Source organism: Mytilus californianus, unplaced genomic scaffold (genome assembly GCF_021869535.1).
Source record: "Mytilus californianus isolate M0D057914Y unplaced genomic scaffold, xbMytCali1.0.p SCAF_5, whole genome shotgun sequence".
Taxonomy (NCBI): Eukaryota; Metazoa; Mollusca; class Bivalvia; order Mytilida; family Mytilidae; genus Mytilus; species Mytilus californianus.
Window position 1 is genome coordinate 84,333,541 of NW_026262701.1, and position 72,089 is coordinate 84,405,629.

General features: G+C 32.8%; 3 protein-coding genes and 1 long non-coding RNA gene across 5 annotated transcripts in view; 1 reads left to right on the forward strand and 3 right to left on the reverse strand.

Moving 5' to 3' along the window:
• Nucleotides 1–955: 955 nt before the first annotated feature.
• LOC127703212 (electrogenic sodium bicarbonate cotransporter 1-like) lies at nucleotides 956–44,357 on the reverse strand. Its single transcript, XM_052207738.1, has 22 exons — nucleotides 44,279–44,357; nucleotides 37,946–38,019; nucleotides 34,602–34,695; nucleotides 29,865–29,994; nucleotides 28,896–29,056; nucleotides 28,346–28,507; nucleotides 26,587–26,687; nucleotides 21,374–21,619; nucleotides 20,220–20,366; nucleotides 19,499–19,587; nucleotides 17,614–17,788; nucleotides 13,521–13,654; nucleotides 12,066–12,588; nucleotides 11,622–11,735; nucleotides 11,260–11,424; nucleotides 9,564–9,742; nucleotides 9,057–9,129; nucleotides 8,055–8,123; nucleotides 7,217–7,543; nucleotides 3,587–3,652; nucleotides 1,805–1,933; nucleotides 956–1,065 (listed from the first exon to the last, which is right to left on the reverse strand). The coding sequence occupies exons 3-22, from the start codon at nucleotides 34,660–34,662 to the stop codon at nucleotides 973–975; spliced, it is 3,144 nt and encodes a 1,047-aa protein (XP_052063698.1). The 5' UTR covers nucleotides 34,663–34,695; nucleotides 37,946–38,019; nucleotides 44,279–44,357; the 3' UTR covers nucleotides 956–972.
• LOC127703235 (uncharacterized) lies at nucleotides 35,747–44,608 on the forward strand. The gene is made up of 3 exons (XR_007982835.1): nucleotides 35,747–35,837; nucleotides 41,683–41,701; nucleotides 44,526–44,608. It is a non-coding gene; the product is annotated as an uncharacterized LOC127703235 (long non-coding RNA).
• Nucleotides 44,609–52,966: 8,358 nt separating this feature from the next.
• On the reverse strand, nucleotides 52,967–55,801 carry LOC127702348 (bifunctional peptidase and arginyl-hydroxylase JMJD5-like). Its single transcript, XM_052206488.1, has 2 exons — nucleotides 55,716–55,801; nucleotides 52,967–54,316 (listed from the first exon to the last, which is right to left on the reverse strand). The coding sequence occupies exon 2, from the start codon at nucleotides 54,309–54,311 to the stop codon at nucleotides 52,986–52,988; it is 1,326 nt and encodes a 441-aa protein (XP_052062448.1). The 5' UTR covers nucleotides 54,312–54,316; nucleotides 55,716–55,801; the 3' UTR covers nucleotides 52,967–52,985.
• Nucleotides 55,802–64,235: 8,434 nt separating this feature from the next.
• The window catches only part of LOC127701661 (RNA-binding protein 39-like), a 17,915-nt gene continuing 10,061 nt past the window's right edge, over nucleotides 64,236–72,089 (reverse strand). For both annotated transcript variants that reach the window (XM_052205654.1, XM_052205655.1), the window contains 8 exons: nucleotides 71,930–72,089; nucleotides 70,207–70,324; nucleotides 69,438–69,728; nucleotides 69,022–69,087; nucleotides 67,487–67,691; nucleotides 66,848–67,019; nucleotides 65,134–65,318; nucleotides 64,236–64,682 (listed from right to left, as the gene is read on the reverse strand). The exon at nucleotides 71,930–72,089 is cut by the window's right edge and continues 53 nt beyond it. In XM_052205654.1, the coding sequence (XP_052061614.1) occupies nucleotides 64,522–64,682; nucleotides 65,134–65,318; nucleotides 66,848–67,019; nucleotides 67,487–67,691; nucleotides 69,022–69,087; nucleotides 69,438–69,728; nucleotides 70,207–70,324; nucleotides 71,930–72,089 (1,358 nt within the window). In that variant the 3' untranslated portion in view covers nucleotides 64,236–64,521. The remainder of the gene's footprint in view (nucleotides 64,683–65,133; nucleotides 65,319–66,847; nucleotides 67,020–67,486; nucleotides 67,692–69,021; nucleotides 69,088–69,437; nucleotides 69,729–70,206; nucleotides 70,325–71,929) is intronic.

A 72,089-nucleotide genomic window follows, 5' to 3' on the forward strand; every position in this document is an offset into this window, starting at 1 on the left:
GTAATAAGTTTTCATAATACATTTTTATATTTAATATAGATTTAGAATATCACTTTTGTAAGAAGAACAACAAAGGATGTACTTGACTACGACGTGATTTAAGAATTTGATTGTACAGAATTACTTACGAAAAGACGTTGAAACTGTTTAGCAACAAATTCATTAGAGAATTTAAAAAAAATACATGTACAATTGGTAGTTTGATGGTTAACAGAGAATTTTGTTCTTCTGTTCAATGATTGTTATCTCATTTTCTATTTTTTAATTGGGGTTCCCCAACCTACTTTTCCATTGTTTTTTTATTGTTTCTAGTTGTTTTCTCTTGATCTTGTTTGTAGCTGTGTCTGATAGCCCTTCTGCAATTGTGCATTACATGTTGCTGCATTATGGTGTCTCACACTGAAATTATAAGCCATTATAATGCAGTGATCTTCACCTTCTGAATTGTTCCTCCATTTACTTTCTTTAAATAAAATTGAGAATGGAAATGGGGAATATGTCAAAAAGACAACAACCCGTCCAAAGAGCAGACAACAGCCGAAGGTCACCAATGGGTCTTCAACGCAGCGAGAAAATCCCGCACCTGGAGGTGGTCCTCAGCTGGCCCCTAGATAAAATTATGTACTTGTTCAGTGAAAACGGACGTCACACTAAACTAAGGATACATTAATATCATATGTTTATCTTAACTCGATTATTTGTTATTTGCCTTCAAAGGACTACTAAATTGATTGCTATTTGCATGATTTGCTCATGTATCAATAAATTGCACTTCGTTGTCGTCTATTTCGTCTATTCCACATTACTGTTCCTATTCATGGAGCTGATATTCATTCCATTTAGCAGAGACATTGTTTAATATTCTACAGCAAAAAAGAATGATGTCTCAGCTTTATGATAAAAATAGTGGTGTCATTGTTTTTGTTACAGCAAGAGGAGAAACATACATACCGAAACACACAAACTTTTGCTTTATATATTGCTGTCCTCATCTAATTTGAAATCTATTTTTTTGTCTCTTCTGTGTAAAGCTGTATTTTCGTGTTGAAACCAAGCCATATTTCCCTGTCAAAAAATACAATTTGTTTTGTTACATGTGAATTGTATTTGTACTGTTTAAAGTGATCAATGAATGAAAGTAAATTTGATACAATCATATAACTCCACCCTTTCAGTACGAAACTGAACATCTACAAGAGTAACATTTTTGACAATTTTCGTGAATTTGATAAATACGGATACATACATACTAAAAACCTAGATTTACATAACGATTATCAATGATCAATACAAAATGGTAGCTACATCTTTCAATTTGATACACAAACACTTCGAAAATATAGTTCTCGTCAAATGTGTTCGAAACTGAATATTCCAGATACGAAGTGTAAAAAGTTGAAGAGGAATATAACCCACAACAAACAAGAACATATATTCATACGACACAATGCTCCGCTCGTATTATGACATTTCCTTGTTAAGTGGTCTCACAATCTTGGTCAAAAGCCTAATTTTGCATATATTCTTATCATATTGGACATGTAGATTTAGTTTTAATTTATGTGAACCACAACTGTACGGTAAACTAACTTAAACAAAATCTAGTCAGATACGGAACGGACGGACGGACATATCGCAAAACATTATATACTTAGTATCTTATGCGGGGCGTAATGAGTTACAAAAACAATTGAGTAATTCTCCTGAATTTGTTGGATAAACTTAAATATTTTAAATTTTGTATTCTGAAACGATTGATAAGAAATGCTTTGTTTGATACTAATTATTCCAAATATTTACTTACAGTTGACTGGATTCGCCTGTATTTCCTTAACTCTAAAAATTCTGCAGGACCATCATTTTCAATAGCAATATCCTCTTTAGACATGCCATTTGAGTGTGTGTCATGTTTGAGATACCATGACATATTACCCTACAATGTAAATTTTCTCGTTTGATATATAAATTGCACATTTGCTCTTCAATGTCAATACACTGTGTTTTAGAAAGCAATTACATTAACTTTCACTACAATATACACAATATAATAAACTAAGTTATCAACGTTTAATATTTTCATAATAATATCTGTCCCTCTCATTCCAAAAAAAACCAACAGAACATGTGATTATATTATGAATCCAAGTAAAACAAGAGGTTCACCTAGTTTTAATTGATGGATAAGTAGACTCTATATTTTGTCCTGTTTCGGTGAAGATTAAGGTCGCATCTCCTTAAGACAAGGTGGATACTAGACAGGTTTGGCTTATACGTTTAGATCCTTGGTTTTTGGTTATCGAGCGTATTAAATGTTTGACTTTCAAAACGTTATGTCTCTATGGTACCCGATTAAGGTGAATCCAGAATAAAGGAGAAATGCCACTTGTCGTTAGTTCATTTAGAATCCTGTTTTTACTTTAAAAATATACACTCTAAATTGGGCTATCGATTCGTGCTTTGGTAATTGTTAAAATCAACAAAATCGTATGGCGTTATTTTATTGTTTTTTAATCAGTCGTAGCATCATGCAAATATTTAGCATGAATATGTAATAGGTAATTGAGTTATTTATTTAAGGAATGACTGTAATATTTTTTCTGTCAATGAAGAAATAACATCAAAAATGTGGTGTATACTGAATAACCCGCGTAGCGTGTTATTTTAATGTGTCCACCACATTGTTTATGTTATTTCGAATAGACAGAAAAAATACCCCAGTCATTTCTTATAATGTAATTCCTAATTCCATTTTAAACCGGAGTAAATCATGAAAAAACGTTGATGACGTCAAGGTCACATGACAAAATTATGTCTATGAGCTGATAAACAAAACAACGTCAGCCAATCGGAAGACGCGTTACATCCAAAATTAAATTATTGAAGAATAGTGACAGTAGAGGGAGATCTTAATGTTAAAACGTATACAATGATAAACAAACTTTTTATTATATTGCCATACTCGCGTTAGCACTACTATGTATCAAACACTAATTCTTGAAAACAAAATGGGACACATCTGGAAAGTAAAATCGATAATCGTTAGCAAGCCCATTCTAATGTAAAACATTAAGGTTTTGATCAAGGAAATGGATTATCGGATACCATGTGCATATTTTTATAAACCAAGCTTCCTAGCCGCGAAGAAATAATTAAAAAAAAATCCTAACTTATGAGGTATAATAGTGAATTGAAAGATTGCATAAACCTCTAGGATATCCGGTTTAAGCAAAATCAAATTGTCACACAAGAAGTTTAAATGTGGCTACCTTTGTCAACGACAGAGATACAATAACATTAGGCGGAACGAATGTACTGCACCAGATGGGCATTCCATTAAAATGAAGCTCTACAGTGTTGATAGAAGTAAAATATATTTAAAATTTCAAATCTAGTTCAAACGCATTAAAGTACAAACCGCAGTTAAAAAAAAAGTTAAGCAAAGAAGCAACAACGAAAGTTAGTGATAAAATGATGCTTCATTAACTAAGACTTAGTTTACGATATACCTTATTGATATACTTGTATATATCAAGTCTTTTCTAATGCAAATGATTTTTCATCATTCCTATTTTTTTTCTCTACTTACAGTGGAGTTGATTCTTCTGTATTTACTTTGCTGTAAAAATTCTATTGGACCATCATCAACAACATCCTGTATTGTAAATTGATATAAATATAATTGGAATATCAAAAGCAAGACAAGATACAAAAAAGAAAGCACCTACACCAGAATATCAAACATTTGTTGGTACGTCTTAAAAAAGGGTACAACAACACCAAAACAATGATAAAAAAATATGGAACAAAAAATACAAAATTCAATAAATATTTCGATAACAAATATCCTTCATCAGTATGGCTAGCCTGTTGTTAAATGGCGTCACTAGCTATGATAATTTCTGACCATCACACAAATTAAAATTCCTGTAGCGACACCACTTTACATCAAAAGTAGATTTAACCATTCCAAGAATGGATATATTCATTGCTGAAAAATGAAACAGAAAGCACAATTCAAAATGATGCAACTCATGGAATGCAAATGCCCTGTTGTACTGTCTTTTTCTATGTCTATGAAAAAGAAATTAGTATTTCATTTATCTATCATACACTGAATATACACAAAGCTTGAATGTTCAAATTCTTGTTTAATGAAACTGAATGCAAAGTTAGGTCTTTATTTTTTTTTAGGTAAATAAAGGCAACATTAGTATACCGCTGTTCGAAACTCATAAATCGATAGAGATAAAAACAAATCCGGGTTACAAACAAAAACTGAGGGAAATATAAGAGGAGAACAACGACACAACAAAAACACAACATTCAAAATGTAACACACACAGAAACGAACTATATTATAACAATGGCCATTTTCCTGACTTGGTATAGGACATTTTAAGAAAACAAAATGGTGGGTTGAACCTGGTTTTGTGGCATGCCAAACCTCCCGCTTAAATGGCAACGTCAAACACAACACCAAAACGACAACATCACATGACAGGACCACAATACATATAAATGGGAGAACAAATAGGACAAAGAAAGACACGAATAATAGCTAACAAACGGTACTAGGCTTAAAATTCAATACGCCAGACGTGCGTCTCGTCCACACAAGATCATCCAGTGACGTTCAGATGAAAAAAGCTTGAAAGCCAAAACAAGTACAAAGCCGAAGAGCACCGAGGACCAAAACTTCCAAAAAGTTGCGCCTAACACGGCCAGGGTTTTCTGCCTGGGACAAGAACATCCTTATTATTTAGAATAATTTATAATTTTGCAAACAGTAAATTTTATAAAATGACTATATAATAGATATACATGATAAAACCGAAGTGGGGACTAACTACAGAATAAAAACGGATACATTACATAAAACAACTTAATCCAACATATAAAAATACACAGCCGAGTTAGCCAAAGCATCAACGCAAAAAGTGACGTCACATTTGAAATTCTAAAAAAAAAACACAAAGTGACGTCACATTTGAATTTGTAGAAATATTTCCCAAAAATAAGATAGGATTAGGATTGATTCAAGATTAGATTTGTAATACTGACATTACATTTATTAATAACAATGAAAATTACAATACTTATTAATATCAAATTGTGGTAGTAATTAGATAATTAATTGTATTATCTAGCTATGTCGGTGTTTCTTCTGAATCAAACTGTAAACCAAAATTATGTCTGTTTTTTTTTCAATTGTTATTGCAAAATAATTTATTCTTGTGAAAGTTTAATTAAATCCCAGGTATTCGAATAAGAGGATTTTCTGTAACAAGATGTCTACTTTCGTTTAAAATATAACAGAGTCCTTTTGTTTTGCGTTAGACCACAAAGACCGAATTCACCTTAAAAATCAGAAGGGAGCTGCAAAATGTAATTTGGTAATCTTAATTTTCTTTAAGAATAATTGAAATGCATTCATTGACTAAGGAGATGTATTGACTTACGGACGAGCGGATTACATGTCATAACTAAAACGATGCAGCCCCCTTCCCCCTTTGACACTCAACATATTCCTTGGGTGTTATGCTTTATATGTTCGGTGTAACTTTCCCTTAACCGTTTATTTAGTCTACCTATTAATACCTACTAAAGTATAATAAACCCTTGAGCATTACTTGGAACTTCACTATTAACTATTAACTATTGAAAAGTTGGGTAAATAAGACATACAGTTTGCAAATGTCAATAATGGTTTCTGTTCATTCTATTGATATGACATTACTATTTTTGTCATATCATCAGAATATAAAGAATCAATGTAATACAATAATGATTCATTTTTAAAAATTTAATCGAATGATAATATCAAAACAATAACAAATTTTTATAGGAGAAAATATTTTTTCTTTGATTAGTTTTAATAATTGTCAATAGATCCCGCCTTCTTATACTCAAATACTGGTTTCTGTACTTCTAAAAAGTATTTCTTACAAATAAAAATTCGTAAGGGTTCCGCGGAACCCAGTGTCTCGCCTACTTTTTCTGTTAATTGCAGGCTCAACAAAAATGAGGAAGTAAATCAATAAAAATATTCCACTTGATACTATCTTTTGATTGTAAGAAGCTTCTGTCCAAGTTTGGTAAAAATCAAGGATAGTTTATGAATCTAATAAATGTTTAAAAACTTTAACTGCAGACTGAATGTAATGTAAACTGGAAGAAAACAACATTTCCTTCTAGATACTAGCTTTTGATCATAAACAAGCTTCTGTCCAAGTTTGGTACAAATCCAAAATAGTATAAGAAAGTTATTTAAATTTTAAAAACTTTAACCACAGAGTTAATGTGTTGTTTCCTGGCAGAAAATCTAAGTCAAGTTAAAAGTAAAATACGGAAAAAATGGATTTATTTTTTTACAAAATTTCCTTCAAGATATTAGCTTTTGATCATAAACAAGCTTCTGTCCAAGTTTGGTACAAATCCAAAATAGTATAAGAAAGTTATTAAAATTTTAAAAACTTTAACCACAGAGTGAATGTGTTGTTTCCTAGCAGAAAATCTAAGTCAAGTTAAAAGTAAAATACGGAAAAAATGGATTTATTTTTTTACAAAATTTCCTTCTAGATACTAGCTTTTGATCATAAACAAGCTTCTGTCCAAGTTTGGTACAAATCCAAAATAGTATAAGAAAGTTATTTAAATTTTAAAAACTTTAACCACAGAGTGAATGTGATGTTTCCTGGCAGAAAATCAAAGTCCATTTAAAAGTAAAATAAGGAAAAATGGATTTATTTTTTTACAAAATTTACCTCTGGATACTATTTTATGATCATAAACAAGCTTCTGTCCAAGTTTGGTACAAACCCAGGATAGTTTAAGAAAGTTATTAAAATTTTAAAAACTTTAACCACAGAGTGAATGTAATATTTCCGGCAGAAAAACTAAGTCCAGTTATAAGTAAAATACAGAAAAAATGGAATTTTATTTTTACAAAATTTACCTCTGGATACTATCTTGTGATCATAAACAAGCTTCTATCCAAGTTTGGTAGAAATCCAGGATAGTTTAAGAAAGTTATTAAAATTTCAAAAACTTTAACCACAGAGTGAATATTTGTGGACGCCGCCGACGACAACGACGACGACGACGACGACGACGACGCCGACGGAATGTAGGATCGCTATGTCTCGCTTTTTCGACTAAAGTCGAAGGCTCGACAAAAAAGGATAAACAAATAGATTAATAAATACAAAAAACTTACGTCATCTGTATCGTCATCTTCAACAATTAATTCACCAGCATCTTCCTGCTTCATCATCTTGTCTTCTGTATCCATATCATCAAGCCATTTCAGTTCGTTTGAGGTAAAAATTCTTTCCATTCCTTTTCTTACGAAACATGTACCCAGTACCATAACAGGGAAAACAATAGATATAGTTTTTATAGCTTTTATGACCCATAGTATTCCCAAACATAATATTTGGAAAAATGTAAACAGATGAACTCGATTGATCCTCACATGGCGAAGATACATGTGGTCTGGTTGGTATTTTGCAGGCATAAACATTATCATGATACGGTCCATAAACTGTCAAAACATGTGTTTATAAATATATTAGTGTAACCTTACAAAATTCTATCACTTCACGTAACGCTTAAGAAGAGTAAGAAACCTTCAAGACAGAATAGTTAAGAAAAATAAATTATATATGAGAGAAAGAGAGAGCAGCAATCTGTGTACATTGGAAAAAATACCCCGCTTACACTATCACATTTCCATATTTAGTGAAGCATGCACTCTGGGTCCAAACCCTAATTTGGCATATATTTTTTAAATGTGCACATCAACAATAATCTACTAAATTTTAAGTTGATGTGACCATAAGAGCCTATTTAAATCTCTTAAACCAAAACATTAAGTAAAACAGGTCACTGTATATGGTTGACGATTTTAGTGAATTGATTCTCTGATATTTCTAAGCATTTTTAATGATGATATAGTATCACGTGTTTAATACTTTGTGTATTTTTTTTTGTAGGAAGATTTAATTATTTTTTTTTTATTCAATATGTAACATGGTATTCTTTTAAGTGCATACCTGCATTCCCCTTAGAGCAGATACTCCCATGTACAAAAATACACCATATAAAACCGGCATAGGTACAAGCTGAAACAGGAAGTCAATAATAGAATCAGCAAAAGTGATGCTTATATCACATGATAAAACCTCTTTCAATAAAATAATATTTGGGGTTTACTCATTCGTTTGTTTCAGATTTTAACTTTTACAAATTCCCCATATAACCCAAAAAAAAAATGATACTTAAGCGAACAAATTTCTTATTTAATGAACCTCTAAAGCAAAGGTAAACAAAAAGTAATACAGATTTTCCTTTCGAAGTTTGTGCAGTGTCATTAAATATAGATGACAATTTGTAATTTTTGAATTTGACCTCTACGGAACTAAACGAAAGTTGCTGAGCTAAAAAAGTCAAGTGCGAGACCAAACTGTTAAAGTCAGCTAAATCTTTGACACGTACATTTATGTACTGTTGTTCAAAAAGGGATTCAAGGGGCGTAGAATAAGACGCGTTGCGTTTCTATTGGAACTATTTTTTTTTATTTTACACCAATCAATTTCTGTTTTTTTCTTCTTAATGAAATAATAATTTATTGATATGATTTCAAAACATATACGAATTGAATTATTGTTTGTACAAGTCAAATACAACCCCCCCCAAAAATGTAGATACAAAGAAACTGATAAGAGAATTGAGAGATGTAATAACCTCATAAAAAAAAGCACATGATTATAAAAAATCTTAAATCAAATTCAATGCTGATATATTCAAAGGTTTGACACTTTTCAACAATCAATTGATGAAACGTACATTATTATTTAAATGAAACTTTTCTAAATAAGAGCGATTAAGGTTTCAACATAGAGCAAGGACCCTTGCCCCTGGTTTGAGACCTATGTTGATGTCAACTCATGTTAAGACGTGTTGTTTGGTTGCTCTTTTCTAAATAACATGCAATTCACTTGACAATTATCTTCAAACAAAATCAAATACAATTCAAACGTAATTCTATTACGTACCTGTAATATTTTAGGCATGAAAACTGAACATCCATTCAACAATGCGACGATCAGAGGAGTAAGACGCTGCTCCCTACAACAATTTCTATTTTTACAGAAATCAAGTTACTGTGTTTGTAATCGCTATATGCTATCAAGCACTGTGCAGCAATGGTACAAGGTAATTGATGAAATACAAGTTAACAACGCCAGTAATAAATTTGTTTTAAAAATTACCATAAGATACTTTTGATACTTGTTATGGAAGGGTCACTATCTATAGGGAATTTGATTTAGATGTTATCCGCATTAAGATGGTGTTTATTATGTAAAGCCTTTTAGTTTAGGTTCATTCTTGAGAAAATTCAGTATGCAACAATGCCAGTTTTGCTTTCGAAAATGGTTTGTAAGGAAATCATTAAATATTTTACCGAAATTTCTGGTTTTTATTCATATATACGGATGAAAACATACTTTTGGATGGCAAACTTATTTATGGTTAATTTTCATTCATCTATCTGTACACACCTACAACCAAGGAAGACTGGTTTCTCACCGGGTGCAGTACATTCAGATTCCATTTTAAGACTGTTAACATGTGCCATTGATCGGACTGTAGCAGCAACATACCAAGGAAGACCGAAAAACGAGCATACCACAATGCAGAACGTTGTTACTGTCAAATCTAAATGGTAACCACAACCTTTCTGCGTGAGATAAGTAAACGTTCAACTCTTGCCGTTAATGATTTGTGTAAATAAAAATCGATCTAGGACGGAACAAGAAATGAGATGTCAAATTGACAGCAAATCGTTTTTTTTTTTTTTTTTTTTTTTTTTTAAGGTAACCATTGTTGAACTTAAGCGGGCAGCTAGTACGAGTGAAGTTGATTCTTTCTCCTTTATGTCGCTCCCATGCTTATTTGACCTGCCATGTTCTTATGCTACTTTCCAATCTATCAAGAGTCATATGTCCTGAACATTAAAAGTGAAAATAGTCAATATCAAACTGGACCTCTATTCTGTCATTACTAACAACATTGATGGAACAGTTCATAAGTTATTTCACGGCAACGACATAAAGTTCAATTTTATAATCTAACAGGATCATCATGACTCCCGAACGGCAAAAGTGAAAATCAATGTCAAAATTGAACCCCATTCAGTCATGAATAACAACACATCAAAACGTGAAAATCTTTGAAAAGTTATTCCATGAAAACGACATAAAGTATCATTTTCCAATTTATCAAGGACAATAACTCTTAAACGGTAAGGATGAAAATCGTTTATTTCTAATTTGACCTCCATTTTGTCATCAGTGACAAAAGATTAAAACTGAAAAACAATGGTAGATCATTTCATAAGTTATTGCACGAAAACTGTTGGCAGTCACCCCCGCTCGCCATACCTTACAATGTTAATAACCAGATATTTCTTTTTTATGAAAGCCCGGTTATAAAATGTCTGTTTTGTTTGAAGTTTGTACTTTCTGAAGATAAACATAAGGCTTTTTGAAAAATTAGGAGAAAAAACCTAGCACACGACTATTCAGGCTACAAGTATCTAACATATCATATTATTTTATAAAATGTATTGTACATGTTGTAGGAGGGTTATTTCGACAACTTTTTACCACAAATCTCCGTTTATTGACATTCCAAACACAATCTGTAATAAACGATATCAGGTAAATTGGTATACTGAAGTATCATTTTGAATATATAGTAATACATCAAGAGCAGAAGTCATAAAAAGGGTCTTACAAGATAATCAAATAACTGTCATAAGTTTGAGACATTAGAACGTATGCTTTCATCTAATTGTATTCGGTTGGCGTTTCTCCAAATGAGTTCATTGAAACACAGGTAAATGTTTATATTAGAACACATCGTGTAAACCAGATGACATTGAACGAAAAATAAAAGACTGTCGAAGGCAACCGTTGTTGACGGCTCATTGTATGCCATTCAGTTTTATGCTCTCAAATTCTATTTATACTTTTGCCTTTCGGTAAAGATTATTTCAGAAACACGTGGTTTGCTCACAGAAATCGATAAAATGCATTGTTAAGTATGTTGGGGACAACCCTATGTTTTGATAATGTAGCCAAAAGTACTATTTTTAGATTCCATAAAACATTTTCACATATTAGTAATACATTATATGTTTTATAACCCTCAGTAAAATACATATAGAAAAGCTGGACGACAAGGAAATCTAACCTTGAGTTTGTTTTCCTTTCTGTTGATGATAACAGCTGTAATTTGTTGGTCCATGAAGATCAGGATTACAGCTACAACTGCTGGTAATACTGTAGCTATCATTGTCCACCAGGGATTGCCAGAACTATACGGACTTATAAACCATGGCCGTGTAGGGTCGGAGGGCTGAAATAAACATGATGGTTAAAATTATTATAGCACACTCTAATAGTTCCGACCGATAACGTAATCAAAGGTATTCGCTTTAAAGTTGAATTGAAGGGAGACAGAAAAAGACTGATTAAAAAAGTGTTTTTTTATCAAACAAGTTACAGAACTTAACTGTTTAACACTTTAATACTGAAGAAACGTCCGAAACAAACCTGAATTTTATCTGGAACTTGAAGCTTCGGAGTTGGAACTCCCAGCAGCGCATCAACTAGCACCATCAAACAAATTGCGATGAAGACTGCAAAGTCTCCTAGAGTCTGGCGTACCTATCAATTACAATATGATTGATATTAAATCGACATGGTGTGAACGTAATAGTGAATACCACATACATATTTTCTTATTAAAAATGTTCTGTTCTAAACCATAGAAAATATTTCGCAGAATGTTCTATTACAATATTTCATGATTTAAATGATTACATGTCATTGTCATTTCTTAGCAATATGGGTAAGGTTGAAGTTTTTATTTATGGATACAATATACTAATTTATATTGTTCAAAATTCAATTTAAAACCTGAATATAGATTACAATTCAGGAGTATAGTAATGAAGTAGAGAAAGTCATCCAGAATTGAATAGAGTCAAAACTTACTATTGTCGGGAAGAATGGACTTTTCTTCATTTTAACCAGTTCCCATGCAATTGTAAAAGTTCCAATACCAAGTATAATAGATAAAAAGAAAACATTGTCATGGTAAATTGGTGTTTCACAACCGGAACCTTCCAAGACGCCTCCTAGATCAACACAATCCTCCTTCTTTATACTATTCCAGTTGATAATTGAATTCATCGTTGAATTTAAATTTACATAAGAAGTTGGCACTGTTTTCACAGTTGTGATATTCTCTGTCTGATTATTAGGAACACAGGTGCATGAATAGTCTAATGGTATGTCTGGATGTGTGTTATAGAGATGTGTGCCAGCTATTGAGAATATTTTTTTAAACGATTCAACTATGAAAATGATGGCAATTAAGCAAGCAAAACTTTCTTCTGTAAATCTTGTTATATAACGCACAAATGCACTCAGATCAAAGGCAACAATTATCAGTAAAAATAAAGCTGCCCACAGACCTATCATGCATCTGAATGACAGAAAATCCCAATTGTAGTCTCTGCAAGTAAAACATTAGCGCTAAATATAACAATAAAAAAAACAGAAACAATTTTTTGTCATTAAGTACAATCATTTTAAATTTTCATAACAATTTCACCAAGACAAACAATCAGTATTCCAATGGGTACTTATTGTGCACCATTACCGGCCAACTTGTTGTTGTACGTTTAAAAGGCGGAATTCGTACAAGACCTCAAAGTCATAAAGAAAAGTATCTTGCCAAGTTCTTTTATTTTACTTTCAGATATATTCATTATGTCGCATCAATTCAAAACAACAGAATGTCTGCATCATTTCTGGATTTGTTTTCTTTCTAGTAACACAGGTTCTAAATTTTGAACTAGTACATAAGGACGAGACAATTTAAACTTTCCCATTGTGAACGCCCCATTTCTCACCCTATGTCCCATCTATCTAGTTTGATTCGGCATGACTGAAATCGACAATGTATAAGTGTTACGGCCAGTGTAACGAAAAAGTTCATCGTCACGAGGTGTTCGAGTCAAAATCACTCTAGACGCAAGAATTGATGTCTATTGTGAAGATTTTATCGATTACCCCCTTTTACCTTTCATAGCATTTATACTATGGATTTGCATGACGGGTAATTGATGCTAAGTAAGAGACGTACCTTGAGTTTATGCCTTTCCCTCATTTTTTCTTTCTTTAATTGTTTATTAAGAGTAGATTTTCTAGTTTTGAACATCGGTATTCTACTGTTGCTTTTTATTTTGGACACATAAGTTAATTATGGTATTTAGTGGTGTTAGTGTTACTGAACGGTTTTAATTTATGCTAAGGATCTATGTTTGTTTTTGGTCGACGTCTTGTCTATCCCACTTATATTTTAACAAAACTTTGCATCGAAAATTTCTGTATATATATATATATAGGCTTGTTTAATGCTATCGAACTGTGTGTTTCACATACCTACACATATCATAGATGATTATTTCCAGTACTAATACAGGACCAGTACTACCCATTATAATAAGTGGCTGTCCACCAAACAAAGCAAATGCTAAATTAACAAAAGCAACAGCTAAAAGACATTCCATTGTTCCCTGTAAATAAAACAAGATAGTGCAGTTTTTGTATGTTTATATTTTATTGTAATTTTCTTATGATACATGTTGTAAGGTACGTCAACAATATAAACATGACCTAAAAATTTCAAAAGAAAAATAAATGATTTTTATAGGTGTATGAATTTTATTTGTTTTTATTCTTGAAATCAGAGGTAGAGAAACGGATCTTTTATCTTTTGAATTATTTCCTGTAATGCTACACGTTTTTTTCAATTAATGCATAAAGCTTGAATTTTTGTTGAAATGCAAATAAACTAACTGACTATCTATACGATATATGTCGCATATGGTTTGTTTGATGTCTTTCCTATTTCATATGAAAGTTAATAATGCACAAGCTCTAGCTTTCAGTGTTGTCTGTTTTTCTGACGTAAATATACTTTAGAAACACTTGGTTGTTGTTCAAGATCGTATGTTAATCTCAAGATATATTTTGTTATTGTCTTGGATTGCTGTCTCATTGATGTATATCGTTTATTTATTAAAGCGTGGGGGCCTCAGTGGCCGAGTGGTCTAAGTAGTCAAACTACTGTATCACTAGCCTGTCAACACTCAGGTTGTGAGTTCGAATCCAGCACAGTGCAGGTGCACTCGACTCCTATCTTAATTGACTAGTATTGTCAGTTTTCCAACCGAAGATTGGGGGTTCCCTCCGGGCACTCCGGCTTCCTTCACCAATAAAAACTGACCGCCACGAAATAGCACAATAGTGTTGAAAGTGGCGTTAAACATCAATCAATCAATCAATCAATCAATATTAAAGCGTGTCTTTGTAACTTGTTTCTTATTACACTATATAATCTTTTAGTGTTTTTGCAGTTTTGAGTCAATGCCAAAGTCTTCCACTTTGAAAATTGCTAAGGGAAAACTCAACAAATAAAACAATATTCTTCAATATTGAGGTAGCACTACAGTCTAATGATGATTGTTTAGTGAAATTTGTTTTATCACATTATTTTAAAGTATTTATCCATCTGAACATTTTGTAAAATTCACAGAGTCATAATGATGTTACAACAGGGAGTAAATAAATAATTAAATTATGTAAATTAAAGCACATAGTAAATACTTTATATATAAGAGCATATGGGAGGAGCCAATCATTGAATCATCTATTGATACCAAGTGTCCAGCTGTTAATCTCTGACCACAAGAAAAATAATGTCGTCTTATCTTATTATGTTGCAATCAAACTTAATTTATATAATAATGGAGGTAAACAAAGAATATTTAAAAGAGCAAAAAATGTAGAGGGAATAAAATCTAAAGTGAAGATAGATAAATTTGAAAGAGTAGTTTAAACAAAGCCTCTTGCACACGTTCTTACTAAGGCAAAGGGATTTGTACCTGAATCAGACCCCAGCAACAATCCTTATTCTAGACAAATCACCAGGATAAAAGTTTTTTTTTATAACTTGTACTAAAAGAACTATCTGTCTATTTAGTACAGGACAGTAGGTAGAATGAAAATATCTTTTATTGCAAAGTTTTAAAGTTTCTAGTTAATTTCACAGTACCATATTTTTCTTTTTAAATATGAATAATAATTTTTCTTTCATAGTGAGAATGATGTTAAATATTGATTATATGCAGCTAGTCACTCTTATATTCTCTTATCTTAAACTGACTGGACAGGGGAGGAGCTTTGACCATATTTGAATACTACATTACAGATGTTGGACAAATCTGTGACGTCAAACTCCCATCAAATGCTATATTAGTGTTGTTAAGGGATGCAAAAATCATGCAAAATTTAGTTTCAGTGTTCAAAAGACACAAACTGTGTGGTTCTATTGATAAAACAAATGGTGTCAGAACACTCCTGGGGTGTTCCCAGAGGAATGTTTATATTTATAGGGGTTCAAAGGGGGATATTCAGTTTTGAGGTGATTTTTCCAAACAGTTTTTCATGGGAGTTGTCATCAAAAAATAAAAATAGAATCTTCATAGGTGCCCCCATTGTTTTGGCTTTGATATATCTGATTAAAGGGCGTATTTTCTACAATACTGTGTCCCAGTTTTTGGATAATTTATTTCTGAATGAATTTATAGGTCTCCAAAGATGAAAGGTGACATGAGGTTTGGTACCCAGCAGTTAAATCAAAATATCTTCTAATTGGAGGCAAATATCAAAAATCTGAGACCCAGTTTTGTAGCTTGTGCATGGTCAGTTAAAGGGATGAAAACAAATTTTTACTACCATTAGACCCGAATGTGCTATTTTCATCTAAGTTGGGAGAGAACTTTTTTGGCAGTTAATGAGATATATTTTTTAATTGATAATACCAAAAATAACTTTATCTATAGATTAAGAAAGAGTAATATTTCAACTTTAAATGAGTTAGAGATTTTAAAAATCGATTGAGTAGTTTTGGAGAAATTAATCTTTAAAGACTGTTGGTTTGAGTCAGAAATGTCAGACTGTAGTGTTACCGTAAACCATTACATTGTAGAATTCAGGTTACTATTACTCTTATCAAACTGCTTGGAAAAAAATAGACATGACCTAAAAGGACTTTCTGTATTTACTATATGCAAATCAAAAGAACTCTTCATTGTTATACAAAATTATAAGCCTGGTATCTTTTATAAGTTTTTTTATAATATTTGGTGCGTCCGAAACACATTTCTGGATTTAATTTTTTTTTTTTTAAATTTGGAAGTCAAGGATGCATAAAAAGTTAAATATTTCAAAAGCCATTTGACCAAAAGAACCTAAAAATATAGTCAAATCCACCTAAAATCTTCTTTGCATGAGTTGTTGCTTAATAAAAAATAAATTTTTCAACAGATTATTTTATAAAATTCTATGTTATGAACCGAAACAATAAATTATGAGCTGATGATACCATCGCGTAACAGCAGCGGTATTCAAAATGAAAATAACATGCCTCCGATTCGCTTTTCTGGTTCATCCTCACCAGGAAAGAAATTGAAATAACGATAAGTTATCAAAAATATTTTATAATAACCAGAACTTTAGTAAATTGATTAATGTATTGGTAGATAAAGAATATATGTACATGCAGGCAAATAGAAAATTGATTGGTACGAGCTTTAAAAACATGACGAAAAACGAGGCACGTCGAAAGTTTCTTCTTTTTCGTTGCAAGCACAAATACATTCTATATTTTCAAACAATTTGTTATGAACAACACATGTTGATTCTATCCTGCAAGTTTCGACATGGCTTAAACGCGAACCCTGAAGAGGACACCAAAATGAACTGTGACAAAAAAAGGTAATTGTAACATTTACTTATATTTGTATACATGTTATGTGTACAATAGTTTTCTAATTGCAGGGTATAGAACAGAAGTTGGTTTATGAAAGGCTGAAATTGGCCCTAAGATTTTAGTGTCTTTATATGAAGCCAACATACTACTAGAAATAGTTGTGATATTACTATTATTACAAAATAACTTCTTTTTGGCACCTCACATTATACAATACAAAGTAATGACCGCTTAGCATACTTAAGATGGGTTGTAACGTTAGTTATGGTCAAATTTTTCCATAATTTATAACAGTTTTAGCATAATTTACTTTGGCCGCCATCTTTGATACCGAAAAGATTTGTATTGAGAGATTCAATTTTAAAATTGGTACCATTTGGTTACAGAAAATGTTGGATCGTAGGTTGCAGCCAAGATTTTTCTGAAAGCTTTAATGTCCGACAAATGAACAAAATCGTCATATGTTACAATATCTCTCAAATGTGCTGATTTTGGAGCCTATAATGTTCTATTGTGAACAGATTTGTTTGACCTGACATTAAGCGCCTTTGAAAAATGTATCATTTAAGAACCAAATGGAAGACTTTTTCCTATTTTATGATAAAGTTGAAATTCAAAGCCATATTTTGCCAAAGTGAACCTTGTTCTTTAAAATCAAGTAGATACTTTCTGTATTATTTTCTTTTCCCTTAAACTCACCATATGCTGATCTGTTTCCTGACCAAGTAAAGCTCCAAATGTAATGTTTGGTGTCAGTGTAGCTAGATACATGAAGAGTATAGCACCAATACACTGAATGTGTAAACCATCCTTAAAGTCACTGATGTAAAAAGGAATTTTTCGTTTTACATCTTTAATAAGACCTCCAAATAATCTACAAAAATGGCATCTTTAAGAAGATCTCCAAATAATCTACAAAAATTGCATCTTGAATTAGACATTCAAATAGTCTACACAAATGATAAAGTTATTGTAAATGTTCGTCTTAGGAATAACACAAATGTTATATAATAGTTGATCAAAATTATAGGAAAAACTACCTCAAAAACTGATTAAAACGCAGTTGTTATGAAGAAAGTTCAAATATTTTAGAGGCAGTTAAACGTTTTCTTGGTGTTATCCAAGACAGTGTCTTTCCATTCTTCAGATCATACTAATTCAAAGGTCATCTTGATTTGGTAAATAAATATGCTTTTGTGATATAAGCCACTGCAATAATAACAAGCATTCTGAGAGTATTGCATTGCAATTCATAGTCCCCTACCGGCTAAAAATTTATTGTACTGAAACAATATGCTAACTTGATCTATAACATGTCATGGTGTAAACTATATAACAAATATCAAGTCAATATCTTCAAGCATGATGACAAAAAGTGTGAAAAACTGATTATTTAAGTGAATTTTATAAGTCCAAGGACCATAACTCTTCACAAAATCATCAGACCGGAACAAAATTCAAACTTGATCTGTAACTTGTCATGATAAAACTATATACCAATTATCAAATCAATATCTTCAAGCATGATGACAAAAACTGTGGAAATTTGATTATTCAAGTGCATTTTGTAAGTCCAAGGACCATAACTTTGCACAAAATCATCAGACCGGAACAAAATTCGAACTTGGTCTGTAACTTGTCATGATAAAACTTTACACCAATTATCAAATCAATATCTTTAAGCATGATGACAAAAACTGTGGAAAAATGATTATTCAAGTGAATTTTGTAAGTCCAAGGACCATAACTCTGCACAAAATCATCAGACCGGAACAAAATTCAAACTTGATCTGTAACTTGTCATGATAAAACTATATACCAATTATCAAATCAAAATCTTCAAGCATGATGACAAAAACTGTGGAAATTTGATTATTCAAGTGAATTTTGTAAATCCAAGGACCATAACTCTGCACAAAATCATCAGACCGAAACAAAATTCAAACTTGATCTGTAACTTGTCATGATAAAACTATATACCAATTATCAAATCAATATCTTCAAGCATGATGACAAAAGCTGTGGAAATTTGATTATTCAAGTGAATTTTGTGAGTCCAAGGACCATAATTTTGCACAAAATCATCAGACCGGAACAAAATTCAAACTTGGTCTGTAACTTGTCATGATAAAACTTTACACCATTTATCAAATCAATATCTTCAGGACCATAACTCTGCACAAAATCATCAGACCGGAACAAAATTCAAACTTGATCTCTAACTTGTCATGATAAAACAATGTACCAATTATTAAATCAATATCTTCAAGCATGATGACAAAAAGTGCGGAAAACTGAATATTTGAGTGAATTTTCTAAGTCCAAGGACCATAACTCTGCACAAAATTATCAGACCGGAACAAAATTCGAACTTGATCTGTAACGTGTCATGATAAAACAATATACCAAATATCAAATCAATATCTTCAAGCACGAAGAATAAAAGTGTGGACAACTGATTTGCCGGACTGAAGGTTTGGACAGACACACAGACAGACAGACAGAAACATAAAGTCCCCTTCGACGTTGGTAGGGGACTAAAAACTACGAATCAATCGTTCATTATATACATCTTTCTATATACCTTCCCGTTCGGACTAATGTAACATCCTCTTCATCGTCATTCTCTTCAGAAGCCAAGTCAGACTTTTGTGATACCAGTTTTCGTCTTTCCTGTATAATTGAGGATAAGACTAGAATATTTTAAACTGTTCACCGACAAATCGTATTTTATTGTCATTTTTTTTTTCTATTTGATGATAAAGCAAAAATAAACTATGATTTAGTTTATTCTATAACATATACAAGTTTGAACATATTTTAAATGTTTTAGGCCTCGAGCATCACTGAAGATACATTAATAGTCGAAATGCGCATATGGTGCAGTAAAATCAGTACCGTTAATGTTATAATATCTGAAAGTCTGATTAATAATTGATTTTTTTCGATTTATAAAATACTGTATCAAAATTGTCATTTGAAAAATTCGTAAAATCACTACAAGGAAAGCCGTCCTATTACTTCTTATCTTGATACTAAAAGATTAATGAACATGATAAATCAAATATATAAATTCCCTTTTTGATTTCAAAAGGTGTCTTAATTTACTGTAGTCATTCCCATTACTGAGAAACATAAAAGAAATTTATGTTTTCCATATAAGAATTTCAGTTTAGGAGAAGAGATCAGAACAAAAATAATTTAAAAAAAAAAGAAAAAATGTCTGCCTTTGTCTGTGATTTTGCTGAGTTTTAGTGATTTGATAAGAATTTTGTTTTAATATGGCAACAATGAGCTCCACAAACCTGAGAAGGTGCTGTAGTAGGTGGTTCTAAGCGGACATCAGGATCCCATTGGCCTGGAGGCAGAACTGTAAGTTGGTCCAAATATTCATCAAATCCATGCATAATATCTTCCCGTGATTTTGCTTTGTATGCAACTTCGCTGAAAATCTGTAAATCTTTTAACTCTAGATTTTGCCGTACACAATCGAATGCAGTCACGCATTGATTTTTAAATATCGTTCGAAAGTTTTATTAAACAAGGTTATTGTCTATAAATACATAAATAATCAGGTAAAAATCCAGATGAATATGTTAATCACAGAAGGCAACGATTATCAACGAATTACAGGCTCCTGACTTAAGAAAGGCTCATACAGAATATGGTGGTGTTAAACACAACGCACTCATAACCTGGCAAAGTTGTATAATAGCACATCATAAAAACACACTAAACATCACTTAGGAAGGAATTTATCATATCGATACGAAGCACAAAACAACTAACAAAAACAACTAAAGACACAAATAACCGAACTGAGAGTACTCGCAGTTACTGACAGCTAGTTCAAAGCCAATATTCACAAATAAGAAATTATGTATCCAAGACATAATAGATATAAAAATAAGATGTGGTATGATTGCCAGTAAGACAACTCTCCACAAGAGACCAAGTGACACAGAAATTAACAATTATAGGTCACCGTACGGCCTGATATCCAGTGGTTGTCGATGGTTTCTGAATGCCATGATTACTTTGAAATTATTGTCTTAACATTAATCAGGTCGTTAGTTTTCTCTTTTGAATTATTTCCCATTTTGTCTTGCTGAAGCCGTTTAAGGCTTACTATACGGTATATGTTTTGGCCACTGTTGAAGGACATACGGGGACTTGTAGTTGTATCCTTTGGTCGCTTCGCCGTTGAATAGTTGTCTCATTTTCAATCGTGTCATATTTCCTTTTTATATGTCTTGAATAACTTATCAAAATTCAGTAATACGTGACTAAGAGCGCATCACATCTGTGTCTGCAATTAAAACTCAAAGCACTCCAGGTACACTCAAGGTTAGGAGTCAAATGCAAAAAAATACAGTTAGGCATTATTAATTTTAAACCTAATTGGCTTTACAGATATTTTGGTTTTCGATTTGTGTAAAGGAGAAAATGAACAACTCACCTCATCGACCATCATATTTGAAATTGCTCTTCCTATTTCAAATATATAGCTGGGAACAGATGGAGGCGTAAGGTGAAGGAAAATGAACCTGGTAGGTAAAGCCACTTCCGATAAATCACCAATAAATCTGGGTTTAGCCAATCGAATAAAAACTGTGACTGGTTTTTTCAGGTCTTCCAATTCACCAACCCATACATTGGCAACTTCTGCACCTTCGGGGATCTTTTTGGCAAAAGGTGTATTGGGCTGCAATTTTGTTTATGTCTTTATTAATTTAACAGTATGAATATATCACAAAGTACTTGATTTCTTATTTAAAAAATGAAATAAATGGTTGGAATGATTTAATTTTGAAGTAAGGTAGGCAGTATTTTTAAATCATAAATGTTATATCGCTAACTCGTCACCTCCAAGGTCCAATATGTTAATAACTATGTGTCAATTTAATGTAAACAACTTTTTTCATAGTGATAATCGATCGCTGTAATTTATATTCGACTGCTGATATATCTATAGGATTGTTTGTGGATTTTTGGATTACCTCTGCTTCATTTATTCACTTCTTACGACTTGATATCTAGGTCTAGCTATTTGTGTGGACGCCTGCTAAATTTGACAACAATATGATGATCTTTAGAGTTCCTGTATTTGGTATCTTATGATTTTGTCATATTTATGGCAGACTCTCATTATATTTCATACTAAGTATCAATGCATGCTACAGGTAGGATCTGTGTAGAAATCATTGACAATTTAGAATTTTCCTTTTTTGTGCAATTACAAAATAAAAGAGGGAAAATAAATTAAATATTCATCAGAAAGATTAACGAAAAATATACTTTGACAACACTAAAAGATGTTCAGCAAGATGACATAATTTCACATAAAGCTGTGTCTAAAGCGCGTAATTAAACTCATCATAGATACCAGGATTAAATTTTTTGTACGCCAGACGCGCGTTTCGTCTACATAAGACTCATCAGTGACGCTCGAATCAAAAAAGTTGAAAGGGCCAAATAAAGTACGAAGTTGAGGGACTCACATTCCGTAATTTTTAATAAAAAGGTTGAGAAATTGACCAATACGACTGGCACCAACAAATAGTTCACCAAAATTAAGCCCCAATTTTTTTCATAAATGCGTCACACTTATTTTATGAAGCAAAACTCGTATAGAAACTTCTTTATGACAAAAAAGAGAATGCATCTTGCAAACTTCTTCAATTTCACATTAAGATATATTCAGGATTTCATTTCACTTAATAACTCACATTTCAGTGAGTGCTTGAATCTCGTATATCACAATATATAACTTGAGATTAAGGATACATTTACTACCGAATCTAGAAGGTGTGTATCATATATTCATCTTTTCATGGCTATTGACACAGATGGACGACTAACAGCTAGAGTCAATGACAAACGTGGTGATTTCAATTTTGCAATTGTCAACTTTCATTTCTCAGCAGTAACATAGCCTCTATCCAATCGTATGGGGTTTACATAAATCAATCAATACGTTACGCTCGTGCACTATACAGCCTCATTAACAGGTGCTTGCTTCTTACACAAACACTGATTCAACAGATTTATGAGGAAGAACGAATAATATTGACACTACATAGTTTTACGGTCACTATCACGAATTAGTCTACTGATATGATGTGTCTTTGTTTCAACTCATTAGCGAAATGTTTTCAAGTCTTAGATGTTTAGATACCAGAATAGTCGTATGATCTGTAAATTTACCGATTGTGAAATTTTGACTGAGTGTAGATTTCATTGCGGGTGATACAAGCATAGGAGGAGACGCTTACCTGTCAACGCAACCCGTCTCTCTCCTTATGGATTTCTTGCAATTCTATCAGTTTTGGTTTGTTACCTTAATTTATATTTCGTAATCGATTTATGAGATTTGAAAATCGATAAACTAGTTTTGCCTTAATTTATCAACAAATGATAGTTGTACAGATATTTCGATTCTAAGAGTACTTAATAAAGTAGGACACACTGTTGTTTGTTATGATAATCTAAAATCTAAAAACGTGTCATTATCTATTAAACATTGATTTAAGATTTTTCTAAATCTTTTTTGATATGAATATTTACGGCTGTTTATTATGTTTCTTAATATCAGGGATTTATCAGCTGTCCATACTTATTTGTTGATAACTATGAAGAGAGTTAAAGATTAGAGGCTATGCATACATTTTAAGTGACTTAAACTATATAAATAAAATTAACTATCATATAACACCAAGGGTATCGCTAAAACAATTAGCAAGGCATTGGTACTTTTAAAACCACGAAATTCCAAAACACAATCAGGTGAATGCTAATAATAATAATAAATAACCTGTAACTTTGATCTCCAATGTTTTTTTTTTAAGTTAAAAACGCGAGAAAGAAGACATAGATACTCTTTCCGAATGGATTAAGGCTGTGAGGTCATTGTTACAAATCAGAATTAAGAAACTGAATGGGTCTATGAATACCCACGCTATATCAATCTTTAAAGACCCGAATGTTGCAAAACACTTGTCCTAACTCCATGACAAATATGTTGTTGTCCCCGCAGATAAAGCCCCAAACAACATCGTTTTTGTGTGTAAATCACATTACATAAACTGCTTGATAAATGAATTAGGTATTGACAATTCACTTGGAAACTCAACATATACCCCCACTACACTTACCAAAGAGATATCCCTTATAAGCATAGGTCTGTTATATGCTCCTTCAAAATTTCAACCAAAGGTGAAGATCTTTAATCACTTTATTGGATGCCTAAACTACATAAGTGTCCTTACAAACAATAGTTTATTGCTGGGTATTCCAAGTGCTCAACGAAACCTCTTTCTAAATTATTAACATCAATTTTATCAGCAATGAAAGCCGGGCTTCAAAGTTATTGTGAAACTACCTATTCTAGAATGGCATGAATCAGATGTGGATACTGAAAAATTCCAAAGACCTTTTTGAGTACATACAATCTAAAACTCTTTCATCTTGCAATAGTATTAAAACATTTGATTTTTGTACACTGTACACAAGTATTCCCCATTCCAAACTAAAAGACAAATTGAAAGAGTTGGTCCTGCTTTGTTTTATAAATAAGAATGGCCAACATAGATACAAGTATCTTGTCTTAGGGAGAGATAAATCCTACTTTGTTAAAAATAACTCTGATTCAAACAAACAATTCTCTGAAACTGACATTATCAAGATGCTTGATTTCTTGATTGACATTCATCGGCATTCCCATAGGTACCAACTATGCCCGACTTGTTCCTTTATTCATATGAGGCTGACTTCATACAGGACCTTCTTAGGAAGAAAGAAAAGAAGTTAGCAGTATCCTTTAACTTCACTTTCCGCTATATAGAGGATGTTCGCTCACTAAATAATTCAAAATTTGGTGAATATGTTGAACGCATCTATCCCATTGAACTTGAGATAAAGGATACAACAGATACAGTTAAGTCTGCCTCATATATTGACTGACATCTAGAAATTAACAATGAGGGTCGGTTGAAAACAAAGCTTTACGACAAAAGAGATTATTTCAGCTTCCCAATTGTGAACTTTCCATTTCTATGTAGAAACATTCCAGCAGCGCCTGCATACGGAGTATATATCTCCCAGTTGATACGATATCCCAGGGCTTGTATTTCCTATTATGATTTCCTTGATAGAGGGTTGCTGCTCACAAGGAAGCTTTTAAACCAAGAGTTCCAAGTGGTTAAGTTGAAATCATCCCTTCCTGAATTTTACGGACGCCATCACGGTTGACGGTTATGGAATATCCGTTTCACAAATGATAGCGGATATGTTCCAAATGTCGTAACTACAATCCCGTCCCTTTTCCCCGATTGTGACCTACCAATTTAGACTAATTACCGGTTTGTACTAACATGAGCAACATGACGGGTGTCACATGTGGATCAGGATCTGCTTACCCTTCCGGAGCACCTGGGATCACCCCCAGTTTTTGTTGGGGTTCGTGTTGATCATTCTTTATTTTATGTTGTGTTTTGTGTATTATTGTTTGTCTGTTGGTCTTTTTCTTTTTTATCCATGGTGTTGTCAGTTTGTTTTCGATTTATGAATGTCCCTTTGATATCTTTCCCCGTCCCTCTTTAGTTACAATTTAGACATAGACAAATTTGGTGCATTTCATTCTGTCCAGCAGGAATTCTTGATCCGTCGAGTCACCAGAGTTAAAAAGAAAAAGAACCTGACATCCGTTACATTATCAATAGCATGCATGGTAAAAAGTATGACATCAGTAAAGGAAAATAAAACAAAATCATCTTAAAATAAAATGCTCCCCACTGCGCAGCTAGATACGACCGCAGATGTCGAACCCTGAACAGTTGGGGCAAGTATGGACACAACATTCAAGCTTGATACAGCCATGAATTTGGCTTGTGATTTAATATTTGACACAGCATAGGTTTCTGACACAGAATGAATGTGGTCTAAAACCTTAACATTTGATACCTATTATGGTCCAATATCCAAAATCCAAATACATGGTTAGATTCAGCATATAAAAGAACCCCAAGAATTCAATTTTTGATGAGACAAACAAAAAGTTTTAATTTTGGACCCTTTGAACCCCGATTTGAACCAATTTGAAAACAGGGCCCAAAATCATAAATCTTAATACACGTTTATTTTCAGCATATCAAAGAACTCCAAGAATTAAATTTTTGTTAAAATCAAACAAAGTTTAATTTTGGACCTTGATGTGGACCAATTTGAAAACGGGATAAAAAAATTAAAAATCTAAATACACGGTTAGATTCGGCATATAAAAAAACTCCAATAATTCAAGACTTTGAATTTAACTCCATCGGTCCCTTATTCCTAAACAGTTAAGACAATAACCCCCAAAATCAATCCCAACATTCTTTTGGTGGTATGGAACTTTGTGGTACAATTTCATAAAGATCCATCCACTTATACTCAAGTTATTGTCTGGAAACCAAATGTCTTCGGACGACGACGATATTGCCATACCATTATACGGCAGCTAAAATGTTGCGGTCGTTTAAAAACTTATTAAAGGTTGAAAAACAGTCGTTTATCAAGGGAGGACAAATGGACATACAAATGACCAGAAGATTCTTTCCCTAATACTGATTTTAGGAGATAATAAAAATATGAAATTGTTACTTCTATCTGAAAAATGTATATACAAAAACTTACTTTGACTAGAGGAGACGAATCTTGAAAATCACTATTTGACACATCATTGCAATCTTCTTTATGTCGAAGTCTTATTCCAGCAAATTCTGCATGACTTGTGGCTAGAAACATAAAATTAAAAATATAATCTTCTATCAAAAATGTTTTTAAAAGGACATAAATACATTTCAATTGAAAGTATCTTATCATTCTTGATTGTTGAACAATTGTTAGTTCATCTGCATGTGCAGATATTGGGTACGAGTTCAGTTAAGTACTGTAGACCACATTATTTACAATAAGGATCATTAGTTATAGTATTATGATGTCAGACCGCACCACTCATGTTCACTGAATATATTCATCGGAAAAGTTAAAAAACAAAAGGACCCCATAAGTTATGAAAGTCAAATTCATAGATTTTTTTTTAATCATAAACACTTCAAAAGGGGCCTTCACAGAAAAGTCAAACCCATCTTTCCGTCTTAAGGACTTACGCCCTGTGTCTCAGCTCATGAGAGATATGTTTGTTCGGTCTTGGATCTAAAAATACAAGAATAGTCGTCTGATTATGCAAATTTAGCAAAATTTCATTCAATTCACTCAGTTTTTTTCATCTTATTTTTATATAATTAAAAACAGATGTGCGAGTTTTGTACATCGTAATACAACTGATGCATCTAACTTTATTTCTCGCTGAGTAAAGTATAGCAAATTAGAATTCTTGAAGCTTTAAGATTTATCATTCTGACTCATCTTTTCAGACATTATTCACCTCATATCGTATAATGATCCCTTTTTGTCCAATAGATTCAAAATTTATGAAAATATATTAATGTCAACAAACAAAGAGCTGCAACGAGGGGGCACGGGGATAAGTTGCAAATGGTTCTTATTGATTTCCTTTATTTTCAATAAATTTATAAATTCTTAACTATTTTATTCGTCCCATATCATACACTCAGTTCTTTTGTATATCCGTTTGGTGACACTGATAGGTGATTAGAAATCAGTAATAATAATTATAACTGGAATCATCCTTACCACACCCATCTTCAAATAGACTGTCCTTATGCTAATTAAAACGTAAGCTCCGCCCGATTAGTTGAAAAAAAACAAACATTGGTAATGAGAATGTAATAGTTTTAAAATTGTCTTCTCCCCCACAACAACTAAAATGCATTGGGAATAAAAAGAAGAAATAGAGTATATCATAACATTATAGAAAAACGACATGCATATTTTGCAACTGCCGTGGTCATAGTTATACTTTCATATCCACAATTTCCAAAATGTGACAATTTTTACATGTATAAAACTCCGTTTTACAAGAAAATCAACGGCTGTGTCTCACTATTTCCTTTTCGAATACACATGTAGTGTTTACATATTTTAATCGGAACAATGACTATAACTGGACACTTCATTGATGAGTGTATCCCAAAACACCTGTCTATAGATTGACTGGTCTATGATAAGCGAACCGGTTAAACCCCGCCCAGTCAAGTGAAATAACATGATAAATCAAATAATACAGTTGTAGTGTTTTCAAATTGTGTTACATTTCGCCTTTTATATATTTATTGAGTTTTTATCCTAACGTTCCTGTTTTTTTTTATATAATCTTAACATGTCTATCAAACTAGCTCTTCGATTACAACATTGTAAGTTCGTTTCATAACACATTTAGTAATACACAGATTGTTTTTAATTATGATTTTAAAATTGCATTTGCCAGGACCTTTTTTGAAGTCAAATGCTATAACTGATTTTCACTTACTCTTTGGCATCTTGCATTGTGTTATGATATTGGACTTCATCTTCTTATCTCTGTATTTACGTTTTTGATGATGCTCGTGGCGTGATAATAACGTTGATCTTATCTTTTGTTTCATGTTATTCGTAATGGTTTTCATCTTTGACAGTTCTTCAGATATCAGATCTGTAAACATTGAAAGAAATATTTATATGCAAAATATGATAATACCTGATATATCGGACAGCCGTATTGTTTTTTGATTAAAAGTGTACAGTACATATGTTGTTAGTTGTTCCCCTAGATTTCGTGTTTTAGAAATTCAACGAAATGAGTAACGTAAAATCGCAATACGATCCCACATTATCAAATTGAAAATAAAATAAGCTGAAAATCGTCGTTTACTTAAAAAAATTCCAACAAGCCATAAGAATTTTAACAGTTATAACCCATTAGCTGTTATCATAAATGTCTGTTAGAAATCAAATAATATGTAGGAATGGACTGCCTTTTCACTATTCATGTTTTACTGGTTCATCTGAAAAGGATGTGTCTTTATCTAAGATCCACTTACCAGCTAACTCTGGCAAACTTTTAACATCGGCCTCAAGTAGTATTGCTCCTGTTGACATCTGTGTCTTTAACTCAAGAACATAATGTAATGTTACAGAGGCTACGTGTGGTTTCGACCAACGTTTCCCATTCTCTTCAACATCTTCTTCATATTTAACCCATCTAAAAAAAAAGTAATTCGTTTAAATATTTCAGGAAAATGCAGTATTTTTAAAACTTTAAAGTGTCGAGGTTTTAATTCCCATGAAGTGTAAGTTGGTGATAAGAGCAAATTAGGTGCTTGAAACAAAGCATTTCATGTACGTTTGTCACTGTTAAAATTTCTAATATAATATTTTAGCACTGTTGATTTTCCTAATTCACAAAAAGAGTTATCTTCGATGTCCTGCATACATCATGTCAATGAATTGCAGTTTATATTTCAAAAATACAAAAACAAGTTATCTCAATGCTCTGTATTAATCCTGTCAATGAATTCTGGTTTATATTTAAAAAATACGAACAAAAAGGCTTGTGTTGTAAATACAAATTTGAAACAACATAGCAAAACGTAAATCACATCCAGACACATCGAAGTAACATGTCATCTTCAACAATTATCAATCCGATACTAGTCATAATATATATCCAGCTCTAAAACTACTAAAATATAGACAAGTTGTGAATAATTTGAACAAAAGATCTAACATCAACAGAAAAAACGATTAAGTTACGACATCAAAAGACAAGGCATTGGACTTGGGACAAGCCCATACAAAATTTAATGGGGTCAAAGTAATTTCGTGAGTTTGCAGCCCTTATCCTTTTCCATTGATCAGCAGTATAATAAATAAAGCGTAAAACACAACATGATCTTAGGCCGACAAAATATAAATTCTTGAAAATAGCCTCAAATGTGTAATTATTAGTAACCAGAATATACTTGTTTTCAACATCACTGAAACAATTTCGTTATTTCTAGTCGAATTACCTTGCAGATTCCATCCATACGACCTCCTCATACTTCTTAGTCAATGTATCGCACTGACAAAAAACGACTGGTGTTTCCTCATCATTTTCAGTGATAAGATCTAGAACTAATCCTGTTATGTTTCGAATATCTGCAAGAACACCATAGATTTAACTCAATTACTTGACGAAAGTTGCATATAGAACTTTTAAAATACCTTAAAATCAAATATTAGAGGCCGTCTTTAGCCTGGTTGTGAGGACTGCTATTTCTAAGGGTTGGACAAATAGTTTCAAATGATACATCTGCCCACCCACTGCAAACAACCAACAATCAATCAATCAATCAATCAATTTGCTCATCGATGTTTACAAACTATTTTCTGCAGTTTTTCTCATAATAATTTTACAAAAACAACGTTTACCTGAATTAATTCGGTCCATATAAACGAAATGGCAGCAACCAAAGTAAGCATATCTTTCAAACAACGAAATAAACCATATATTGATCTCTAGATGTCTTTCTTTTTTTTATTGTCTTTGGGTTTCTGTCTTATAAATGTATACCCTATATCACATTTTTCTAAATTTCTCCATAGATGGCTGACATAAGATACTGTGAAAGCACTTTTATTCGTGGGTATCAATTTTCGTGATTTGAGCAAAAGTTACATGTTCGTGGGTTCTTTAATCGTGGATTTTTTTTATTTTTTTTTAAATCATGTGAAGAATTTGAAAACTGCAGAATCAAAAACGAATCTTCGTGAAATTAATAGTATGTTGTTTTATAATGATTTGTGCGATATTGCAAAATACGGTGTTCATTTTCCCTCACTTGTTCGTCTTATTAGTAAAAAACATTCATAACATGTTTAATAACATAATTGCTTTTGGAATTAAGCTGATTCATTTATGCTTACAAATTGTCTCGATTGAAGGAAAATGCAGAGTCAACATTTTAGTTTTTGCACACGTGTAATCAGAAGTGAAGATACTAATTAACTCCAGATCGAATGATCAACAGATTAACATTCATCAAAGGTGTTAATTGGACCATCAACATGTCACGAAACGGTAACATAAGAAAATGATACACGTGTACTTTAGATTCTAGAATTAATTTGTATGAAATAAAAAAGCAAGCCCAAGATAATTTTTTTTGTATGAGAATTATGAAAAAATAATATTAACACTTCATCATCGCATATCATCACCAGAAATCTGACTTTCATCATTAAAAACTTATTTTTCATAAGATTGTAAAGGTTAAAAGCCGCACAGTTTAGATTTTTAAATGATTAAATGGGTAAAATCCGGTCTTAAATTGTATTTATAGTTCATAGTGCGTTGGCTGATATTCGATGTATTCTCTAGATTACATGCCCGTATCCATGCAGTCAAACCCACATTGGGATCTTTCTATGTCTGGAATTGGACAACAGTTGTTTTATTCGTTAGACAAATAAATTCGTGGATAAAGCCATACACGAAAACCACGAAAATTGGTACCCCGTGATAAGAAATACTTTCACAGTAGGTGAAAAGAGACTTTGCATTATTGTAGTCACTTCATATGAAATTTGTTTTATATATACTGCATACGCTTGTAGATTTGTCTTCGTCAACCAAAAGAGGGGAAATGCTTACTTAGCATGAATTCTTATCTTAAAATACATGAGCGAATACATATGTTTAAGAAGATTAGCAATCATAGTTATGCAATATGTCGCTTTCGATATTTATAGTATTAAAAACTTTACACCTGTATAATGAATTCTTTTTGATTTCGCCGGACATAACCCTTAACCTGTTTTCATTGCTTTTTTGTGTTGACGTGAAATAGTAATGATAAGTTCGATTTTAGCAAACTTTCGGTTCACAAATTTTTGAATTATTCGAAACACTAAGGATTTTCTCTCCCCAGGCTTAGATGGCCTTAGCTGTAGTTGGTACAACTTTTTGGATGTGTTTATTCCAATAATCTTCTACTTCGTACTTGTTTTGGGCTTCCAGCTGTTTTGATTAAATTTCTATTTGAGTCGTTTGTAGACGAAACTCGCGTCTAGCGTTAGAAATTGAAAGTCTGGTTTCTTTGATGATTATTTAATATATCAATATTGTCTCTAGCTTATTGATAACTAAATAAAAAGAACTGTTGGGTGAAAGTCAACAAATTGTTTAATAAACGTCAGATAAACACATTAAAACATAACGAATATACTGGAGTACTTATCCAAATTCCAAATTTCATTCTTTAGTTTTATGCACCACGTGCTCTATTAGAAAATATTTTTCTCTTCAGTTTCTGCCGTAACGTTTTGAATAACTATATTCTTATAAAAGTATACATGTGTAGCTTTCAAACTGGTACTGTTGAATGTTATCGCAACAATTACAAATTATACTGTATACAACCTTGTAAACTATAATCACCGAAAAATGCAGGCGTTAAGGTCATTACCTATATATTACAAACTAGCATGAACCAACGTCCTTGCCATAAAAAAACTTTATATAATCAAAGGAAAGATATGATTAGACCAATGTGTCTTTATCAAATATGTTGATGTGAATGAAATATCGTTGTGGGGGGAAAGTCTGTTACTCATGATTAATTTCACCCAAATTTATATAAAAGAAGATGCTTTATTTCAATCAAATGGGCTCACAAGGAGCATAATATAATATCATGATACTATTATTTTTACAAATATAATGAACAATACAGTATACATGGTTACAAACACAAATAAGAAACAACAGTTTTCACATATTCGTATATATATAGGAGTATATATAAAAACCTTCGTCTCAGGCACACCTCTAGAAAGTAACAAAAAAAAATTCTGTGAGTAGGCTAAATATATCTAGCTTAACTGCAGGAGGCACCAAGGGACGGTGCTATATGGCATGGTGGGTGCATATTAAAATGTGTATCGGGACATTAACATGATTAATGATATGGAAAGATATTGTAAGAAGTTGCACATAACTGGTATGTCATCCTCGTGCCTGGTGCAGAGGAGTCAGTACTATTAAAAGTGACACAACTGCAAGAGGCACCAAGGGACAATGCTAATTGACATGCCAAAGAGCACATATTACGAAAAGATAAAATATTACCAGTTTAACCAAGAAATATCTTATTTATATTTTTATACAAAAAAAAATCCTTTTTTATCAGATACGTCTATGTTAACATGCTTATGATTGGTGACACAGTAACTTACAAATTGGCATTTCTCCACTAAAGCGATCAAACTATATCTTCTAATTCATTTATCAACATAATAAACTTGACTTTTGAAAGATAGAGGAAATCTACTTTTTGTGGTAATATCAGGGCCAATCATATCTCCACTTTTAAATAGAGCTCAATTTACTTTTTCATTAACATGAAAGAAACTTTAAAAGGCCTCTTCATTCGCAAACTTGTTTTCCAAACATGCTTCGTTTTCATTTTTTCTTTACAAAACTTTTAACATGAATAAAAGAGTTATTTTATTTTCTCAAAATCGAATACAGTTTTATGAATAGTTTCAGAGTGGTCAGGAAGTTAGTACTTGAAATAATAACTACAAAATGACGCTTGAGTGAGGTTTTAAAGGTTTTAAATTGTATTTTCATTTCTTTATTGGACAGATGTGAGATAACAGGTACTATAGTATTGAAAATAATTAATTGAAAGAAAATACATTATCGATGTTAATAATCGAGGAAAAATGGCATTATTATCGGTTTTCTGTAGTCTCATTCTGTTCCTGCTTTTAAAATATACTGATGATGGTAAATTCAGAAAAAGCGCTTCGGACGCATGAAACTTATTAAGTGTTGTTTCCATATTTTATACATTGCTTATTAAGTCAAAATATGTGCATTGCAATCCTTCTATTTGTACGTTCGTTCGGTCGTTAGTACTTTTTATCCACAGCCCCCCGTAGATGAGTGACTGGATATCAACGATACTTTCATATCTCAGCCACCTTGAAAACATTCAACTTACACTTTGAATTCCTTTTTAACTTTAGGTCCGAAAAGCTTTTGAGGTTTCCCCAAAATAAAACATATACTTTACATTTTAAACACACCATCATAAGTTGGGTGACCATAAGGTATATCTGTCACAGATGACCACGGATATGTTCCAATTGTCGTTACCACAACCCCGTCCATGTATCATCATTTGTGACGTCATCGACTTAGAACCATATTTGTTGGTTAATGAGCAACACAACAGGTGTCACATTCGGAGCAGGAACTGCTTACCCTTCGCGAGTACCTGAGTACACCCCTTTTTTATGGGGTTCGTATTGCTTAGTCTTTAGTTTCCTATGTAGTGTTTTGTGTTCCAAAGAATCTTCAGTTCTTTACGGGGTCGTGCATCTCTTATTTCATTCTTATGTCCTAGTAAGTTTTGGGGTTTCCGTAATAAAAACTCATCAAAGATACCAGGTTAGTAATATGATATTACAGATATATAAAACAGGGAGTTGTCATGACTTTAGAGATGATTGGAAGGGGCGGGGATATGTTTTTTTTTTCAATTTTTTTTCATTTTAAGAGCAGCTGAAGAAAATTCTAGAAACACTCAGTTCATACTATTTTGAAAGTATGAAAATGAAAAATTAAAAAAACATATAACTAAGAGGAAACGGATGTCTATTTTCTCTTTTTCTCTTTTACTTTTTAAGAAACAAAATGTTGCGACGGGATGGACTACAATACCGCTGATATTAAAGATGATAAAGAAGGTACATACGTTCTCTGTGACTTACAGCATCACCAGCAGTCGAACCATCAGACATTGATGAACATCGCATTTTGATGCTTATCTTTACTGTAAAGATTTTGTTCTAAAAACAAAAATTTACTTATGTAAGTAATTTTATTTTACAATCCCTAAAATTCTCAAGTTCTGGGGGTAAAAACATGCCTGAAACAAATTTTCTCTGGTTTATTATATTTTTTAAATAGAGTTCAACCTGTCATCTCACTTTTTAAACAAAAAAATCAATTGTCATGATTGTACAAAGATGTTAAGGAACTGCACAAGGCCTTCAAAAATTGTTCCCTGGAGGCTTGTAAATGAGCAGTATTTTGAAGATAACCATGATAACAGACAAATGTCATTTTCATTGTTCCTGAAATTATACTTATATGATTAGTAATAAAACGTGGCAATTTTTTTTAAATGTTTTTTTTTTTAATCTTAAATAAATACATTTGCATAGATTTTTATTTTTATTTTCAATAAATACATAGAATAATGCGAACTTAGAAGTGGATTGTATGAAAATGGGGGAACAGCTTTTTCAAACATTTCTAATAAAAGAAAGTATTCGATACATGATTATAATTTTTAATTGCACTTTGGTAGCTCTTTATCTTACTGGCTATCTCTTACAAGAAACAAAAACTTGCGGTTTCAAATTGAAAAACATTGTATTTTTTCCATCTCAAAGTAACTGACTACTTACCAAAACAAATTGGCTTACCTCAAATGATGACCACTAAACCATGCAAATAAATTATATAATTTCATTTAAATTAAATCCGGGGTTGTCACAAAAACGTATTAAATCCAATATAAACTAACATTCAGCAAAAATGCATATAGTACATTTATTTAAATAAGACGTAAAGTGCATCAAACCAAAGGATATGTTAATGTGTAAAACAGATAGAATTTCGAGGGAGATAATAAACATGTCAAGGTTAAGCATTACATGTACACATGCAGTACAATATTCTTAATATAAAAAATACAACAGAAAAGTGTCATAAACTACTGATATACATGTAACTCGACTTTTTATTTGCAGTTAATATTATTTCTAAGTATATGGAACTTATTAAACCCTTTAACAATCAACTTAGTGATGTCATACTCGTTAAATGGGCTAAATCTGGTATTGTAGCATGTACAGATTAAATAACATGCAAATGTACGTGTTTCGCGTCAAATGATGACAAGGTAACATAAAACGATTACAAGGTAAAAACTGTTGAAGTATTCATGTGCACAACATTCTAGTTTCTAAAATGAACTAATTACATTTTCTTAGAGACGTATACAAATATAAACTTTTACAAATAAAAAAAGATAATATAAGTACGATATGTTAGTTCGGAAAAGTTTTTCTGGTGTAAATTCATGTGCTAAAAATAACAGAAGGAGAAACTTACACTGTATCGGTATATATTCGTCAAGACGCTGAACGTATAAATTTGTCTGCATTCATTTCAAAATAAGATTTTTTTTCTCAGCATTTTCGTGTGTGAATGAAAACAAATGAATTGAGCATAACGTTAGTCCACAATTGCTAACTATTGTTGAATAAAATAAGGTCTGTGCATAATTTGAATTATTTAATAAATTCATAAATTGAACGCATCTTTATTTTTTTTAACAAATCTCTCCTGTGGTAGACGATCAGAAATATGTTCTATTCACTAAATTACATTGCTATCCATGATATTTTTACCATAAATAAATTTTGTGATGCTCTGACCATAGGAATCATGCAAACAATCTAATAGTATGTGAGGGTCTCAAAAAAAGAAAACGACCATAGGTAAAGGAGAAACCAAATAAGAAATCGTAATTCAGTATGACGCAGATAGTCTTAAATTTCTGAAATCAAATTCTCAACTTTGTCACTGCAAACATTTAAACAAAAAGTTTTCGTTTCGGGTCACCTTCGACCTTACGAGACCCTTATGCGTTGTAAAAGTCCTAAAACACCCCTTAGTAGTAGCATGCTGCTGTACTAAATATACAGGAATACTGATGTTCAGTACAAGTCTCACAAGTACAAGTATACCGCAGACAAAGTTGCGAATGACAATATTGAATTGAAGTAGAACAAGGTGCTTTGACAGGGTAAGCATCATCCGTTACATTTACGAGATCTTAAAAAACTGGTAAATGTTAGATTAACATAGTGGTTGACATATGAGATCCGTGACAAGATAAAAGATCATTTGTGCAACTATCAACAAATTAATTATGGCGACCGTAGATTTTTAAATGATAGGTCGTTTTTTATCATAGCTTTGTTTGATTAGTTTGAATTAAGAGCATACTTGTGTTAGTAAACTTGCCATAAAAAAACAAGTTCTGACATATCTTATAAACAGAGAAACGTAAACGACATCAGATTGGGAAGAGTGTATGCTATTTCTCAATAATAGAAAGTTGACAACAGGAAAACTGAAATCGTCGCCTTTGTTATATATCTTAACTTGCCCAGCAGCATTACTTTCAAGAAAAAAGGCAGCTCTTCTCTATATTGTTTTAACTAGCAACTTTAATAAAGAGATTTTTCATTTATGTTGGAAGGTTATATACCGATGCCATTTCAAATAAAGTTCAGGTGTATGTATATTATATAGGTAAATATGAATGAAAATTAAGACCGACAATAGATGGTCGAAACGGATGAAAACAGTCCAGAAGAGATACATTAACAACATTCTTCAACAACTGAAACCTTGCATACATGAAATCAAATCGACAACTGTCGTAATCTTACCTATGAGAATATGAATTTTATCGCAGTAAACATTTGACGCAATAACCGAAATAAATATATTCACCTGAGAAAATCAAACATATCTGGTATTTTCTAAAACTGACTTATTTATTCAGGCTAAAGTAATTTGTTTCAATGAAACAAAACAATATCAGTATTAAAGTGATGTATGTAGAGAATAAAGATTAGGGGACTGTTCCGCTGTTATTGTAATTCAATATCAGGAACTGAATACTTCGATATTCATTGAAATCCTATATTCTAAACAATGGGTGATTATTGCAAAATGTTTTTTATCGAGTATAATATAATTAAGAGCCATACATGTGTATTCATAAGCATCAGAGATAGAATGATATTTAAGCAAAAAGCCAGACAAAACAGTCTGAGCAAGTCCAAATTAAAAAATTGAATTACCTGAACATAGGTGATTATTGCAAAATATTTTCTATCGATTATAATATAATTGACAGCCATAAAATATTCCAGATTAGCATCAGACAAATAAGAAATAGTAAAGCCAAACAGCTAGACAATCCAGTCAGGGCTAGTCCAAAAAAAGACTTACCTGAACATTAGTACGTAATTTTCAATATGCGTATAGGTAATCCTGGCGTCGGCCACTATCAAGTTGTTAAAAGCCTACATATCAAAAATATGCAAAGTCAAATATATAATCTTTGAGGCACAGATAACAATCAATAAAAATAAACAAAGCATTTACCTTGTAGTCAAACGAAACCTTGAACAAATACCATTATCGTAAAGAAGGTCAAATATAAACTTATACTGGTTAATAGAACTTGCTATTACCATAAAACAGCTAAATTATAACAAAAGAATTTGAAAACTGGAACCAACAGAACTATGCACGATAAAACAAATTAAAAAAACCATAATGTGATAGAAACATAGGTAAGTAAGGGAAAATGAATCCGAACAGAGAAGACTGATATACAGATTTTATTGATATAAACATTCACAATAACCATCGTGTTTTTTTTTGTGCTTTTAAAGGGTAACAATATACTGCTACGCATTTGCACCCATCGTACAATTTACTAGATGGTCAAAATAACATCGGGGCTTGTTTGTATTTGGGTTGTACCTTATATTGTGTTTGTATACAGTATATTTGGAATACTAGTATATGTTTTACTTGACAGATAAATTCATTTATGCTTTTCAATTAATACATGTACGTATATAGATGTGTAAATAGATACCATACGGTACATTTCAATGACTGAAAATAAGTGATTTTCCCCCTTTTTCTAGTCCTTTCCAGTCTGGTTTTACTTAGAGAAAATATATAATATATTAACCTTAACCCGTCTTGCTGTTTTACTATGGGCATATTCCCAAGCCCTTAACTTTTCCCAATAGATTATTTAAAGTGGACTAGTAATCTTCCTTCAAAATGGGTTTTGTTGAATGTTGTCACTACTCCCATATTGACCATATATGGCTCGATTGTCGTTAAGGGGTCACAAAAGTATACAAGTATTTACACATTTATTTAAAAACCAGTTGTTGGCATGACACGGGTTATGTTCTTCTCATATATGTTATGATGGTATGATACTAAACCCCTAACGGGAAGGATTGTGCCTGATATTCATATGATGAAGACATAATCTTTCAATCAGTTTAATTGAAGTCTGGAGCTGGCATGTCAGTTAACTGCTAGTAGTCTGTTGTTATTTGTGTATTATTGTCATTTTGTTTATTTTCTTTGGTTACATCTTCTGACATCAAACTCGGACTTCTCTTGAACTGAATTTTAATGTGCGTATTGTTATGCGTTTACTTTTCTACATTGGCTAGAGGTATAGGGGGAGGGTTGAGATCTCATAAACATGTTTAACCCCGCCGCATTTTTGCGCCTGTCCCAAGTCAGGAGCCTCTAGCCTTTGTTAGTCTTGTATGGTTTTTTAATTTTAGTTTCTTGTGTACAATTTGGAGTTTAGTATGGCGTTCATTATCACTGAACTAGTATATATATTTGTTTAGGGGCCAGCTGAAGGACGCCTCCGGGTGCGGGAATTTCTCGCTGCATTGAAGACCTGTTGGTGACCTTCTGCTGTTGTCTGTTCTATGGTCGGGTTGTTGTCTCTTTGACACATTCCCCATTTCCATTCTCAATTTTAAGTATCAATGAAACTTATCTTTTTACAAACAATCTGTAAAGACCTGTAAGAAATCATTAGGTAATTTTCCTACTATTAGAAGCAATAATGGACAGCAAAATTAACCATTGTGTACTTTATTAGAATAGATTTAAAAGCATAAAATTGGTCAAACAAATAACAACCTAAGCGAGGCTGGATTGAGATAATGTACATCTTAAACAATAAACGTAGAAGTCGGTTGTCTCTCGTTTTTGTACGCATAATGGGGGAATTGCATACAATCAAAGATTTCAGTGTCAAAGAAGACATAATCAGGCACAATTCAAAGGAACTATTCTTTCACTATTGTTATCGTTTTTGGATGGTGATGTTCCTTTTGCACCATCTTACGGTGTTTATATATCACAACTCGTTCGGTTCGCTATGCCTGTGTCTGTAGTAACGTTTTGGATTTCAATGAAGGTAATCTATGTATTACCATTAAATTATTAAGTCAGGGATTTCGTTACCACAGATTACTTAAAACCTTTACTAAATTCGTCCATAGATACAAAGATTTGGTTTGGAAGTTGTAGAAAACTTGTTTCAAAGGGGATAGATAGCACATTCTTATTTTTACGGAGATGTTGTTTACCGAGCCCAAATGTAGATACGATCCGTGTTAACTGATCGATCCATTAAATAAACTTATTTTACGAGGTTACCAATTCAACACTGTAATTAGATCTTTGAATATGGTTTTTATTAGTATAAATATTGATTTTGTTATCAGTAAATTAAAACCGAACTAATATTATTGTTATATACATATGCACTTTCACGTTTCTACACTCCTGTATTTTGACATTGCACAAGGTCATGTTTTTCCCTGACTATTAACGACGTCTTTACACTAAATCCATTAGATGTTGGACGTGTACTGATTGATATTTTAGTCTTAGATACATGATTTTTGTATTAGATGTTAAACAAACATGTTTAACCCCGCCACATTCTATATGTGCCTGTCCTAAGTCAGGAACCTGTTATTTAGTGGTTGTCGTTTATTGCTGTTTCTCATATTTGTTATTCGTTTATTGTTTTGTACAGTTTGTTCTTGAGTTGTGCTGTTGTACCATTGTCCCAGATTAGGGGAGGGTTGACGACTTCAAACACGTTTAACCCCGCCACATTAAGTATGTGTTTTTCCCAAGTTAGGAGCCTGTAATTCAGAGATTGTCGTTTATTGCTGTACATCATATTTGTTTTCGTTCATAGTTTTGTACATAGATGAGGGCGTTAGTTTTCTTGTTTGAATTGTTTTACATTTGTCATTTCGTGGCCTTTTATAGCTGACTATAAGGTATGGTGCTTGTCATTGATGAAGACCGTACGGTGACCTATAATTGTTAATTTCTATGTCATTTTGGTCTCTGTTGAAGTGTTGTCTCACTTGCAATCATCCCACATCTTCTTAATTTTGTATTTGTTGACTAGATCGTGTCAAAATTCGGTCCATAGAATTTCTAAGCTGCAAAAATACTTTCATAGCGTATATGCACCAAATCTAGCGATGATAACCTGTCAAGATTCCTAATGCAAATGATTGATGGCGAAACCTGCTTGAACATTACAGTCAGTTCTTATATCAAAACTCCAGTTACAGACACATTTGGAAGTGAAAACTGTCTAAAATGCGTTGATATTCAAACGAAGTGATGCAAAATGCATCGACAGGGTAAGCACCTTTGACTATGCATGCATCACTCGTCTTGTTACTTCAAGGTCATATCAATCAGCAAGTGTTACGGCCAAGAACTTGTTAGATATACTATATTAAATATATGGTATCTTAACAAATAAACAGATCTCTACTGTATACGTTGAGACAGTGGGACGCTGTAACGATGAATAATCGGTTTGTTATGGTGATCTTAAAATATTTTAAGTAATGTCAGTAACTCTTCCTAATTATCACGAGTATACATACGCCATCACTGTATGTGTAATTAGAATATGCTGTATTATATCGAGTATAGACTGGAGGAGATGTTATATTATTATTCAAAACTAGAAAAACTAAAATCTTCACATTTGTCTTTATTTCTAGTAATCTAACAATATAGATTTATAGAAAAAAAATCTAGATATGAAGTGGTTCTTCTATTCTTTGTAGTTTTTTTTTTTATTTCAGGTTCACTGGGATTTATGCTGTGAGTAATCATTGAAATAAGGATTGTTGAGTTAACGGTAATCGTCAATATATCTGGAAGTGAAATCATTCATCTGTATTTTACAATGTTTTATCTTCATGGCTATTTGAATATTTTATTGACATTCTACTTCATTTGAGTAAGAGTCAACGTTAGTACAACTGTTCAAAACTCGTAAATCCATTTTCAATAAACAAATCAAGATTTTAACAAATCTGATGGAATCACATGAAGACCGGTACGTCGACATGATAAGTGACTCCTACTATGCATCGCCCGTCATTCGAATCAAACTCAATCAAACTGTATGGATAGTGGAAAATAATTAACACAAATATGGAACTCCAAGGTAAATTCAAAAAGGGGAAGTCCTTAAAAATTGACAAAATCAAACGTTAGACTTTATCAACCAACGGCACGAATGGAAAACAACTGACATAATCCTTACTTGGTACAGACACAGAGAAAAGGACGCGATCGGTAAATTTACAGATGTCCAGGGACAATTTAAATTGCAAAGATACAATGAGTAGCCATTCAGAACATCATTCCATTCCACCAAACAAAGCCAGTCAACAAGCGTGATTCCAATGAAATAGTTCCGAGTATTTTGACAATATTTGTATTTGCTCCTGCATGAAATAAATGTGGTTCTTTACTTTGCTCCTGCATGAAACCAATGTGGTTCTTTACTTTGCTACTGCATAAAATCAATGTGTTTCTTTACTTTTCTCCTGCATGAAATCAATGTGATTCTTTACTCTGCTCATGCATGGAATCAATGTGGTTCTTTACTCTGCCCCTGCATGAAATCAATGTAATTTTTTACTCTGTTCCTGCATGGAATCAATGTATTTCTTTACTCTGCTCCTGCATGGAATCAGTGTGGTTCTTAACTAAGTTCAGCATTTTGACAAGTTATAAAGCAATGTATTAGCTACTGTATTGAAACAGTGAGGTTGTTAATTATTATTTTTATTGACTATGACAATCTTCGTACCTCTATAAAAGGGGCAGGTCATTACAATTATAATTTTATAGATACAGGCCGTATCCAAGTATTTGCTTTAAAATACCAGAAATCCATTTCTAGAAGTAAGCAAGGTCCATAAGTTTTGGGAATCACACTGTCCCCACTCAAGACTGTTATTTACTTATATCTCATTTGGGGTTCTGTGTGTCTCTGTAAACTAGATATCTAATCACTGTTAAAAATATTATCTTTCCATTAAATACATGTGAATTTCTTGGTGTGAATAAAGACATCCGCTGAATTGAACAGGTGATTAACCGTCTTTCACTTTCTTGTTTGAACCAGCCAGGGATTGAAACCACAACCTACCGCCCTCGAAACCTTTCTCTGAATGTAAAATCTTATAGCTATCGAGAGAACTATTTAAATGATTTGGAAACTGTAAAATTTAACTTGACCTCTGGACAATATAGACGAAACAAATCAACTAAAATTAATACTTACTTAATCCCGCATCTCACAGTCTAGTTTAAACAAGTTTCCTTCATAAAATAGTCATTGAAGCTGAGGACGGAAGACTAGCGTTTTTTATATTGACTTAATTATATGTTCAACTAGTTGTATACATGTTAGTGTTATTTTATGTTATTATCTTAGTTTTATTGTGTGTCGCAAACTTTATTATAATCATGGCGTTTTAATGGCAATACAATATTGAATTGAATTGAATAAATCAGGAGAAGTAATTTAATATGATGTTTACAACTGAAGCGTCAGTGTGATCGGCATGATCCTCCCTGACTGAATGTGGCATGATTAATTATGTGATTGACAATATTAGTTTACCGTCGAGTGGTAAATGTTTCGTACATATTGAGGACGACATGATTAATTTTAAATAACCTTGCTTATGAGGTCTATATCATGAAATAATTATATTATACTGGTCAGGAGTGAAATATCCCGGCTATTCGCAATTTGATTACCTTGACAGAGTATATGAACCCATATACCCTGTGAACAAAAAAGAGGTTAAGAATGGTAAATAATGTTAAATCATGACACTCCAGTATATTATAATTGTTATTCGGGATTTATAGGGGATGTGAGCTCATATTCCCTGCCAGTGCCCTATGTCCCCTTCGCCTGACGGGTAAGGAGATATAAAATAATAACAAGGAATATGAGCCCATATCCCCAAGAATAATGTGTTCCGGATGATATATACATGAATTTTACTATTTTACATAAACTGCGCATGTGTGAATCATTTCATCAAAACAATGGATATCTAAATTAGCCAAATTTATCATTTCCCGGAGCGTAATAGCTTTCTTTTTACCAAAAAATCACTTTTTGCCTTAAATAGCACCACAATAATTCTGTTTGAACCGCCGTTCATACATGAATATGCTTATTCCGTCAACAGAGGGGATTAAAAAAGGAAGTCTTCCGTCGCTAATATATGTTATTGTAGGCCGCTATCACTGATCTGAGCAAATCTCCGCTGACAATATTCCGTATGTTTACAATTACAATGTTTTAGTTTTAATCTTAAAAAATAAACTGATCTAACTACAGATAGTATAAATAAAAATCAGTACCTGATATTTCAGCTCACAGCTGCTTCCATTCACAGCTACCAGGCCATAAGCCTAGCTTACGTATATCACATCAGGAGTGCTACAATCATATTTGATCACTAAGAAACAAAGATTTTTTATTGACGTCTTATGGAAGCAACATTATGTTACGTCCACTTTTATAGCATTAATTGGTTACATAGAACTCATTATTTTTATGCTCTTAGTAAATTCAAGATAGGAATAATTTTCATTTTATCCATTACAGCACCTGTTCAGGATTGCTTACTACTACACTTTTATCACCAAAACCGATGCTCAATATGTAAAAGGAGTGATGACAAAAAAAACAAAACATTTTCAACTGGAATAAAATAATATCTATCACTAAATATCATGCAACTAAATACTAGAATTTTCGGCTCAATATCTAAATGGATATTCATAAAATATTATCATTTAACATTTTGCTTGATTTACTCCTAGTTAAGGTGTCAATATTGGTCGAGATATCGGGCGAAGTTTTGAATACGGAAATTTTTTTTCGGAGTTTGGTCATTATTCGGAAGAGAACATTTCGAAAAGTTTACGACGATCAGCGGACGGCAATTGATGGCAATAGTTCATCCGTCTGAGCAAAATCGCTGCATTTGGTCTGTCAGACCATGCACTCGCTCTCGGAATTGCTGAATACCGGTTTAAGTCAAGGAAGATCTAACGAAAGAAAAAAAATAACAATTGATATAATTTATAAGATAGAAAATAAACCAAGGCAAAACCCGTCAATTACATTCAGTAGATCACATCACTGGGTTTGATAACTGGAGAGAATATTTTTAAAAAACATTTCTAAAGTTGTTTTTTTTTTGCAGTATATTTTGTTTCCAATATAATTACATTTTATACATTTATTACGAATGTATGTAAAACTAATCACATCCGTAAACTGAAAAATCTACGTTGTTAAAACAGAGTCCTTATATTGCATGGATAATATCCGGATTTTTTATTTATTAATTTATCAATTTTAATTTAAAATAAGAATAAGATAAGAATAAAAATAAGAATATTTACTGTTTCAATTAAGAGACCCTGATGGGCAGCATGACGTTTATACACACAAAACAATACACATTGATTTGTAACAAAAACCCTTTTTTTTTCCATTAATGAAAAATTGAATAATAAGAATATTATTTTTTTCTCACAAAAGATGGGACTGATAATTTTAATTAAAGGGGCATTAGCTGTCAAATTCATGCTCACCGATTTGACTCAAATTCTCATATTTGATTTATAGCATACTAAAACGTATATCCAAATAATAAAAAGTCTAAAATAAACAACTTACAATACATGGGCTCGATAACATGTATCAACATTGCGTGTGTATTTCAGTCTAGATGCCATCTAATTTATCATTGAGGTGACCTCCGAAGACTGCCGACGGTAATATAACCCGATATAAACATAAATATAGATATTAATCGATAGATAGCGAACTTGTGAAATGGGATTTTTCTAGGTCTGTTTGATTTCATATTATCGGTTAAAAATATATGTTAATCATCGTTTTTACCTGTATAAGAATGAGTTGGGTGTGGATCGAATCAGTCAATTAAATGGTTTACCCTTGTTTCACTTTCTATGTTGACATTCTTTTCCTTTTAATAACCGAACACGCCCTAATTCATGCGTAACCCATCTCTAGCCGAGGGCTTAAATTGAAGGTCACATGAATACGAATTCAATGAGGTCGAACTATTCACTTACAAGTGAATAATTCACCAGCGATATTTCTTACCTTATTTTGACAAAATTGAACCAAACTGGCTTCTAAAAGTGAATTATCATTATTTCACTTTCATTAATGATTGAACAAAAAAAATTATATTTTTAATTTTGTTTTCATATCTCGTAGCTAATGCCCCTTTAAGATACTACGCCAATATCATGTGTTTCTCAGCCTATAACGGACAAAAGTATTACATTCGTGTTTTAGTGCTATATATATTTTTGGACTTTAATAAATGTTCATATCGAGTCTCAATATCAGTGATACTATAAGAGGTACCTCGTTAGTTATTGCATTATTATTTTAACGCGGGAAGATGGTAAAAAGGAATACGTGCACGAAAGAAGAGACAATAAAAGTGTAATTTCACAAACTAAAAAATGATATTATTGCTTTAATAGTGCTCTCTGCCTTCTTTAACAAGTATCTTATCATGATATAATCTTCAATTTGTTGAAGCCGGTCACTATATTTGGTAGAAGTAGAATTAAACGTTAATTTTGTAGTTGTAACAGAAACGCACGTTGCAAGAAAATGACTTTTTGCCACCATCTGTACATGCTGTAATCAACAGCGAAAATGTGAACTTGTAAGTATTATTCATAATATAAGACATTTCAAAATTTGATGTACATGAACGAGATTTCAAAAACTATAATCTTACTTACATTTCTAGCACTGCCATTGTGTGTATCAATCGATCAAACAAATTTCTAAAAATAACAGAACTATGCAAGGTAAAGGTCTTCAACTACGTTTACAATAATATGATTATGGCAGAAACATTAAAAAAAATTAAACGTAAAAAAACACATATTACAACACATTCAATGTGACTAGACAAAGTCGATCATCCGTGGTACTTGATATCTTCAATGGAGCGCGATTGCATTTAAGTATATAGTATTACAATCATTTAAAAAATATGCATAGACATTCATATAAAAAAGAAGCAGGGGTTTATGAAATAAAATACGAATTGCTGCGAAAAAAGTTACAATTTGATAAAGGTTGTAGGCTAGCTGATAATTTGTGTTACCAGTTTTTACTTTCTAAATAATATCTCTTATGAATGTATGATCGGGGGAGGCGGGTCCGGTGGTTGGACCCCCCCCCCCCCCCATTTTTTTTACGATCAATGCTTTTGAATGGGGACATATGGTTGAACACCCCCCCCCCCCCCTTTATCCTGGGTTGGAACCCTGGATCCGCTCCTGGTGGTATTATTAAATGGAAAAGAAGCTATACAGTAATAATGTTGATTTTCTATATCAGTCAAGTTGCATGGTAAGCAAAATCGGTTTTGTCCAATATTTTATAGCGAGCGAATGCTCACATGTCTTAAGTTTACAAAAAGTTAATTTGAGCTGTCATCATCACCAGTAGGTTTTTCATCGAGTGTGTGGATATGGTCGTAAAATGAAAGTAGTTTCTTTTAATTTTCTTTCATCATACTATTTTGAATTTGAATTGCTTGGTCATAGATTCACTGTCAATATTTGTTAAATAGAATTTGATTGGAGCTTTAAAATAATTAGTAAAACCTAAAGAAGAAGAAGAAGAGAAGAAGTTTTTTTTTTTATTTTCATTAAATGGGCTCAAAAATAGCATATTACAATATGACATTGAAGTATACATACAAAGAAAACATGGAAAATAAAAACAAGATTGACATGAATGAACTACACACACATATAAATATATGGTGTACAAAAGTCTTTGCACCTTATGTTACCTTAGTTTATTGTTTTCTGTTTGGTATTAAATTCATAGTTAAGATCCATTTATTACGCCTGGTGATCCGTTTATTTGGCAATCGCCAATGGCAGTCAGCAGGGTTTAAGAACATTTGTTTTTCTATCTGTTAGTCAAATGCGTTTTGTTAAAATATACTTTTTCACTATTTTGGTCTTTTGGAAAATGTTGTTTGTGCTGTGTTTAGACCCCTCTAACAAGAAATTTGTTTTGCATGTACACGTACAAAAATTGCGGTTTTTTATCCAACGCAATCATAGGTTTGAACGTTGTTTTCAATTTAGACTTGTATATATTTATATATATATATATACGTTTACAAGTGTTATACCTCCTTCTCAGACACACCCCAACATGAAAAGTCCTTGGTAAATAAAGAATCGAACATGTGGTATGATTGCTGATACCCATTGCAGTCCAAGCGATTTTTGCTTGTTTAAGCAATCTGTAGCTATTCTTATCAATTTACTAATATTTCAATATTTTTGTAAATTCCAAAGTGTTATATTTTAGCTTTTTTATATGTACAAACTGAAGAAGTAGCAATAGGAACCAGAGACATAACATACATTATAATAGGTCTCTGATGGAAAAAATGAAAGTGAAAACAGTTGGAATCGCATGAAGAAAAAAATAGTCGACTGGGGTAATCACGCAATGCCTTATTTGTGTTCGCAAAGTGTGTCTTTAACATGAACATTTCAAAACTATCAAACTACCAAACGGACGATAATGGACATGTAGAATCTATAACACACAACTAAAAGCAATCCAAAATGGAGAAAAAGATATCGGAATCTCTAACATCCGGGGTATAGTTGAGGTCACTTGTTGCCTATTACTGTTAAAAATTCGAAAGGGGTTCCACGGAACCCTGTGTCTCGCCTGCGATTGCTGCTGTCAGTGTAAAAGTGTAATGTTGACTTAAATAAACTGTAAACACAGAGATATGTCTCGCCTATTTGTTATTTTGATAATGCAAATGTTGAAATTAAAATAGCAATACTTTAACATGTAAGTTATGCAAATATTAAAATTCAATGAACCATGACTAAAGGTACAGGGCTAAACAATCTCCATGGAAATGAGATGTGCCAATGCTTATACAACAGCAAACCAAATACAATTGACTTTTCATAAGTCGTTCCCTTTAAACAAATCTAAACACAAACATTAACTTGTAAACTATGTAAAAGTTTCAAAGTCAATGAACCATAATTAGGAGGTGGGGTTATATAATCTCCATGAAAATGAAACTTGCAAATGTCAATACATTTGCATACCATATACCATTGACTTACAGTAGAGGTTCATCTTAAACTGACCTAATCACAAACTAATACATGTAAACTAAGTAAAAGTTTCAAAGTCAATAGACCATGAGTGAGGGGTAAGGACCAAATATTCTCCATAGAAATGAGATGTGCTAATGCTTATACAACTGCATACCAATTTTCATTGACCTACCACTAACAGTTCCCCTTAAACTGACCTAATCACAAACAAATACATGAAAACTAAGCAAAAGTTTCAAAGTCAATAGACCATGAATGAGGGGGCGGGGCCAAATAATCTCCATGGAAATGAGATATGCCAATGATTATACAACTGCATACCAAATATCTTTGACCTACCACTAGTGGTTCCCCATAAACTGACCAAATCACAAACTAATACATGTAAACTAAGCAAAGTTTCAAAGTCAATAGACCTTGACTGAGGGGGTAGGGCCAAATAATCTCCATAATAATGAGATGTGCCAATGCTAATACAACTGCAGACCAAATATCACTGACCTACCGCTAGTGGTTCACCATGAACTGGACCTAATCACAATCTAATACATTGTTGACGCCGCCGCCGCCGTCGCCGACGCCGACGCCGGAAACAGCATACCTATGTATCGCTTTTTGACTCCGTCAAGGCGAGACAAAAATGAGTCCATTTATCAGTAAAATAGAGAATTTAAAAAAAAAATAAAACATTTTCTTTAGATGCTATTTCTTGGTCTTGAGAATTAGCTTCTGTCCAAGTTTCAGAACAATCAAATGTAGGTTTACAAATATATCATGTGAAAAAAATTTAATCACAGACTGTAAATGTAAACTGTAAAAAAACTAAGTCCATCTATCAGAAAAATACTAAAAATATATATTTTCAAAGGTTTGCTTCAGACATTATCTCTTTTAAAATCATTAAAAAGCTTCTGCCAAAGTTTCATAAAGCTCTATGAAGGTTTAACAAAGTAAATGATGTGTAACAAACTTTAACCCCAGACTGTATCTACTTGTTAACTGTAAAAAACACAAGTCCATTTATCAGTATAATATGGTAAAACAAAAATTAAATATTTTCAAAATTACTGAATACTGTCTTTTGGTCATAAACAAGCTTCTTTTCAAATTTGATAAAGTTCCATGCAAGTTTTTGATTTAAAAAAAAAACTTTAATAACAGACTGAACCTAAATGTTGACGCCGCCGACAACGAAATCTAGGATCGCTATGTCTCGCTTTCGCGAAATAAATTTCGCAGGTTCGAAAAAAATCGATAAACCGGTGCAAAAGATTTGGTAAATTTTAGTTGACAGAAATCCCCAGCACGGTTCCTCATGTCATGGATTGTTTGGTTGACAGAAATCACCAGAACGGTTCCTCATGTCCTGGATTGTTTGGTTGACAGAAATCCCCAGCACGGTTCCTCATGTCCTGGATTGTTTGGTTGACAGAAATCCCCAGCACGGGTCCTCATGTCCTGGATTGTTTGGTTGACAGAAATCCCCAACACGGTTCCTCATGTCCTGGATTGTTTGTTTGACAGAAATCCCCAACACGGTTCCTCATGTCCAGGATTGTTTGTTTTACAGAAATCCCCAACACGGTTCCTCATATCCTGGATTGTTTGGTTGACAGAAATCCCCAGCACGGGTCCTCATGTCCTGGATTGTTTGGTTGACAGAAATCCCCAGAACGGTTCCTCATGTCCTGGATTGTTTGGTTGACAGAAATCCCCAGCACGGTTCTTCATGTCCTGGATTGTTTGGTTGACAGAAATCCCCAGCACGGGTCCTCATGTCCTGGATTGTTTGTTTGACAGAAATCCCCAACACGGTTCCTCATGTCCTGGATAGTTTGTTTGACAGAAGTCCCCAACACGGTTCCTCATGTCCTGGATTGTTTGTTTGACAGAAATCCCCAGAACGGTTCCTCATATCCTGGATTGTTTGGTTGACAGAAATCCCCAGCACGGGTCCTCATGTCCTGGATTGTTTGGTTGACAGAAATCCCCAACACGGTTCCTCATGTCCTGGATTGTTTGGTTGACAGAAATCCCAAGCACGGGTCCTCATGTCCTGGATTGTTTGTTTGACAGAAATCCCCAACACGGTTCCTCATATCCTGGATTGTTTGGTTGACAGAAATCCCCAGCACGGGTCCTCATGTCCTGGATTGTTTGGTTGACAGAAATCCCCAGCACGGGTCCTCATGTCCTGGATTGTTTGGTTGACAGAAATCTCCAGCACGGGTCCTCATATCCTGGATTGTTTGTTTGACAGAAATCCCCAACACGGTTCCTCATATCCTGGATTGTTTGTTTGACAGAAATCCCCAACACGGTTCCTCATATCCTGGATTGTTTGGTTGACAGAAATCCCCAGCACGGGTCCTCATGTCCTGGATTGTTTGGTTGACAGAAATCCCAAGCACGGGTCCTCATGTCCTGGATTGTTTGGTTGACAGAAATCCCCAGCACGGGTCCTCATGTCCTGGATTGTTTGTTTGACAGAAATCCCCAACACGGTTCCTCATATCCTGGATTGTTTGGCTGACAGAAATCCCCAACACGGTTCCTCATGTCCTGGATTATTTGGTTGACAGAAATTTGTCTCACAAACGAAGAATGTTGTCAAACAAACATTTTTTTCTATATCAATTTTATATCTAACATGCGCACTCGTGTGATATTTGAGTAGTAGGTTGCAAAAGATAAAACGTACATTTTTAAGTAACTCTCTCATATCTTATAATCAATAACGGCAATGTAATAATGCAAACATAAAAGGTCTATTTTTGTATATATCTAAGTAAGGTCACTTTTTATCTTATATATAACAAAAACTAAAGATCATCCTTTCAAAAATCACAACACTTTAATATACAATAATATTCTTCTTGCATAATTAACTGCAGACCTCAACAAAGTCATATCAAGAAACAAACTGTTAACACAGAGATATGTCTCGCCTTTTTGTTATTTTGATAGTAAAATGCAAATGTTGAAATTAAAATAGCACTACTTTAACATGTAAGTTATGCAAAATATTCAAAGTCAATAAACCATGACTGAAGGTACAAGGCCAAACAATCTCCATGGAAATGAGATGTGCCAATGCTAATACATATGCATATCAAATATCATTGACTTACCACTAAAGGTTCCCCATAATCTGACCTAATCACAAACTAATTCATGTAAACTAAGCAAAGGTTCCAAATTCAATAGACCATGACTTAGTGGGTCGGGCCAAACAATCTCCAATGGGAATGAGATGTGCCAATGCTAATACATTTGCATACCAAATATCTATGACGCCGCCACCTGAAACAGCATCTTGCTTTTTGACTCCGTCAAGGCGGGACAAAAACTGTAAAATTTACAAAATTGCGTTAAACATTGAACTATCCGAATATCAATAAAAAATATAACGAATTTATAACACAATCGCTTCCAGGCTTCATATTGCATAAATTAAGTGCCAAAATAGCTTTACCCAACATCAAATTTTGCCAATCGATCACAGGCATTTGTCTCAGAAAAAAATTTCCTATATACCTCAATATAGTTATTTTATTTTATAGGATTTTTTTTGAAACAAGTGCTTGTGCAATCGATGTATTTGTGATTCAGGTATATCTCAACTCCGATCCATATGAGGATGACGGCACTATTTTTGCATTGTTTGCAATTTTGTTGTAAAAGTGTCTAGAATTCGAACTTAGTATGCTATGACATTATATGAATCGTGCCGGAATTCAAAGTCAAGAGTTATGCTGAATTGTGTTCAAGAATTTGAAACAAAAATTATTGATGGTGTTGTTATTTTTTTCTTCTATTTATTTTTCTAACCTCCTATATATCATACACAACAAACAATATGAATTAAATTAGTAAATAACTTTTATTCCCACCAAAAGCTTACGGAAAAACTTATGTATAATGACTTTATGAAATGCCAGTATTTGGGAGGTATGTACAACATTTCACCTGGTCTCAAAATTGCCTCAGAATATAATGCGTCATTGAATAATGGAAACTTTACTTCATCAGGGTTCTCTGCATCGACTTGACTTGTATTTTCAAGCAAAAACGTATCATGAGGGTATAACTTACTATTCTCTGTTGGTGAATAGATTCGTATATATTTAGAACCTACAACCTGCACAAGAAAATTATGTTTCGGGTCATGATGTAAAGGTGACACCGTTCCCTTAGGTCCAAACCAAGCATTGATATCAACATCTTCTGAGTTACCTAGGCAACAGTAGTCTGGTATTGAAATGTCGTTACGGAGTTCTGGTACTTGGTCGAACAGTTGATGTTGAGCAAGGTATCCAGTTTGATTCTGAGAACCCAATATAAATCTGTCAATAAAATCATTTATTGTCATTAACTTCTGTGTCCAATTGTCTTCTGTATATTTTGAACCAATTTCAATTGGAACAGTTCGGAACCCTGCTTTTAACCTTATATAATCTAACGACCATTGCCTTGTACTCATTGCTGGCCAGTGATTAATAGCATTTGTTATTATAACTGGAGTTCCTTCATCTTTAAAAGTAGCACTAAAATATTCAAGCGATGGACAATTAATTCGTTTTATTTCTTTATTTTTATCAATTTGGATTTTAATTTCCTCTTCTATCTCTTGATCTATTTCACTATCCGTTCTCAATTTTTTATTTAGTGACTGACCCACGTCATTCTGAACACTTTTATCGTTATCAATGCATTTGTTGGCAAGTTCTATTTTTCTATCACTGACGTCAATTTTCTCTAAACAAGTGTGTACATCTTGAACAAGTTTTGTTAAAACATTGTTCATGATTGGTGCTCCCATCAATAAACCCATGTCAAATGTTTTGATAGCATCTGCAATGCTATGAGTATTCCGCTCTACAGCTCTGCTATCAGTAGCCAATATAGCTTGGCTACTCCCTTTCATGGTTGATACCAAATAGTATGCTTCTCGCCATGTTATATCAACATCTTTCCAATTCCCAGTATTCAACTTTTCCCACAGATAATCTAACAATGGTTTGGATTTGTCAATACATTCACTATAATCCCCAGCATAAAAATTTTCACAACATGATTTTTGAAGATATAAATATGAAGACGGTAAATCGTCTATTAACTCTATGGAAACAGCTATACCGTTTGCCGTATCTGGTAGGTGCTTTAAAATTCGTATCTTTAGTTCATCCATATCTTTAAAAATAATCATATATCCTGAAATCAATAAACATTTTTTTTAAGGTGACAACAGGCGTATATTTATTATTATCGTATAAAATTTAGCATTCGTATATATTTAATTATTTTGTCCAAAACTAAACACGAAAGAGCGGTTAAGATCAACAAATGAAGCAGATAAATATAACATGACAAAAATGTAAATAAATTTTATTTACATTTTTTTCATGTAAAAATTAACCTTCAGAAACAAACTTTTGAAAATCAGTTCAGTAATAATGAAACCATTAACACAATGGTACAAAAACGTCATCGGTCAGGTTTCGTCGCAGTGTGCTTGCATGAGGGCTGCAGGTTTTTTGGTTAGACCCCGTTGGTTAAAACCAAAGACTTTAAAATTCAAAAATTACTATTTTTATGAAATAGAAGAATGATCATTTTCTATTCATGATAATCGATGGCTGTTCAACCTCCAGCGACAAAAATTACATGGATATCCAGAACGATAAGATATCAATATCATCAATGACAATGTGATATGAAGATATGCTCTGTACTAGACCATCCAATATTGATCATAATTAACGCTGCATGGTGTGAACGCAGATCATTGTATAATATTTGAATAATTAATTCTGCTCTCAAATACGATGAATTCATTCTATGAATAATATATTGATTGTATACACATAAAAAGTTTGGTTTATTACTGAAATTGTCCATTACAAAGCACACATTCCGGTTGTTTTACAAGAACCTGTCTGACGAAGAGTTTACCAGAAGATTGATTCATTGATCATGTTGATTGTAGGTTGCTTAACGTCAAGTGGCAAATATTTCATGTATGCTTTTTTTAGGACGAGAACAAATAAGCAATAAATACATTAAGTAGGTCCTGCAATAGAGTCCGTTTGGGATAAAGGTCGAGGGAATTTTTACTGCCACCGGAAAATTAGGGTATATTGGATATCATATGGACAGAAATTTTGCCTTGCAACACGCCACCTACGGACCCCCTCAAAGAGTTGTTTAAAGGGTTTTGAACGTGCGAAGCGTGGCACCCTTTTTACACGAGGCATCGGATTTAACATCCCCATTCTGAACGGACTTGGCTGCGAACTTGTACATGCCACACAGCCAAACGAACGCCCCACTTTGGCAAGGGTTTTACTGGCGATAGGTAGAATACCTAAGTGACAATAATCCTAGTCCCCAGTCACCACTGGTTGAGGGGGGTACTAGAAGAATAAGCACAATGGCAAAACACTGGTTGTTAGACCGTCACAGTAAAACCGAGAACAAAATTCGTGAATGGGACAACAGCACAAAGCCAAAGGCAGGTTGATAAATAACTAAGTCGTCCATGAAATAATCACAAACTATGTATTAAAAATGCTTCAAATCAGGTTAATTCATTTTACAAAATTTCGCTTACGTGTGAACTGATGTGAACTGCCTCGTTAGTAGTTAATCACTGAAAACTTTAATAATTTATATTTATTGGGAGAAGATTGACATGAGAGAAGGGAGATAATTATCAACATAATACACTAAATTGTAAACGGAACAAATGTCACTTTCCGGTTTCAGAACAAATAACAAAATAATTACCCAGAAAACGAACTCGAATAATTCTTCTTTATCATGAATCAAGACTATTATTGTCTCAATGAAATGCATAGGGGTTGGAGATTTACTGTACACACCAATGTAGTTCAAGTTGCTGGTTCAAATGTACTCTGCTATTCACCCAGAATTAGTAGCTTCAATTTAAAAATACAAATAAAACTACGTACATGTTCAAACTGCATGCTTTTTTTTCTTTGCATGTATACTAGATTGTTTTTATTTTGTTGTTGTTTAAAATAATGTCCTATATTGTAATATGCTCTTTGTGAGTCCATTTAAAGGAAATAAAATAAAAACATCTCATATTTACGTTTTTCTCATGATTCAAAAATTGATATCAAAATTGGCTACAACAAAAACATCATTTTTTTAGCAAATGCATATAAAAAGACTAACCTGTAGAAGAAGTAAATAAGCAGCCTGGTGAATCTCATTCAAAATTTGTACGATCACGGAAAATAATTGAATTACATTGGATTAAAAAGTTACAGACAGTCTATATATCCTATCGGTGTCTTAATGATAATATCATGGGAATTGGTAATATATCAAGAACCGATTATTTTAACATTTTGGATATAGTATCTTAAACTGTTCGTAAAAACCGTTCTCATGGGTGTAGAATAAATTGCAATCAGAGAAAATTTCGTACAAACAATACAAATATTTCGGACCTAATTACTATATATTTCAAAAAACAAGGGCAGACATTATCTGTTAACGGTGTCTTCCTCCTATTCCCACTTTTAAAAATCACTATTCCTCCTTAAAACACTGTTTATTTGTAATATGTTTTTTCTTATTCAAAGAATTACTTTAAAATAAAGAATAAGTCAGATAAATAGAAGTAAGATTAAAAAATCATTGAATTTGTAAACTTAAAAAAATTGTCATCTGAACAAATAAATTGATGATAGATAATATTATAACAAACTTTCCCATCTTGCAAGATTTGCATGTACAACAAACGCAAGAAGAACCTACCAGTTTTACCAAAAACTATTGATGAAATCAACATAGATGGTATGTGGGCACGTACTATGATCGAAGATGTGTGGTTTAATGTCCTAACCGACATAGATCAGATTGATACTAACATCAACTACACGCCCTTTACAGACTATGTAACAACATGCTGGGTCGAACAGAACAGTCACCTTTGGGACCATTACACAACATAGGGACCGAGGACTACACATAATCTAGAGGGATGGCACAGCAAGCTGAAGAAACATGTCCATTAAGCACCCACATCCAAAAATCTTTAAACTCATAAAACTACTGAATCATGAGGAAGCTTTCAACGCCCTGACCATGATCCAGTATGCAGCCGGTGGGAAGAGAGTGGCCCAAAAACGAAAGTATGTCGAAATCAACAACAGATTAAAAGAGCTTAAGGTTAGACACCGCAGCCAGGAAGTCACAACAGTACAGTTGGTTGATGCAGCCTCCCACCTTCTTCACGTTGAATAAATTAATAAACTTTAATAGACTTATATGCAGTGAATTTCTAATGTGTGTGCCATATGTTTTATTTGTTTTAGTGCTGTTAACTTAAAATGCTTGATTGAATCTACTGTTGAATTTGTGTTATAAATTCATACACATAAATAAATAACCTATTACCTACCAAAAAAACCACTTGTCAATTAAAAGTTGATTAACAATGTTTATACAGTATAATCCTTTGTTTGCACAAGTTTTACCCCTATTCCCACATGAAATTTTAACTTTTCTTACCAGGTTTATAAAAAGTGGGAATAGGAGGAATGAACCCTGTTAACCAAGCTCTGTTCTTTACCTGTTAATAAATTACATCAAATTTTGGAGGATTGCAACACAATTCCATATTGCAGTCCAAAGTATGAAATCGTCCAAATTATAATTGCATATTGTTATTCTAAACTGTTTTCCAAAATTGATCGCCCTGAAGATCATAAAAACATTTCATTCAAATCAAATATGTCAATAAAGGTTTTGATTTTGTAAATATTACCGGTATTCTAATGATCATTCCGTTAAAGAACAAATTCCTGGTTGTTTTAATAATACATACTGAGCTCCCTCTTATTTGTTATGTTTACATAAAATCTACCCGGAAATATGTTTTTAATTATAGCGAAGTGTGTTAAAGACGTTAATATCAGTGACAATACACAAATACATTTATGGCCCCAGTTTCCATGTTATAACAGGAGACCTTAACATCGTCCATGACCGAGAGTTGACATCATTCCTTAGAAAAGGACCTAAATATCGTCCCCGTCAATTATTAATTGGAATGAGTCATGTGAGTGTCGTAACATGATCATCATCCACGACTCACTCCGTACTTACTGTACGGCTTGGATAAATTAACGAGGAAAAGCTGACAAAAAAATCCTTAGATTATTTTTTTTAATTCCCTAATGAACAGAGTTGATATTCTTATTAAACATTTTAAAAAACATTCAAAAATTACTCCTAACAACAACCATAATAGCCCTATTTCATCAAACATAAGCTAAATGAACTCGCCAAGGAATTTGTTTTTGTCCCGGCTGATAAGACTGCCAATAATATCATTATTGATTGACGTAAATTTTACATTGATGTTCTGCAAAAAGGAAATCACGAATTCACCAACATTCCAACTGACTCAATTTTCGGAAAATGACATCTGTAACAAACATTAACGTTTAGCTACCTCTTTACAAGCAGAACCGAATAACATAAAAGTTCCTACTATGTTCTGGCTTCCGAAGCTTCACAAAACACCTTACAGATATAGATTTATTGCGTCTTCAAGCCAATTTTCCACTGCTAAACTGTCAATTCTACTTACTAGTACACTTGGTACAATCAAAAACCTGGTAATAAATTGTTCAAATAAGGCCTTTGAAAATAGTGGAATTAATTACTTTTGGAGTGTAAAAAAATTCGTTGGGAGTACTTGTTAAATTGCATGCTCATATTGGTGATTTTGAATCTGTTCAAAGTTTAGATTTTTCTACCCTATATACCACTTTGACTCATAATCTCATTAAGAAAAAATCACATACCTAATCAAATGGGCATTTAAAAGTCAGAAAGCGATTATATACGTTCAAACTCTTGTAGGTCATTTTTTAGTAATAACAAACAAAAGAACTATGTTAATTGGACCTGCTTTGATACGATAACTGCACTTGAATTTTTACTAGATAACATTTTTGTTCGCTATGGAGATTCCGTATATCGTCAAGTTATCGGAATTCCAATGGGGACTCACTGTGCACCACTTATTGCGGACCTGTTTCTGTATTGCTACGAGTTACAATATATGATTAAAATCAGCAAAGACCCATCGAAACAACATCTGATACAAAAATTTAATAACACTTTCAAATATTTGGATGATATATTGGCTCTCAATAATGACGACTTCAGTATGTACCCTTAAGATATTTATCCTGCTGAACTGACTTTAAATAAAGCTAATACTAACAATGAACACGAGAAGCTTAATACCAAAATTTATGATAAAAGAGATGATTTTTCATTTCCTATTGTTAATTATCCATTTTTAGATGGTGACGTTACCTTGTCACCATCTTATAGTGTTTATATATCTCAACATGTTCGATTCGCTCGTATATGTAACAACGTATTTGATTTTAACGAAAGAAATCTATGCATTACTGAAAAATTTCAAAAGTTTTGAAACATTGAGCCCAGTGGTTTCAGAGATTTTTCTAAACGTTAACGAACGGTAGGGATGAGGGACGCAAAGTGATGACAAAAATTCACCCCTACTTTCAGTTTCTCAAGAGCCTGAAACGATCACCTGTAATTTTGTAGATCTTGCATCAATGATTATTTTTGCTTTCAATTGATCCAGCAGTTTCAGAGAAGATTTTTAAATGATTGTTTCTATTTTTAGTAACGGTGGCCATCTTGGTTGGCAGTAGTGGTCATCCGTTATAATTCTGAAAGTGGATAAATCCACAAGTTTTGTTCCACTTAGCCCAACAGTTTCAAGAGATGATTTTAAATGATTTTTTTTTTGCCTTTTTTTCTATTTTTAGTAATGGCAGCCATTCCACCAATATTTGGTTCAAATTGGCCGTTGTATCAGACGATTAAAATGTGAAATGTGGATAAGCGACGACAAACTATATATTCAGCAGTAGTTTTATTAAGTTAATTTAGTAATATTCGAGATTAAGAACCGAAAGAAAAGCAAAGTTCCTTTGCTCTTTTACCTATTCTAGTATACATTTGTCTTGTTTTTATATCCAACCATTTCTTTCTTTCTTATTTTGGGAGTTATCATGTCGTGTAGACTGCAAAATGTATCCCAGTGTTTATTTTTTTGTCTTGTTGACTCTGTAAAATATCTGCCATTGTTTCATGTGCATAGTCCTTATAATTTTCCAGTTATGAAGTGTTTGTTTCATGATAGAACTGTTCAGGCAGAGTGCAAGAACTCCTTAATAAAGGGTCAACATCAACTGTTAAAAACTGCTATTTCTTGGATATGTTTACACTTGTTGTTTTTTTAATAACTCAGTCCTTTTAATTGTAATCACTTTCTGATAACCTTTGTATAGGTATAATACAAGACAGTTGAAGACTGGTTATTAAGTAGTTTTGATTTTGGTCTGGTTTCTCCAAATGTGCTTTTTATTAATATAATGTATTTATACTCTCAATAACCTATCCGTAGATATATTACAACCTTATATTTAATCGAGTATCATTTTTCCATCCCTTTTGGGTTCCAATTCTAACAATATGTGGGGCCAGGACCCCCAAAATCAAACTTTGTATTTTGTGCATAGATTAATTGTTTCAAAATATGAAAAGAATCAGTCAAGAGAAACTAAAATCAGCCGCGAAACCAAGTTTACATTTTGGACGGACGCCAAGTGACAAGAAAAGCATAAAAATCCTTTCTCATACCAGATGGACGCAAAGTGATAGCAAAACCTCAAATGGATGGTGAGCTAAACAGGTAAGTAGGTTGAAGGGCGGGGTACTGGTATTATTCCAGGCAACGATCTTTAACCAGCACGTCCACTATTACATTGAAAAAGCTTATCAGAGCTCGATTCATGTTTTGTTTAGCAATTGTGTGCCTCCCTTAAATTGGGAAAAACAGTTTTATCATATAAAAAATGTCCTCGCATTAATAAGAGTGAGATCCCACCCCAACCTAAAATCCCGGTATGTCCCCCGTCTTCATAAGGCCATGAACATTAGAAAAGGCAGCAGGAACGGACACATTGTGCTTTGACATTCAAGAGGACACACCACTATTGCAAAAAGTAAAATATCAAAAATACCGAACTCCCAAGAAAAATTCAAAACGGAAGGTCCCTTATCAAATGGCAATATCAAAAGCTCAAACACATCAACGAATGAAAGACAGCCGTCATGTTCCTGACTTGGTACAGGCATTTCCTTATGTAGAAAATGGTGGATTAAATCTGGTTCTATAACTTACTAAATATCTCACTTGTATGACAGTCGTACAGCATTCCATTATATTGACAACTTATGCCATGTCAAATATTTGCTTTAACTGCTTAAATCTTTTAGATACAAGCAAAAATAAAATGCTCCGCCGGGCGCAGCTTGATACGACCGCAGAGGTCGAACCCTGAACAGTTGGGGCAAGTATGGACACAACATTCAAGCTTGATACAGCACTGAATTTGGATTGTGATTAAATATTTGACACAGCATAGGTTTCTGACACAGAATGAATGTGGTCTAAGAACTTAAATTTTTTTTAATTTACCTATTCAAACCATATCATTATTATTTGCTTTTATATATAATTCAGAAATAACCAATTTTAAATGGAAAATTTATAAGAAAAAAAAAGGAAAAAAGAAAAAAAAATCCCTCCCCCAAATTTTTTGAACCCCCTTATGATTCATCACCCCAAACTCAATCCCAGCCTTTCCTTTGTGGTATGGTACCCTGCGGTACAATTTCAGAGAGATCCATACACTTGAACACAAGTTATTGTCTCACTCGGGAAACTAGAAAAATGCTTGTTTTTATGCCCCTTTTGGCCCCAAATTCCTAAACATTTAGGGAAATTACCCCCAAATTCAAACCCAGCTTTCCCTTTGTGATATGGAACCTTGTAGTACAATTTCATAAAGATCCATACACTTACACACAAGTTATTGTCCTGAAACTTGAAAAATGCTTGGTCTTTTTTTACTTTTTGGCCCCGAATTCCTAAAATTTTGAGGTAATTACCCCCAAAATCAATCCCAGCCTTCCCTTTGTGGTATGGTACCTTGCAGTAAAAATTTTAGAGAGATCCATACACTAACACACAAGTTATGTCTGGAAACTAGAAAAATGCTTATTTTTGGCCCCTTATTCCTAAACGTTTTGGGCAATTACCCCCAAACTCAATTCCAGGTTTCCCTTTGTGATATGGAACCTTGTAGTACAATTTCAGAAAGATCTATACACTTACAAGTTATTGTCATGAAACTAGAAACATGCTTGTTTTTTGCCCCTTTTTTGGCCCCCCCAATTCCTAAAATTTTGAGGCAATTACCTCCAAAATCAATCCCAGCATTCCCTTTGTGATATGGAACCTTGTGGTACAATGTCAGAGAGATCCATACACTAACACACAAGTTATGTCTGGAAGTTACAAATATGCTTATTTTTGGCCCCTTCTTCCTTCACTGTTGGTACCATAACCCCCCAAATCAATCCCAACCTTCCTTTTGTGGAATTGAACCTTATGGTAAAATTTCATAATGATCCATTCAATTAAACTAAAGTTAAGAGTGCAAAATCCAATGTGTCTTTGGACGACTACGACGCCGGACGACAACGCCAACGTCATACCAATATACGACCGTAAATTTTTTTGCGGTCGTATAATAAATGGGGAATGTGTCCATGGGACACAGATGATGCCTCGCTGGCATATCATATAAAGTTATAAAGGGACAGAACTGAAGATCGGTAAAAGTGACAATACCCAAATTTGTAATTGATCCGAATTTTGTGGTAATAAGTATTGTGTATACAAGTTTCATAACATTTGGTTGAGGCAAACTAGAGTAAGAGAACCGAAACGAAAAATTCCGCAATTTTTCCATTTATAAAGGGGCATAACTCTAGAACGGCTAAGGTGACGCCTCCAAAATTCAAACTTGATCTGTGTTTTGTGGTAATAAGCATTGTGTATGAGTTTCATAACATTTGGTTGAGGCAAACTAAAGTTAGAGAACGGAAACCAACTTTGGGACGTATGGACAACGGTAAAACTTAATGCCCCCTGTTATGGTGGGGGCATAAAAACCCTACATGTTTCCCCTATGTTCTACCATGACAGCCATATTTCTTGATGGGTTAAAATTAAATGTAAATTTTATACTAGGTACCCTAAGGATCATTCAGTTCTAGTTTGGTTGAAATTGGTCAATTTGTTTCAGAGATCTTTAAATAAGTTTACACCAGACGATAGATGCAAAGTGATTGCAAAAGCTCATATTGCCTTTTACTCAGTAAAATAAATATGTACAGATAAGTATTTGCATGTTGTACTGGAAGATAAACAAGCTGTCCGCAGAGCTTGACATATTGTATAGATACTGGTCTATTTTTGAGGTTTTGTTTACCTGTTGATGTCTTTTGGTTCTTTGTGTTGTTTTGCTGTTTCATCAAGTTTTATATAATTTTTTTTTTTCTATTAGACTTAACATTTTTTGCTTTTCCTCTTTTATTCTACTTGCATTTAAGTTAGAAACCTTGTGCACAATTATTTGTGTTAGGTTCTAATATGCTCAATTATTTCAGACTTTTTTAATAGGCTTTTGGGACAGACCAGTTGAGACAGAAACCCCAACACATCCCCACTTTGTTGGTCATTTAATGTTTATATCTGATTATTAATATGCAAAAAAGATTCAAGATGCCATAATTTCTTGTCAATAACAGTGTGAAACAAGACCAGTACTGGGTCTGAATCTGTGTCACTGCATACTGTTGATTAAGGTTACTTGTGCTGGAGCATAACTGATCATTCTCTTTCATTGAAGCCAATTATTCCTTGTACAACTAGTGTTGTTAAATTTCAAACTATTTGCAAACAGGAAGTGTTTGCATTGCTGATGTAAAAAAAAAATTCCTTCTACAATGAGTGTTGTAAAATTTCAAGCTATTAGCAAACAGGAAGTGGCTGCACAATAGATACAATCAAATTGCTTTCATTTTGCAATTTTGTGAATTTATTATAATAAAACAATGGATTGTAATTAGATAGGCAAATTATAAATAAGAATTTTCTGGAAAATGAATTGAAATTTCAAACAATCAAAACTCACCAGTAATTCATGTTTATTGACTGAGCTGATACAAATAAACATGCAACTTTTGATTTTGGTTATTTTACAAATAACAATATATAAAACTTTTATTCCTTGTAAGATCATCCACATGATCAACATTCATTACTGTATAAATTCCTGCATTCTCTCTGTCAGATAGTTTATAATATAAATAACTAACCAATCACTGTTTTCAGCATTAGATACAATTTACAGTTAAAAGTCAAGTCTCTTCACATAAAAAAGTCATTTCTCCCCCGCAGTAAAAACATGTTAAAGTCATCGGATCATTGGCTGCTGTTGCATGTTGTTAAATATCCCTGAATATCCTGCCTGTAAAGCTTGTGTGGATGGCAACAACAGTTGATTGGCTCTGACGGCATCCGGGAATAAGGAGTGATAGTTAGGTAGTGGAACGTAGGCTGCTGTTATCATTTTGCCTGAAAAAAAGAAATAATTACAATATAATTGCTAAATTCTTATGTTTCATATCTGTTGTATTTTGTGTTGATTTGTGGAAGGTCCACCAATGTAATAATGTTTTAAATATTCCAATTTCCTAATAGATTCAATTAATTATAAAAATTTTAACCATCTTTCAAGAAATTTCAAAGCAAAACACAATTTTTTTAACTGAATGCTAAGCTATAGATGTTTTTTTGTGTGTCAATTGTTTCCTGTATCATTCACATATACCATGAATCATCTTTTATTCATACTTTTTTCATCTACATTAAAACATTATGCCAATAAAAATTTGAAGGTCAATGTAACTGTTAAGGTCTTATTTTGGCATACAACAAATCAAATTTTTTTATTCTTACTTTTTTATGGAAGGATTACACATACAATTTGCATCTTTGACTTAAAATAAAAAGAACTATAAAATACCTGCAAAATAACGACCATGTAATGCATTGACTGATGCCACTGCTGCTGCTATGGTAGGACATTTGACATAAACATTGCCCTGTGGTGATGCTTTGTCAACAAACAAATGTAAAACACCACCATGTTTATTACATTCATCTATAACATCATCTCGGATTTCTTGGTCCCAGCTAGGTTTCGTTTCCCTGCAACAAAAAAGAACCACAATTATAAAATTAAGCTGTTTAAAATATTTACATGACCACATGCATGACATGATAAATTTTAATTTGAGGCTTTAATATCCACAATCATTTCACAATGTTAGGGTAGTATGGAGGTCTCCTGTTGTCTTGGATGTCTTGGATTATGAAATAGCAGAAAACAACCGGCTTAGATTTTTAATGAAATAAACAATTTTGAGGCAAGAATGCAATTCATTGGTAAGACTTTTCTTTCTGATAGACACAATTTTGTAATTTCATCTTATAATTACAACTCTTTTTACAAATACAGAATATTTTCTGATTGATTCCAATAAATTTAAACTTGGTATAATAAGGGGAGATAATTCTAATAATTTACTTCTATAAAGGACCGTGCAAAGATTTTTTCTAATTGTATACTAGCATGAAAAAAAAATGTCAGTTTCATAAAACAATTTGTAAGAGCTATCTTTTCAAATTTCATAAAAATGTGTCAATTTTTTATAACATTTAGCTTGAAAATAGGTTTCCTATAATTTTCATATAAACTACATTTTGGCAAAGTGTGAAAAATGTGTGTCAGTTTGCTTTATACCCCCATACTACCTTTAATAATTTTTCCCTTATTCTTATACCCCCTGCAAAGAAAGTTTTTGGTGGTATAAAGGAATCACCCCAACTTCCGATATATATGCCTTGTGAAAGCAACTTCTTGAAAACGGCTTGACAGATATTAATGAAACTATACACAGTTGTAAAACACAAACTGGGAATGTCCTTAAAGGAATACAATCTCTGCCCAACATGTTAAAAGGGACATAATTGTATTTACTTACTTTAACATACTAATAGTATTGCAGGGTGGGGGGTATCCAGTTGTGGTTCTGATCAGATGAAACAACATAGGTAAAAAAATAAAACTATAATTTAACACTGATTCTAATATGTTTATAGAAGCATACAAGAAAACCACATAACCCTTTCTTTTGAAACTAACAAGAGTACTATGAAGGTGATAAAAATAATATAGTTAATAGTGCATTATTCATTGATTAACCTTCCTGAAAGAGAGTTCAAAAGAGCATATTTGTAAATTTCAGTTTTCCAAATAATTTTCCACATGGTTCAATTTATAGTACAAAGGCCACTTACAGTTCAAATTATATTTAAATTAATTTTTTCACTCAAAAGAAACTGCTATAATTTTGAATGGTTTTTTTTTCTCGTTTTGAAAGAATAGGCCCCTTACCCAAATGATGTGCAGAAAAAGGCATACCCTAGATGCATCATTTTGTCTTGTGGAAAGTTGTCTCATTGGCAATCATACCCCATCGCCTTATTTATATATACAGAAAATATTTCTAGCTTATCATTACAGCTTTATACTCAACATTATTTATATTTAATTTGTTGAATATGGGGAACATAATTCATTAAACTACCCAACCTTGGACTTGGTACATCTAATACACATATAGCACATTATGAACAGTTTTGATTGGCTTAATAACTATTGTTGTATTACTTACGATGTGGGATCAAACATGTTGGACAACATAAAACACTGAGTAGCTATAGGTGGGGCTGACTGTTGTTGTGGCTGTGGATTATTTCCCATGATTGCTGACACATTTGGAGGTGCAGGACCAGGTCCCATGTTTAAAGCAGAAGCTGCATACTCTGGTATCTGGAATCCAGTTCCTAGAAAAAATGAAAAGTTATTTCATTACTGGTTAAAATTATTTCTCAAAAATCTTTAAACTGCAAATGAAGCATTTCATTGAAAGCAGATAAAAGTAACATTGCTTCCAACTGTAAAACATTGTTTGGAAATTCAAAGGCAATGTATTTGTGCAAGGCAACAGAACTTTTGAACAGCAGTGTAAAATAAGGCATTGTATAATCATGGACTAAAATTTTCAGATCAGATGATGTCAATAAATTTTTAAAAGTTATTAAACAGTGGAAATATTGTCGTAAATGAATTCATAAAATTCAAATGACAGGAATATATTAATTTACCAAACCTGATGGGTACCATTTTGATGTATGATGACAGTAATGATAATCTAATAATTGTAACCAAAAAACTACAATTGTTATCCTTTTCATAGAATGCTCAATTATAAAATGAACAAACAAAACTACATTCTCCTCATAAATCTTACCTTCAGCAAGTTTTGCCATCAATTGCAACCTGCCAGTTGCACCGAGATCTATTCCTGCACGATCCATTTCATCACTATCTAACATGGAATTCTGTTGTAATTCAACTTGTCTCTCTGTCACATGACCAACTTTCATTGGTCTACCAGCAAGCTCAAATCCATTCAACTGTTCCAGAGCTTTCTTTGCTTCCTCTGCATCAGTGAACTGTAAACAATGAAGGAGAACTATATTGCTAAATTTCAACTATGCAAACTTAGTTTAACATCTGTCCATTACATATATATGGCTATGATTGACAAAATACTGGGAAAAATATTTATATGTAAACAGAAGCTGCTCAACTTAGACCAACATTGTTTTATTCATTTACAATTAACCAGTATTACATATTTTGCTGTGGTCATATTATTTTATAGTACACTTCAGATAAAACCTTTTTAAATTTGATGCAAATCTTTCTACAATCAGCATCTTTTCTTATATCCATTTTAGGTGCAACAGTTGGTTAATTTGTTTTTTGAGTTTGCTGAAGCATTAATATTAAAATTGAGCAAACTTTTAAACAAAACATGACAAGAAAACATCGGCACTTAATACAACTATTAAAAAAAGACATCATGTAGATGTTCTTTCATGCTTTTCGTATTTGAGAACAAAATAATGCAGTAACTAAAACTAACTAGAGGCTCTAAAGAGCCTGTGTCGCTCACCTTGGTCTATGTGCTGCAGTGCATATTAAACGAAGGACACACTACAACATCAAAGACAAAAATAGAATTCACGACAAAATTCTCTGTTTTGGTGAAGGTGACTTATTTGTAGATCTTACTTTACTGAACATTCTTGCTGTTTACAGTTATCTCTATCTATAATGAACTTGGCCCAGTAGTTTCAGATGTTCAGATTTTTGTAAAAGATTACAAAAATTTAGGAAAAACTGTGAAAAATTTACTTTAAAGGGCAATAACTCTTTATGGGGTCAATTGACAATTTTGGTCATGTTGACTTATTTGTAGATCTTACTTTGCTGAACAATTTTGCTGTTTACAGTTTATCTCCATTATAATATTCAAAATAACCAAAAACTGCAAAATTTCCTAAAAATTACCTATTCAGGGGCAGCAACCCAACAATGGGTTGTCCGATTCATCTGAAAATTTATGAGCAGATAGATCTTGACCTGATGAACATTTTTACCCAATGTCAGATTTGCTCTAAATGCTTTAGTTTCAGAGATATAAGCCAAAAACTGCATTTTACCCCCATGTTCTATTTTTAGCCATGGCGGTCATCTTGGTTGATGGGCGGGGTCATCGGATACATTTTTTAAAACTAGATACCCTAAGGATGATTTAAACCAAGTTTGGTTAAACTTGGCCCAGTAGTTTCAGAGGAGAAGATTTTTGTAAAAGTTAACGGACAATGACGACGGACAGACATTTACGCCAAGTGATGAGAAAAGCTCACTTGGCTCTTTTGGGCCAGGTGAGCTAAAAATGAATTATCTAATGTGCTTTATTTTGCCATTACTTACAGTGATAAAACCATAGCCTTGAGATCTTGTAGTTTCATGGTCTCGTATCAGCTTAATATCGTCAATCTAAAATGATACATTGTTTTTTTTTTATAAATAAATCAGACAACTTCCTAATAGCTGTATTGAACTTCCATCTGTTTGACATCTGTACATATTTGCAGAAAATTCGTAAAATTCATTTATTCAAATCAGTAATAATATGCCCTTTGGCCATCCCCCCTTTCTTTTGCTCTTACTTTTTTCAATCAATGCAATCATTTGTGGAATTCCTCTGGTTCCTTATACTGTACATGCCGAATAGTTAGTAGGAATCTATGAGGTAATTTCTCAAGGACTTAACGATGTAGTTCAAAATAAGCAATGTTTTTTGCAAGCATTTATTGTGCAAAATATTTATGGCAACTAACTCTTACCTTGCCAAAGGGTTCAAATATACCACGCAACATTTCCTCAGTTATATTAAAATGCAAAGAACCAACATATAATCTCATAGGTCCTTTTAATCCTTTTGTTAATATGTTTGTAGCATTGGCAAGTCTATTTTTCTCTGCTTGTGATGGTTGCACAATTATAGGAACACCCAAAAGTTTTTGATTTGTGAGTCCAATAGCTAATGGCACCGATTCTGTATCATAAAACTCAACATATGCAATTCCTTTGGATCTTCTTGTCTTGTTGTCCATAATCAATCTGACATCTCGAACCTAAAAAATAATTAAACAATGTAAAGTTAAAATCACTATGGATCCTTTTTTACACCATTGCAAGACTTTATAATGTGGCCATACTGGAAAACCCTCTATGGCACTGTGCACAAGACTCATGAGAAGACAGTGAAAATTTTGAACCAGCAACTTTCCCATAAAGGAGTAATGAACATGTACACTAAGTTTCAAGTTCATGTGACCACAACTTCAAGGATTTAACCAAAAATTTAACCAGAGAATGAATTGGTTTCACTCTTTAATATTTCTATGATCAGTAAAACGTATATCAGAGTCGATGTCGAGTGGGGAAGAAGACATCACTATACACAGTTCTAAAAGTTGGCAGTTGTGAAAGAAGTATAAATGTAAATAAATTCATTATATATTGATAGCAAATATTCCTATAAATGAAGCAATACTTTGAATGAGAACTTTCCATTTTTTTTTATCTAAAGATTTTTCAAAATCAAATTACCTTTCCAACTGAAGAGAAAAATTCTTCCAGATCTCTGGGACGAATTCTGGCTGCAAGCTGCATACAAAAAACAGTTCTTGCATCTCTCTCTTCTGGAGTAAGATCAGGTCCTGCTAATCTGCAAGAATCATTACATTTTGTTTATAAGATTCACTCATTCATTATAAATCTTTACTGAATATTGGTTTGTTTTTCATAGAAATTTTGTGTGCTGCAAATGTGTTGAAACAATGTAACTATCTGAACAAGTATGCAGTACTTTCATATATCCAGGATTTTCAATAAGTTTGCAGAGAACAAACTGTTTACTAATTTGACGCGGCTGAAAAAAGATTGAAAGGGGGGACAATACTTAGTCCCCTTCCGGTTCAAAATTAATTGTACTGGAACAATATGCTAACTTGATCTATAACTTGTCATGGTGTAAAATATTTAACAAATATCAAGTCAATATCTTCAAGCATGATGACAAAAAGTGTGGAAAACTGATTATTTTAGTGAATTTTTTAAGTCCAAGGACCATAACTCTGCACAAAACCATCAGACCGGAACAAAATTAGAATTTGGGCTGTAACTTGTCATGATAAAACTAAATACCAATTATCAAATCAATATCTTCAAGCAGGACGAAAAAAAGTGTGGAAAACTGATTATTTGAGTGAATTTTCTAAGTCCAAGGATCATAACTCTGCACAAAATTATAAGACCGGAACAAAATTCGAACTTGATCTTTAACTTGTCATGATAAAACAATATACTAAATATCAAATCAATATCTTCAAGCACGAAGAAAAAAGTGTGGAAAACTGATTTGCCGGACAAACGGATGACCAGATAGACGGACGGAGTGCAAACCTAAAGTCCCCTCCGACTTCGTTGGTAGGGGACTAAAAATTGCAGGACAACCTACATGTAATTTCAGTGATTTTTTTTTTTAAATCAAAATTTTCAGAGTAGGTTAGGCTATAAAACTATAACAGAAACTGGAAACAGGATAAACAATTCATGTACATCGACCTGTTGTTACGCTGACATATTGTGTGTTCTTGTTGAGATATATACTTGATGACCATATCAGGGTTGAATGGTTCCAAAAGTTATTATGATCATTATTAAAGAATTGTCAGTCACAAGAAGTCAACTATCTATGTTCATGCGTAAATTGCATATGTGATTCTGTTTTCGCCTGCTTTTTTTCTTTTGGGGGCTATAAAGAAATCAAGCAACATCAGTTTTCTTTTTGCTTGTTTACTTGTCATCTCAACTCCTTGGATCAACATGTGACAAAAGGGTACTTAACTAATATGTAGAATTATCCTTTTTTTAGGTGCACAAATGATCGCATTAAAAAATCTTTTCAAATGTCTCGTTCCTTATCCATCTTCGTAACGTTGTCAAGATTCTATAAAATATACTATAACGCGGACCTCGATGAGAACACCTTACAAGGTGCAAGCTAAGACATGTCAATTCAATCGATAACAAATTGTTTTAAAGAACGATAGCACAGTTTTTATTTTATTTTTATTTGGAAACACAATTTGAAGCAGCTATTTCCTCAATTTGAAACAGGGAAATTTCGCCGAGTTTTACATTGTAACTTTTATGAACAACTGTGAAAATAGTGTTATGTTTCCCTTTTAGCATTATTTCCAAGCTAATATCATAAAAAATTTGTGATTATTGCAATTGCACAGCATCAAAATCTAAAAAAATAAACTACCTAGTGAATTTGAAGGGACTTGTACTAGAGCTACGATCTCTCCCTCTTTCACGAGACCTGCTGCGACTTTTTCTCCTTGGTGGAGACCTCTTCTTGAATCTGTCAAAACTTCTACTTCTCCTGCCACTTCCTCTATCACGACTCCTACGTCTTTCCCTAC

What these genes read in the sequence shown, in the direction of transcription:
- LOC127703212 (XM_052207738.1), bottom strand. Translation starts at nt 34,662, where the DNA reads ATGCGATGTTCATCAATGTCTGATGGTTCGACTGCTGGTGATGCTGTA. An exon ending in ATTCGTCTCCTCTAGTCAAA is followed by an intron (nt 21,620 to 26,586) that starts GTAAGTTTTTGT and finishes ACAAAATTGCAG; the next exon opens with CCCAATACACCTTTTGCCAA. An exon ending in AAGTTCCAGATAAAATTCAG is followed by an intron (nt 11,425 to 11,621) that starts GTTTGTTTCGGA and finishes TGTTTATTTCAG; the next exon opens with CCCTCCGACCCTACACGGCC.
- LOC127702348 (XM_052206488.1), bottom strand. Translation starts at nt 54,311, where the DNA reads ATGATTATTTTTAAAGATATGGATGAACTAAAGATACGAATTTTAAAG.